Below are 72,089 nucleotides of genomic sequence, written 5' to 3' on the forward strand. Positions count from 1 at the left end.
TCGAATACGCTCCTAAGTCCAAAATAACCATACGGAGCTGTTGGAATCATCAAAATCCTTTTTCGGGTTTTAAGGCCAACTTAAGAAACCAAGTGTTCCGATTTCAACCCGAACACTTCTAAATCCCGAACCCACCATCCCCGCAAGTCATAAATTAATGAAAGCACATACAAGGAGTTTTATTTAGGGGAACGGGGTTCTAAAAGTCAAAATGACCGGTTGGGTCATTACATTCTCCACCTCTTAAATGAACGTTAGTCCTCGAACGGGTTTAGAATTGTACTTGGAGTGCTGAATAAGTGTGGATATCTAGTCCGCATATTTTCCTCAGCCTCCGAAGTCGCTTCCTCGACTGGTTGGCCCCTCCACTGAACTTTTACCGCAGAAATCCTCTTGGACCTCAACTGGCAAACCTGTTTATCAACAATGGCAACTGGTTCTTCTTCATAGCCTAAACTATTATATAGTTGAACTGTGCTGAAGTCTAACACATGTGATAGGTCAGCATGATACTTCCGAAGCATAGATACATGGAAAACCGGATGAACTCCTGATAGACTGGGAGGCAAAGCAAGCTCGTAAGCAACCTCCCCAACTCGTCTCAACGCCTCAAATGGGCCTATAAACCTTGCGCTCAACTTCCCCTTTTTCCCAAATCTCATGATTCCCTTCATCGGCGAAACTTTCAAGAGAACTTATTCACCCACCATAAACGATAAATCACGCGCTTTCTGATCTGCGTAACTCTTTTGTCTGGACTGTGCCATAAATAATCGCTCATGAATCAACTTTACCTTTTCCAAGGCATATTTCACCAAATCAGTACCATATAACTTAGCCTCACCGGGCTCAAACCATCCAATGGGCGAACGGCATTGCTGACCATATAAAGCCTCAAACGGAGCCATCTCAACGCTGGATTGGTACCTGTTGTTATAAGCAAACTCAGCCAAAGGTAGGAAATGATCCCACTGACCTCCAACGTCAATCACACATGCCCTGAGCATATCCTCCAAAATCTGAATTGTCCGCTCTGACTGCCCGTCGGTCTGCGGATGAAAGGCTGTACTGAGCTCTACACGGGTCCCTAATTCACTCTGTACTGCTCTCCATAAATGTGAAGTAAATTGAGGGCCTCTATCTGATATGATGGAAATTGGTACACCGTGCAACCGAACTATCTCCTGAATATACATTTGGGCCAACCTCTCTGAAGTATATGTAGTCACAACCGAAATACAGTGTGCCGACTTGGTCAACCTGTCAACAATCACCCAAACTGCATCAAACTTTCGCAAGGTCTGCGGCAACCCAACTACAAAGTCTATAGTAATACGTTCTCATTTCCACTCTAGTATAGTCATCTGTTGAAGTAGGCCACCTGGCCTCTGGTGCTCATATTTAACTTGCTGGTAATTTAGACACCTAGCTACATACTGAACTATGTCCTTTCTCATTCGTCGCCACCAAAAATGCTGCCTCAGGTCACGGTACATCTTCGTAGCACCTGGTGAATAGAATACCGAGAACTGTGTGCTTCCTCTAGGATATTTTTCCTCAGTCCATCCACATTAAGAATACATAGACGATCCTGGAGTCGCAGAACACCATCCGCGCCAATAGCAACTTCCTTGGCACCACCCCATAGTACCATTTCTCGAAGAACCATTAAGTGTGGATCATCATACTGGCGAGCCTTGATCTGCTCAAATAGTGAAGACTAGGCCACAACACATGCAAGAACTCAGCTGGGCTCTGAAATATCCAGTCGCACAAGTATGTTAGCCAAGGACTAAATATCCAAAGCTAATGGCCTCTCCTCTACTGAAATGAAAGCCAAACTACCCATACTCTCCGCCTTCCTACTCAAGGCGTCTGCAACCACATTTGCTTTGCCCGGATGATACAGGATAGTAATATAATAATCTTTTAGTAACTCAAGCAATCTGCGTTGCGTCAAATTTAGGTCTCTCTACTTGAACAAATGTTGCAAACTACGATGATCAGTGTAAACTTCACAAGATACCCCATAAAGATAATGCCTCCAAATCTTAAGAGCGTGAACAATCGTAGCTAACTCCAAATCATGCACCGAATAATTCTTCTCGTGGGGCTTCAGCTGACGTGAAGCATATGCAATAACTCGCCCTTCCTGCATCAATACACAACCCAAGCCAACGTGTGAAGTGTCACAATATACTATATACATTCCCGAACCGAAAGGCAACACTAACACTGGTGTTGTAGTCAATACTGTCTTGATCTTCTGAAAGCTCACTTAGAAATCATTGGACCATCGGAATAGAGCACCCTTCTGGGTTAATTTGGTCAAAGGTGCTGCAATAGATGAAAAACCCTCCATGAACCGACGATAATAACTTGCTAAACCTAGAAAACTCCTAATGTCAGTCGCCAAAGTGGGACGATGCCAATTCTAAAATGCCTCAATCTTTTTGGTATCAACCTTAATACCGTCGCCCGATACAATATGCCCCAAAAATGCTACAGACTCTATCCAGAACTCACATTTGGAGAACTTAGCATATAGTTTTTATTCCCGCAACGTCTGAAGCACCACTCTCATATGCTTCTCATGCTCCTCCTTACTGCGTGAGTAGATCAAAATATCATCAATGAAGACAATGACAAATGAATTAATATATGGCCTGAATACCATGTTCATCAAATCCATAAACGATGTCGGGGAATTAGTTAAACCGAAGGACATCACCAGAAACTCATAATGACCATATCTAGTCCAGAAAGCAGTCTTCGAAACATCTGAATCCCGAATCTTCAACTAATGGTACCCCGACCTCAAGTCGATCTTAGAGAACACCCTAGCACCCTGTAACTGGTCAAATAGATCACCGATACTCTGCAACGGGTGCTTGTTCTTAATAGTGACTTTGTTCAATTGACGATAATCAATACGCATTCGCATTGTTCCATCCTTCTTCTTCACAAATAATATCGGTGCACCTCAAGGCGATATACTCGGTCTGACGAACCCTTTGGCTAGTAACTTCTCAAGTTGTTCTTTCAATTATTTCGGAGCCATGCTATACGGTGGGATAGATATAGGCTGGATATCTGGAGCCAAGTCAATACAGAAATCAATATCATAATCAGGTGGCATACCTGGAAGATCTGAAGGAAATATATCCGAGAACTCCCGAACTACAGGCACTAAATCAATAGTCGGAGTCTCTGCAATAGTATCCTGAACATATGCTAGATAAGCTAAACAAACCTTTTAAACCATGTGTTGAGCCTTTATAAAAGAAATAACCCGATTAAATGCACTAACAGACGAACCCTTCCACTCCAGCCTAGGCAACACTAGAATAGCCAAGGTAACAGTCTTGGCATGATAATCTAGAATAACATGATATGAAAATAACCAGTCCATGCCCGGAATGATTTCAAAGTCGGTTATCTAAAGCAATAAGAGATCTGCTCTAGTTTCATAACCACATAATGTAAGAATATAGGACCGGTAGATCCAATTCACAATAACAGAATCGCCCACATGAGTGGACACATAAACAGGAGTACTCAAGGACTCACGAGAAACACCCAGGAAATGAGCAAATAGAGATGACACATATGAATACGTAGATCCTGGATCAAATAATACTGAGGCATCCTTGCCGCAAACAGAAATAATACATGTAATCATGGCATCTGAGGCCTCTACATCTGGCCTAGCAGAAAAAGCATAGAACCGAGCTGGAGCGCCAACTGGCTGGCCTCCACCTCTAGGACAGCCTCTACCCACATGTCCTCCACCTCTTGGTGGTCAGATGACTGGTGGAGCAACTGGTGCGGTAATCATAGGCTGCTGACCCTGCTGCACTGGTCTATCCTGCAGCCTGGGGCAGAATCTTCGTATGTGACTTGGATCCCCGCACTCGTAATAACTTTTCAGTGCGATAAGCTGCTGACTAGAAGTCTGGCCCTAGTGACATGAATACCCACTAGAAGAACCCTGAATAGCTGGTGGGCGATAAGAACTCTATGGCATAGCACTGAAATAAGGTCGCACTGGGGCACCCCAAGGAGGCGGTGGTGTTGGATATGGGGGCTTGCTGGACTGCCCTCTCACGAACTGACCCCTGGCCCCAAACGGAGCACCTCTGAACTCTCAAGAATATTTAAACCGCTTATCTCTCATAACCTGCTCTAGTCTACGTTGACGCACACCCTCAATCCTCCGGGCTATCTCCACGACCAACTCATAAGAAGTCCCCATCTCAACCTTTCGGGACATAATGGCCTGAATGCCAGTATGTAAACTCGCAACTAACCTCTACACTCTCTCCGCCTCAGTAGGGAGTATCATAAGTGCATCGCGAGATAGCTCAGAGAACCTCGCCTCATAATCGGTTACTGACATATGTCCCTGCTGGAGCTGCTCAAACTGAAACCGCAACTCTTCTCTCTAGGAGGGTGGAATATACCTGTCTAGGAAAATACGGGTGAACCTGTCCCAAGTCATGGGAGGAATATTTGCTGGTCTGCCAAGAATATAAGACTGCTACCATCTACGGGCCCTGCCCTCTAGTTGAAAAGTAGCAAAGTCAACCCCATGAGACTCCAATATCCTCATGTTGTACAGTCTATCCCTGCACCGATCGATGAAATCCTGGGGATCCTCTTGTCGCTCACCCCTAAAGACAGGAGGATGTAGTCTAGTCCATCTGTCCAATAGTTTATGCGGATCAGCGGCTGCAGCTGGCTTGGGCTCAGGTGTAGCTGCTGCCACTAGCTGGTCTCCACCCACGGGTAGTGGACCCTGGGTCTGATATACAGCAGTTGCCTGCCCATGAGCCTGCGAGGTAGGGGTCTGTGCTCCCCCGCTCGCCTGAGATGTGGCTGGGTCTGGCGGAAATAAGGTAATTTCCTAACATCCTATAGCCTCTCGAAGATAAGTACAGACGTCTCTGTACCGATCCGCAAGACTCTATTAAGCCTACTCATAACTTGTGAAACCTACGTGAACCTAGTGCTCTGATACCATATTGTCATGACCCAATTTCACCTAAAGGTTGTGATGGCGCCCAACACTACAGTTAGGCAAGCCAACTAATAAATTAAACATATATCGATTATTTGCAAAATAATATTCCAAGTTATTTTATTAATAATATAACCTCAAGGAATATTATCAATTGTTTACTTTCTAGTCAGCAAAGCATAATTGTATTAGCAATAAGCAATTATCCATTAGTGAAATATATAGAGAAATTGAGATTTCATTATAAAAATATTGTCAAGTGAATTCAATGATTCCCAACACTTTTTAAATATAAATTTTCCAAAAATTATTTTTGTTTAAGTAATTTACAAATTCAAAATCCTACTCTCTTTCCATCAATTTGGTTCTCTCAAATAGTAGCTAAAATATTACAAGTTTGTAGCATAGATTTTCCAATCTCTGTGGGACGATATCTTAAACTATACTAGAATTTGACGGAAAACGAGTGAATATTTCCTATGCATTAAGAGCTCGTCAAATTTTTGGCGTCGTTGCCGGGGATTGGCATACATCTACTTCAGATTAAATATTTTGTTGCTAATTTGAGACCTTATTATTGTTATTTTTCTGTTAATATTATCACTACATATTAATATTATAATTTTCTTTTTGTAACAACACTTTAAAAAGAAGAAAAAAAACATATTTATACCTCTTCCTATTATTGCTATCATTAGCTTTCCTTCATTATATTTAGCATAATTATTTCTAGTACTATCACCTATTGTATCATTTTTTGTTTCTCATTGCCAGTACTTCGACGTACTTCTCTTTCTATTTTCAATATAGTTTATTGTTTACGTATTATTATTTTCTTATTATTATTATTATTATTATTATTATTATTATTATTATTATTATTGTAATATTATATTAGTAGTAGTAGTAGTAGTAGTAGTAGTAGTAGTACTTTACACTGTTATTCTCACTGATAACTATTATTATTCACTAGTCCAACTTTTGTTTATACTTAATAATTCTCTATTATCTCAATTAGTTGTTAGTATTACTACTGACGCTTACTTGTTAGTTTCATTGTTTTATATCTTTTTTATATATTTTATTAGTATCCTAATTACTAGTATTATTATCTACAATATTATGGTATTTGTTTTTCTTCACTAACTATCTATCTTTGAAATTTTCTTTAGTTTAGTTATCAATTACTAGCACTACATTAGGAATTAATGTAAAAAAAAATTTACTTTCAAAATTTTAAGTAGTTTATGACTCGCTCTTCTACAAAAAAGTTGGCTTATTACGATCCTGAAATTGAAAGATCTCTTCGATTGCACAAGAAAGGACAAGCATTATCTTCTCAAAGCATAACTTGTGATAGAATGGGACACCAATTAAAAGATGATAACAATCTACCCAAAGTACCACCACCAATCCATTTAGAAGATCAGTTTGATGAAGTGGCGCCAAAACCAGCAAACAGAATCCTAAGGGATTATGCTAGACCTGACCGATTCAACTGTGAATCTAGTATCAGGAAGCCTCCAGTGGCAGCCAACAACTTTGAAATCAGGACCGGCCTGATTCAAACAATTCAACAATCTTGTATCTTCACTGGAGATTCAAGTGAAGATCCACACAGTCATTTAATTAATTTTTTGGAACTTGTTGAAACTGCTAAGTACAATGGAGTACCTCTTGAAGCTATCAAGTTAAGGATATTTCTTTTTTCTTTAAAAGGAGATGCCAAAACATGGTTGCGAAGTTTACCTCAAGGGTCAATTACCACATGGGACCAGAGGACTCGGAAGTTTTTGAATAAATATTTTTCTCCTGCTAAAACAACAAAGTTAAGGCAAGACATATCTAATTTCTTACAGACTGATACTGAGTCAATTTATCAAGCTTGGAAAAGATTAAAAGCAATATTAAAAAAATATCCGCACCATGATATTCTTGAACACATGCAATTGTATATTTTTTATCACGGGTTAAAAATCTGATTGATGCAGCTGCAGGAGTTTCTGTGATGGGAAAAACCATAGAAGAAGCATTGCAGTTATTGAATAAAATTTCTGAAAATACCATTCATTGGCCATCTGAGCGTGTAATCATCAAAAAGGACGCTACGGTAAATCAAGTTGATGCTTTAAACACACTAACACAACAGATTGTTGCTTTGGCACAAAAATTTGAATCTTTTCAGGTGAATACAAAATAACCAAGACAGTTTGAGGCTTGTGATATGTGTGGAGGAAACAATCTTAATCATGAATGCCAAGCAATCAATCAAAATGATGAACATGTCAATGCAATCGGTTACAAGCAATACCCCTTTGGAAGTCCAATGGCATATAAACATCCAGGATTTCAATGGAGCAATCCAAATGGTGCTGAGAACTCTCAGAGCTTCCAGAAGCCACAAGTACAAGGTCCACCTGGTTACCAAAACCAAAACCACGGGCAACCAAATTTCAGACCTTATCAGCAAGCAACTCCATATTAGCAAATGCCTCAGCAAGCACATCCAAGTCTTGATGACCTTTTGTACAAATACATTAAAGTCACTAATGAAAAAATAGAAAGCCAAACTTTAGCCCTTAAAAATTTGGAAATCCAACTGAGCCAATTGGCAACTCTTGTGTCAAAAAAAATTCAAGTCCCCTTACCGAGCAATACGGAGAAAACCCCAAAGGAACAGCTTGAGGCCATCACCTTACGATCAGGTAAGGAGCTTGATGAACCTAATACTGTCAGACAAGAAAAGAACCAGTCAGAACAACAGGTAAACAAGGGTAAGAATTTTGAAACACCCTCTGAACAATTAGAAGATAAAAAAGCCAAGAAAAATGATGAGAAGAATATTAAAAAAATGACTCCTCTCCCTCTGACAATTCCTTTTCCACAAAAAATAAAAAGAGAAAAGCTTGATAGTCAATTTGCAAATATTTTAGAGATTTTAAAATAGATTCACATTAATATTCCTTTTACAGATGCTTTATTGCAAATGTCTTCTTACGCCAAATTCCTGAAAGAAATTTTGTCAACCAAAAGGAAATTAGAAGAATTTTATGTGGTAATGCTAATGAAAAAATATAGTGCTATACTTCAAAATAAGCTACCGCAAAAACTGGGTGACCCAAGCAATTTTACAATTCCATGCACTTTGGGAGGAGTGTATTTTGAAAAAGCACTCTGCGATTTTGGAGCTTCAATAAACTTGATACCATTTTCTATTTTTAGAAAATTAAATCTTGGTGAGTTGAAAGATATAGGTGTCTCTCTTCAGTTTGCAGATCAGAGTACTAAGAAACGTAAGGGAATAATTGAAAATGTACTTGTGAGAGTAGATAAATTTGTTTTCCCTGTAGATTTCATAGTGCTTGAAATGAAGGAGTGCCCTGATGAACCAATTATTTTAGGTAGACCATTTCTTAATACAGGTAGACAAATTATAGATGTCCATCAAGGACAACTAATTCTAAGAGTTGATGAAGAAAGGGTCATTTTTGACATGCAAAAGATACTAAGATTTTCCGTAGATGAATCATCATCTTCATGCTTTTCAATTTACATGATTAGTTATCTTACAAATGCATTTAGAGTTGAACAATTAACTCCAGACTCAATGGAAAGATGCTTGGCCAAATCAGGCACCATACAAGATGATGATCCCACCATCAGAACAGAAGCTGAAATATTGGAAAAGGATTCTAAGGATCAGAAGATGCAACCAGAAGAAGTTCAACCAAAAATCGATCTCAAAATTCTCCCATCTCATTTAAAATATGCTTATCTTGAGAAAGAACAGTGTCCGATGATTATTTCACCTTCTTTGACTGCAGAACAAGAAGAAAGGGATTAATCCAGTTGTTTGTACTCACAAAATCCTCATGGAGGATAGCTACAAGCCAATAGTCCAACCCCAAAGTATATTGAATCCAGCAATGCAGGAAGTGGTAAAAAAGGAGATTGTAAAACTTCTAGCGGCAAGTATCATTTATCCTATTTTGGACAGTCCTTGGGTAAGTCATGTTCAGGTAGTGCCAAAGAAAGGAGGTATGATAGTTATTAAAAATGAAAATAATGAACTCATACCTACCAGGACTATCACAGGATGGAGAGCCTGTATTGATTACATACGTCTCAATGATGCTACTAGAAAAGATCATTTTTCTTTGCCATTTATTGATCAAATGTTAGAAAGAATTGCAGGATATGGGTTTTATTGTTTTCTTGATGGCTATTCAGGGTATAAACAGATACCAATTGAACCAGAAGATCAAGATAAGACAACCTTCACATGTCCACATGAAACATATGCTTATAGGAGAATTCCATTTGGTTTATGCAATGCCTTTGCTATATTTCAGCGTTGCATGTTAGCAATTTTCTCTGACATGACCGATAAATTTTTCGAGATTTTTATGGATAATTTTACACTCTTTGAAAAAACATTTGAGGATTGTCTTTATCACTTGACTTTAGTTCTTAAGAGATGTGAAGAGACAAACTTGATTCTTAATTGGGAAAAATATCATTTTATGGTTGCTGAGGGAATTGTTTTAGGACATAAAATCACTGCTAAAGGGATAGATGTTGATAAGGCTAAAATTGATCTTATAGCAGGATTATCCCCTCCCACAGCTGTTTAAGGCATTAGAAGTTTTCTAGGTCATGCAGGTTTTTACAGACGGTTCATAAAAGACTTTTCAAGGATTTCAAAACCGCTGACTAACCTCTTGATGAAAGATACTAAGTTTAATTTTTCAGGTGATTGTCTAGATGCATTTGAGACCCTTAAGAAAAAGTTATCAACTACCCCTGTATTTGTGTCTCCTGATTGGAATTAACCTTTTGAGTTTATGTGTGATGCTAGTGATATAGCAGTAGGAGCTGTTTTAAGCCAGAGAAAAGATAAGATTTTTCATCCCATTTACTATGCTAGTAGAACAATGAATAAGGCTCAACTTAATTATGCCACAACAGAGAAAGAGTTACTAGCAGTAGTATTTGCATTTGATAAATTTCGTCCATATTTGATAGGAACTAAGGTCACAGTTTTCACTGATTATGCAGCTTTGAAATACCTTTTAGCAAAGAAGGATGCTAGACCTAGATTGTTAAGATGGATTTTACTTCTGCAAGAATTTGATCTTGAGATAAAAGATAAAAAGGGTACGGAGAATCAGGTAGCTGACCATTTGTCTAGATTAGAAAATCCTCCCCTTGAGTTTAGTGAGATAAAGGAAGAATTTCCTGAGGAACATATTCTTTCAATTGACTCAGTAGTGACTCAACCACCTTGGTTTGCAGATATTGCAAACTACTTGGTTGGAAAGTGGACATCCCAAGATCTTGTAACGACCCAACCGGCCGTTTTGAATATTTGAACTTCGCTCGGTAGTTTACGAATGTGAGTAGCTCCGTATGATGTATTTTGATTTGTGTGAATCGTCGATTTTGGTTTTTGGGTTATTCGGGATTGATTTGGAAGAATGATTCTCAACTAAGGAGCTTTAAATTTGAAATAGTTGAAAAAGTTTGACTTTTTAGCATTTGACCTCGGATTGGAATTTTGATGGTTCTGTTAGCTCCATTGGGTGATTTTGGACTGAGGAGCGCATCCAGATTGTGATTTGGAGGTCCGTGGTTGAATTTGGCTCGAAATGGCGAAAGTTGAAATTTTGGAAAGTTTGACCGGGAGTGGACTTTTTGATATCGGGGTCGGATTCCGATTTCGAAAGTTGGAGCAGGTTCATAATGTCGAATGTGACTTGTGTGAAAAATTTGATGTCAATCGAACGTGATTTGATAGGTTTCGGCATCGGTTGTGGAAGTTTGAAGTTCAAAGTTCATAGATTTCGATTTGAGGTATGATTCATCGTTTTGATATTGTTGTGTATGTTTTGAGGCCTCGAGTAGGTCCGTATTGTGTTATGAAACTAGTTGGCATGTTCGGACGGGTCCCGATGGGCTCGGGTGAGTTTCAAACGAGGTTCGAATCATTTTATTGCATTTTTGGATTTTTACTAAGTTGTTGGTTCTAGTGTGATCGCACTTGCGGCTGGTTTGTGCATGCGCGATGGCCGCAGAAGTGACAAAGGCGTCGCAGATGCGAGATGAGAGCTCAATGAGGAGGCCCCGCAGAAGCGGAAAAAAGTGCGCAGGTGCGGATGCGCATGTGCGTCGAGTGGAAGCACATGTGCGAGTGTCTTCGCAAATGCAGAGTTTGATACCGCAGGTACGGGGGTTGCTAGGCAAGGCCATTTTTTGCAGATGCGATGTTTTTCCGCAAAAGCGGTGGTCGCAAGTGCGACGAATTGTCCGCAAATACGGAATCGCTGGGCAGAAGCTATATTATCGAGGGTTTTGGTTCTTTCTTCATTTTGGGAGGTATAGAGCTCGGATTGAGACGATTCTTGAGGAATTTTCACCATATGAATTGGGGTAAGTGTTCTCTACTTGGTTTTGGTTATATTTCATGAATCTACCTTCGTTTTTGGTAATTGGATTGTAAATTTTAAAGAGAAAATTAGGGGTTTTGGCCTAGAGTTTCATAATGTGAATTTTTGAGTTTTGAACATCGATACGAAGTCGGAATGGAGTGAAACTAGTATGGTTGGACTTGTAATTGAATGGGTTGTCAGATTTTTTGAGTTTTGCCGGGTTTCGTGGTGCGGGCCCGGGTTGGACGTTTTGGCCGATTTTGGGCTTTCAATTAAAAATTCGACCTTTTTCATTTGGAATTGTTTCATTGGGCTTTATTTGATGTATTTGAGTTGCTTTTGGATAGTTTGAAGCAGTTCAGAGGTCGCTACGCGTGTGATGGAATCTTTGGAGCATCGCTTGCTCGGCATTGGTATTGGTTTGTTCGAGGTAAGTAACTCTTCTAAACTTAGTGTTGAGGGTATGAAACCCCGAAATACGTGTTATGTGATTGGTATTGAGGTGACGCACATGCTAGGTAACGGGCGTGTGGGCGTGCACCAAGTGAATTGGGACTCTGTTGTTTTCATGGCACTGTATAGTAGTCATATTTTGTTAATATCCGTGTTTTCACCATGCGATAAAGTAAATGAGCTGTCAATCATGCTAGATATCATGTTTAGGCTTTATGCCGATACTGTTGAGACCCATAGTGGTAGTTTCTTGTTGTCATTTCACTGATTTCATTGATATTTCATACTCAGTCATATTTATGCATTCATATCATATCTCAGTCTCAATTGTTATTTGTTGATACATCATATCAGCGTTGTCAGGCTAGTTTCATGACATTGTGAGCCCGTGAGTGAGACTGGAGAGATTGATGACTGAGTGAGGTCGGGAGCCTGTTTATGAGGATATTGACACTATAATACGTGAGTTGTCCGTGCAGCACGTGAGTTGTCCGTGCGAATCCAGATATTGATATTATAGCACGTGAGTTGTCTTTGCGGATTATAGCGCTTGGGTTGTAGGAGCCCCTCCAGAGTCTGTACACCCCCAGTGAGCGTGGTTGATTATATTGAGGGATGGATCTTCCCTGGACATGGATCTTGTCCAAAGCATTTATATACCTAGAGATGGATATTCTCCATGGGGCCGGATTGGCCTTCCTCGGTACTGAGTGATTGATGGTCAGTGATGTATATATTCCGGGATGGATCTTCCCTGGGCCGTATGGGCCATATACAGTACCTAGTGGTGGAGCATGATGGGGTAAAAGTGTGAGACAATGAGATTGAGTACTCTGAGAGTGTGAATACATGATTCATCTCCGAGATACATGGAATTGGTATGCACACATAACATACAGGCATAGAGATGCATTTTTCCTCATGTTGTACGGTATCACGTCATTCATGAATTTTTACACACATTGATATGTGGGCATAGAGAGTTATTTCACACTTGCTATCTGGAAAGAAAATGAAACATCTTATTTATTATGGAAAGGATATTTGGAAAAATTACAGTATTCAAACTTACTCGTATTTTTGGCATTATCAGTAAAAGATTTGGGTTTTCACTAAGATACTTGAAAAGCATAACTATTTTTCTAGAACTGTGAACAAGCTGAGCATTTTTCTTCTGATATACATCTTTTATTACTTGTATTATGCTGTTATGAACTATTATGGGATATTGGTATTGGACCCGACCTTGCGTTAGCTTGTCACTACTTTCAACCTAAGGTTAGGTTTGTTACTTACTGAGTACATGGGATCGGCTATACTCATACTACACTTCTGCACATTGCGTGCAGATGTTGGTTGCTGATATTGCTGTGTTCGATGGGAGCGGGATTGAAGATGTACCTGCGTCCCGGTTGTAGCTGCCCCTTGTTCGTGGTAGCTTTAGATCTATAAAACTCTGTTTATGCACTTTTTAAACAAACGATGTATTTATTTCATTTCAGCTTTGTAAACTCTATTCTTAGAAGCTCATGATTTGTACTACTAGTCCTTGGAAAATGTATAAAATTCAGTAAATTACTATCATTTATTTGTCTTGTTAATATCATTGGAATTGGAAAGTTACTAGTTAGCTTACCTAGTGGGTTGGGTTAGGTGCCATCACGACTAATGAATTTAGGGTCGTGACAAGTTGGTATCAGAGCTCTAGGTTCATAGGTTCTACAAGTCATGAGCAAGTGTCTAGTAGAGTCTTGCGGATCGGTATGATGACGTCCATACCTATCTTCGAGATGCTACAGGACATTTAGGATATACTTCCCATCTTTCTTTCCTTATCGTGCGACATTGATTCAGCTTGAAGTGTAATTCTTTGAATTTCTTCCACGCATTCGTATGCGCATGTGATCGCTCAGTATCGGCTGTGCGCCGGCGGCTTGTGATTCCATGGATGAGGTGCGAGATGTGATTTTGGCGTGCTGATGATGGGCCAGTCTGGAGGACTTAAGGCCGAGTTTTGATGGCTGCATGAGCGAATGAAGGATTTTGTGGAATCTCACTGTGGTATTATAGTAGTAATAGGGTATGGTTATTGTAAGTAATCAGATGTTTTATTACATGGCTTTGAGCTAAGTGGGGGAGTCTGCTATCGACGAGTCGATTGCATAGTTATGTGTTGTATTGGTTTCGGTTCGGGGTATACTGGTAAATCAGTTATGACTTCCAGAGATCGAGATCGAGGATGACTCGAGTAAGGTAATTTCTAGATACGGGTTATATTACACTTTATGGGTATATGGTCATTATGGAATAATTGAGTGGTTATTCGCGAAGGATGTAGTGTACATGGGGTAGGAAATTGCTCGGTTGCTTAGGAGTGCGTGTTACTCCCTTGGGTGTTGGTGTGCTAATGGGGCACATGTCGTTCGGTCTGTTTGGTCGGGTTAATTGAGATTTGATTAGAGTGGATGACTCTCGAGAATGGTTCTGATGGATTCAAGATTTATATGTAGCGATTTGGAATTTTTAAGATTTGTATATGGCTAGAAATTGAGAGTTACATTGGATGGTGTCGAGACTTGTGGCATTTTATACCGTTGTGGATTATGCATTTCAGCATCAAGAAGGTGAAGAAAACAGTTTTAGGTTCACATAAGGTCTCTTTAGAGTAGGTGTCGCGGTTGTGGTGCTTTGGGGTGCTTAAGAGGGAAGTCAGCGGCTTATGGGACGTAGGGCGTTGTGGTTTTATACTAGGGTCTCTTGTGTGGTGAGTTTTGGTTGAGGATCGTGGTATTATGGCGAGGAGAACTAACAATTTGAAGGTAATTTGAAAAGAACTCGGAGAGTTAGGACAACTTGGTAGTAGGTTGGATCAGCACTGTAATGGATATAATCGATTCTTTGGGTACTTATGATGTGGCTAGTCTCTACAGGTGTTTCGTGGCAATGCTCTTGGGTTTTGGCAACCTGCGTGGTTGGGTTGAGTTAGAGAGATTCGGTTATGATAGCTTGATTATGTGCAAATGGGTTCGAGGAGTTCTCAATGGTTTTTACCAAGGTTCGAGGGATATTTTTCCTGCTGGCGTGAGGAGCATGTGGTGTATAGTGAATTTCTCCTGGATGAAATCAAATGGAAGGTCCTTGGCTAATTGAGTATGTAGTTTCTTGTGACTCGGAGTGGACTATGAAGTTATCGTACTTTTCTTATGATGGCATGGTATATGCGGTGTGTTGTGTGGAATTGAGACTTACGAGAGCGGGATCACAGTTTTGTTTTGGAAGGAAAGGTAATAAAGTTCGTAGGCAGCATGGACGATTTCAGATGACTAGGTAAATGATATTACTATTTGGTATGGCTTGATGATAGTACACATTTCAGAAGGGGCAATGTGTTTTGATGTATGGATACTTCATTGGTACTGCGGCACTCTTCTGGTTGTTCAACTGCTGATATTCAAATTTTGCTACATGGCATAGAATAATTTTAGAAGTATTCCTTGTGGGATGATCGTGTATGAGAGATGTATTAGACATTCTGGCGGTGGAGTTGGGATTAGATATGGTGATTCGTGTGTTCTATGGATTTGGAGACTGGGAGTTCTCAAGAGCAGATTTTTTCATGGTTGTGGACTGTGAAGTCATGGTCGAAGCTAGCCAGATGATAGTATGTGTTATGATTCAGTCATTGTGGGCTTTCGGAGGGTTATTTATATATTTATGGGTGACCAGAGTCGATTTGGGGGTCCATTGGCAGGCCCAATTAGGATGTGTATTCTACACCGAGATAGATTGGTTAGTTCCATACTGCTATTGTTGAGGGATGTGCCATTCGGTTGTTGTTGAGCTTATTCATGTTCTGAAATGATCTGTGAGTTACTCTTCTATGCTACAAGGAGTTGTGATTCGTTGGTTATAAGCACACCTGGTGCGGTTCTATTTGGGCTTTATAGCGGATTTTGAGCGAGATGAGTAACTGGGTATTGCATGGTCAATGGCGTATGGGTTATGTTCTTTCGGGTTTTGTGTGGAATTATGTCATCTGCTTCTTCATGATTATGGTAATGCACTTTGAGTACTTGATCTCGGATTGCGCATGGTTATTGATTTTGAGCATGGGGGCTGAGGTATTTCATATGGACCAGTGCTTGGATAGGGTCATGCATTGCAGCAGAGTTATGTTGAGATATGATCCCTTGTATTAGATTCGTGTGTTTTGCTTCTACGGTGTGTGACAGGTTCTTAGCATTGCATTGTGGTGGTACTTGTTGAGCTTGCGGGATAGTTCTCTCATCTGAGTCATTTTGTTTCCATGATTGAGTATATTTGGAATGTTGCTTATTGGTAAACAGATTGCACGGGTTATGGATTTAGATTGTATTGATGTGTCATGTTACTATAGTGGTCGTGTTGGATGAGATGAGGTCATTGGACCTAGAATGGATACTATCGGAATAGATTACAGCATGATTGGAAGGATAATATCGAAAGTCGGCATAGAAATTTGCAATAGTTCTTGTCGAAGGAGAGAGATTTCCATGACTGGTTGATCTGACGAATAGTTATGGGTTTCTGCGTGTTCCTTTCATCATCGATAGTGTACTAAGGTTTCATAATGGAGTCTTGTTTGATATGAGGTTTATTACCGGCATTGGGTTGTTTTGAGCAGCTACTGTGATTAGAAATCATTGCTTCGAGTATCTGTGTTATATGATATATCATGCGATTGTATCTTGGGTTATGGTTGCGGCTTGGTACAACTTGTTCAGACTTATACATGGTGTAGGTTACGAGATTCAGATCTTATAAGAAATTTTGTATGTTAGAAGTTCGATTCTAAGGCTTATGGGCTAGGTTGAATTGAGAAATATCAATTATGTTATATTATCGGACCTGTATGGGATAGGGTGACATGGCATCACCCCCGGGTATGTTCATGGCAAGGTTATACGATGGTTTGATGGCTTTGAGAACAACTCTGGACACGATCGAGGACGAACGTATGTTAAAGTCGGGGAGAATGTAATGACCCAACCTGTCGTTTTGAGCATTTTCACTTTGCTCGGTAGTTTACGAGTGTGAGTAGCTCCGTATGATGTATTTTGATTTGTGTGAATCGTCGATTTTGGTTTTCAGGTTATTCGGGAATGATTTGGAAGAATGATTCTCAACTAGGGAGCTTTAAATTTGAAAGAGTTGACCAAGTTTGACTTTGTAGCATTTGACCTCGGATTGGAATTTTGATGGTTCAGTTAGCTCCGTTGGGTGATTTTGGACTTAGGAGCGCCTCCGGATTGTGATATTGAGGTCCGTGGTTGAATTTGGCTCGAAATGGCGAAAGTTGAAATTTTGAAAAGTTTGACCGGGAGTGGACTTTTTGATATCAGGGTCGGATTTCGATTTCGGAAGTTGGAGCAGGTCCGTAATGTCGAATGTGACTTGTGTGCAAAATTTGACGTCAATCAAACGTGATTTGATAGGTTTCGGTATCGGTTGTGAAAGTTTGAAGTTCAAAGTTCATAAATTTTGATTTGAGGTGTGATTCGTCATTTTGATGTTGTTGTGTGTGTTTTTAGGCCTCGAGTAGGTCTGTATTGTGTTATGGAACTGGTTGGCATGTTCGGACGGGGATCCCGATGGGCTCGGGTGAGTTTCGGACGAGGTTCGAATCACTTCATTGCATTTTTGGATTTTTGCTAAGTTGTTGGTTCTGGTATGATCGCATCTGCGGCTGGTTTGTGCATGTGCGATGGCCGCAGAAGTGACAAAGGCGTCGCAGATGCGAGATGAGAGCTCAATGAGGAGGCCCCGCAGAAGTGGAAAAAAGTGCGCAGGTGCGTCGAGTGGAAGCGCATGTGCGAGTGTCTTCGCAAATGCGGAGTTTGATACCGCAGGTACGGGGGTTGCTGGGCAAGGCCATTTTTCGCAGATGCGATGTTTTTCCGCAAAAGCGGTGGTCGCAAGTGCGACGAATTGTCCGCAAATGCGAAATCGCTGGGCAGAAGCTATATTATCGAGGGTTTCGGTTCTTTCTTCATTTTGGGAGCTATGGAGCTCGGATTGAGACGATTCTTGAGGAAATTTTACCATATGAATTGGGGTAAGTGTTCTCTACTTAGTTTTGGTTATATTTCAGGAATCTACCTTCATTTTTGGTGATTGGATTGTGAATTTTAAAGAGAAAATTGGGGGTTTTGGCCTAAAGTTTCATAATGTGAATTTTTGAGTTTTGAACATCGATACGAAGTCGGAATGGAGTGAAACTAGTATGGTTGGACTTGTAATTGAATGGGTTGTCGGATTTTTTGAGTTTTGTCGGGTTCCGTGGTGCGGGCCTGGGTTGGACGTTTTGGCCGATTTTAGGCTTTCAATTAAAGATTCGACCTTTTTCATTTGGAATTGTTTCATTGGGCTTTATTTGATGTATTTGAGTTGCTTTTGGATAGTTTGGAGCAGTTCATAGGTCGCTACACGCGTGATGGAATCTTTGGAGCATCGCTTGCTCGGCATTGGTATTGGCTTATTCGAGGTAAGTAACTCTTCTAAATTTAGTGCTGAGGGTATGAAACCCTGAAATACGTGTTATGTGATTGGTATTGAGGTGACGCACATGCTAGGTAACGGGCGTGTGGGCGTGCACCAAGTGAATTGGGACTCTGTTGTTTTCATGGCACTGTATAGTAGTCATATTTTGTTAATATCCGTGTTTTCACCATGCGATAAAGTAAATGAGCTGTCAATCATGCTAGATATCATGTTTAGGCTTTATGCCGATACTGTTGAGACCCATAGTTGTAGTTTCTTGTTGTCATTTCACTGATTTCATTGATATTTTGTACTCAGTCATATTTATGCATTCATATCATATCTCGGTCTCAATTGTTATTTGTTGATACATCATATCAGCATTGTCAGGCTAGTTTCATGACATTGTGAGCCCGTGAGTGAGACTGGAGAGATTGATGACTGAGTGAGGCCGGGGGCCTGTTTGTGAGGATATTGATACTATAGTACGTGAGTTGTCCGTGCAGCGCGTGAATTGTACGTGCGGATCCAGATATTGATATTATAGCACGTGAGTTGTCCGTGCGGAATATAGCTCTTGGGCTGTAGGAGCCCCTCCGGAGTCTTTACACCCCCAGTGAGCGTGGTTGATTATATTGAGGGATGGATCTTCCCTGGACATGGATCTTGTCCGAAGCATTTATATACCTGGAGATGGATATTCTCCATGGGGCCGGATTGACCTTCCTCGGTACTGAGTGACTGATGGTCAGTGATGTATATATTTCGGGATGGATCTTCCCTGGGCCGTATGGGCTATATACAGTACCGAGTGGTTGAGCATGAAGGGGTAAAAGTGTGAGACAATGAGATTGAGTACTCTAGGAGTATGAATACATGATTCATCTGTGAGATACATGGAATTGGTATGCACACATGACATACAGGCATAGAGATGCATTTTTCCTCATGTTGTAAGGTATCACGTCATTCATGAATTTTTACACACATTGATATGTGGGCATAGAGAGATATTTCACACTTGCTATCTGGAAAAAAAAAATGAAACATCTTATTTATTGTGGAAAGGATATTTGGAAAAATTACAGTATTCAAACTTACTCGTATTTTTGGCGTTTTCGGTAAAAGATTTGGGTTTTCACTAAGATACTTGAAAAGCATAACTATTTTTCTAGAACTGTGAACGAGCTGAGCATTTTTCTTCTGATATACATCTTTTATTACTTGTATTATGCTGTTATGAACTATTGTGGGATATTGGTATTGGACCCGACCTTGCATTAGCTTGTCACTACTTTCAACCTAAGGTTAGGTTTGTTACTTACTGTGTACATGGGGTCGGCTATACTCATACTACACTTCTGCACATTGCGTGCAGATGTTGGTTGCTGATATTGCTGTGTTCGATGGGAGCGGGATTGAAGATGTACCTGCATCCCGGTTGTAGCTGCCCCTTGTTCGTGGTATCTTTAGATCTATAAAATTCTATTTATGCACTTTTCAAACAAACGATGTATTTATTTCATTTCAGCTTTGTAAACTCTATTCTTAGAAGCTCATGATTTGTACTACCAGTCCTTGAAAAATGTATAAAATTCAGTAAATTACTATCATTTATTTGTCTTGTTAATATCATTGGAATTGGAAAGTTACTAGTTAGCTTACCTAGCGGGTTGGGTTAGGTGCTATCACGACTAGTGGATTTGGGGTCGTGACAGATCTCTCGTACCAACAAAAGAAAAAACTTATATTTTATGCAAAGTATTATCTGTGGAACGAACCTTACTTGTTTAAATTTTGTGCAGATAATATCATTAGAAGATGTGTACCTGAACAAGAGATGACCAAGATTTTATATCACTACCATGATGGAGCAATTGGAGGTCATTATACCGCAAATCGAACAACTTTTAAGGTTTTGGAAGTTAGATTCTTCTGGCTAACACTCTTTTAAGATGCCCGAACATACGTTGCACAATGTGATAGGTATCAAAGAACAGGTAGCATCACTAAAAGAGATGAAATGCCATTGCAGTCGATACAGGTATGTGAAATATTTGATATTTGGAGAATAGATTTCATGGGACCTTTTCCTTCTTCTCACTCTTTTGAATATATTCTTGTGGTTGTGGATTATGTGTTAAGATGGGTTGATGCGGCCCCCACAAGAAATAATGATGCTCGTACAGTGTGTAGTTTTCTTGGAAAAAATATTTTTACTAGATTTGGCACACCGCGAGTCATCATTAGTGACCAAGGAACTCATTTCATGAATAGGCAATTCTCTACTTTGCTATCAAAATATGGTGTGACTCACAAAACAGGAACACCATATCATGATCAATCTCAAGGACAAGTTGAAGTTTCGAACTGCGAGTTAAAACGAATTCTGGAGAAGACTGTTGGAATTTCTAGAAAAGACTGGTCTTTAAAATTAGATGATGCATTATGGGCTTGCCGAACAGCGTTCAAAACGCCGATTGGAACATCCCCATTTAGACTTGTCTTTGAAAAAGCTTGTCATTTGCCAGTTGAATTAGAACACAAAGCTTTTTGGGCATTGAAAGCACTAAACTTTGATTTGATCTCTGCTGGTAAAAATAGTTTTTTTCAGGTTAATGAATTAAAAGAGCTAAGGTTGGAAGACTATGAAAATGCCAGAATTTTTAAAGAAAAAACAAAAATATGGCATGACGATTTGATCCGACAAAAGAATTTCAAAATTGGAGATAAGGTACTTCTTTACAAAATCTGACTCAGGCTATTCCCTGAAAAATTACAATCCAGATGGACAGGTCCTTACAATGTTACAAATGTTACTTCATATGGTGCTATTGAGATTCAGCAGATCAGTGGTGGAGACAAGTTTAAAGTAAATGGTCACAGACTAAAATTATATTTTGGAGGGCAATTTGAGAAACAACCATCAGTTACTCTAATTGAATGAAGAAACATGTAGAAAATAAGTCGAGCTGGCGATATTAAACTAAGAACTACATTTTTCTATCCATAGCCATTGAGGATGAAGCAATGGAGCCTTATAAGTCTCGTATAAATTTGCATAATAAAATTGCTTAACCAATTGATCTGGTTAATATCCGGGTTATTGTACAACCATAACATTTTATGAAGGCCTCTACAAAAATAGAGTCACCTATATATGAGTAATTCCATAGTGATCGGTATGCCTAAGTGACTGGTTGGTTAACCGTTTAATTGTGCAAATTAATTATTAGCTCATGTAATTTTTTTGGTTTATATTTAAACCAAGACCAAATGACTAATAATGTCTTAAATTAGTCAGTCTATTACACATAGAATATGTGTGATCACAGTTTCTTTCAAGCTTTCTTCTGTGATTGTAAATTTGAAAGCCAAAAAGATTTTTATTGTCTTTTTATATGTAGAATAATATTTTTTTACCTCTATATGCCTTTAAATTATAAATACAAATAAACTCATCTTTAATTTTATTCTTAATTGTTATTCTTGTATAATATTAAAGTTTTCAAATAATTATTCGCATGGTTTCAAACATATTCTTTTCATTTATTCCATATAACTTCCAAGTTTGTATTTGTATTTTTGTGAAGGCAGGCATGAATCTTCTAATCTGGGAAATAGTTAGAATTGAGAAGTATTTTGATCTCAACAGGTAGAATCAATAAAGCTTTACTATAACTTACCCCAAATGTCTATCAAGGCAAAATTATGGACAACATTGAGTTTTAAATGAAATTAAGCTTTCTTTGATTCACTTTTTAGCCTCTATGTTTCTACCCCTACACACACACATATATTTTTCTTTAGCACCCAACTTTGATCCATATTGAAAAAAAAAAGGGAAGAGAAAGGATAAACCAATTTTTCTTGTTACACCATATTGGTTTAACCAAAGAAAGAAGATTTCTTCCAGCTATAATTGTGCAGAAATGGCTATGTAAGCAAGGGATGAAGGAATGCTTTTTGGAGTAAAGTTTGTGTTAGAGAAAGGTGGATTCGTGTATATATCAATCTAAAAAATATATGAATATACTTATGGAATAAATTCTTGGTGTAAGATGTCACGACCCAAAATCCATTAAAGGTCGTGATAGTGTCGGACACTGCTGCCAGGCAAGCCAAAAATAAATACTTAATTAGGTTTTCATTTTAATATTTTTGAAATCATATTTTCTTCAATTAAATAGTAAAAGATGGAGTTTACAAAGTAAATAATAATATTATTAACAATTTCAATACAGGACAACTCAAATCACCCCAAAATCCGGTGTCACAAGTGCATGAGCCTCAACTAGGAATGTAAAATAAAATACAACATCTATCCGGAATACAAATTCGGACAGAGAAATATAAAAAATCTGAAGGAGACTCTGCTGGCTGCGGACTCGTAACGTGGAATAACTGCGCATCTGCGCCCACAAGGCCTCTAGACATATATGCAACTGTACAAAAATGTATAGCAAGTGTAGTATGAGTACGTACATCAACGCATACCCAGTAAGTATCCCGCCTAACCTCGAAGAAATAGTGACGAGGGGTCGACTTCGACACATACTATGGGCTATAAATAAAACGTCGATGATATAGTTAAGCATGGATTATGTACAACGGCTGTAAGCTCAATATCATGAAATAAGTAAACAATTCTTTTGTTCATAAGAAATTTCAAAATTTATTTTCGTCATTTAACATTTTTGTATCTCGGGCCAATGAAAGCAATATCAATTATTATCAATTCTAAAAATATATCATGCGCAAATCATGTGGAGGCCGTACGGCCCGATCCAACATAAATATTTAAATTGTGCACTGTCGAGGGTCGAACGGCACGAATCATAGATGCATTTATTTTACCTGCCGAGACGTGAGGCAAATATTCTAAAATTTCAAATTCTCATTTAATGGTCAAGTAAATGAAGTTTAACCTTTTTAAAGTTCCTTTACCAAGTTTCGATATGATTTAAGCAATTTAAATTAACAAGTAGGATGCAAGCATCGCAATTATAACATGATCTGGGTCCTAGACTACCCGGACATAAATATATTAGTAGCTACATACGGATTCTTGTCACCTCGTGCGTACGTAGCCCCCACAAATAGAAGCACATATTGAATTATTTCACCTATGGGGTTAGTTCCCTCTTACAAGGTTAGAAAGGAGACTTACCTCGCTCCGAAATTCCACAACCGGCTCCCAAGCCCTTCCAACAACTCGAAGTGATGCCCAACGCTCCAAAACTAGTCAATAAATGTGCAAACCCATAAATATATACTCTAATACTCAATATAATTCAATTTACAAAAATTCCTAACTCCGCTTGAAAAGACGATAAAAATCACCCTCAAGCCCACGTGCCCGGATTCCAAAAATTTTCAAAGATAAACTTTACCCATGACACCACGAACTCAAATATATAATTTATTCCAAATTTCATGTCCAATTTCGTGGTCAAAATCCAAAAATACCAATTTCTAAATTTTTCTTTAAAATCCCAAATTTCCAAAACTTTTCAAGTCTAAATCCATATATAATCCAAGTATTTAACTTGCAATAGGTAGGAATCACTTACCTTGACATAAATGACAAAAATCTCCCTTCCAAGAGCTCCAAAAATCGCCCAACCAAATGAAAAATGGAGAGAAAATGGCCAAATTCCGTCTTTAAAACTTCACTACCCAGGTCCGCCCATCTTCGCGATCGCGAAGGCCAAAGAAACACTGCCCTCCAAATTTCCTCTTCGCGTTCGCGACCAAAGCCTCGCGTTCGCAGTTGAAGCTTCACGTTCGCGAAGGCTAAATGACTGCAGGCCCCCGCTCCCTCTCTTCTTCTCGTTCGCGAAGGCCTTCCCAGCTACTGCCTCGCATTCGCGTCCACGTCTTCGCGTTCGGGAAGGCCAAAACCCAGCAGCCTCAAAGTTCCTCTTTGCGAACGCGGGATTCCCTTCGCGTTCACGAAGAAGGAAACCAGATACCAGTAACAGCAGTTCCAAACAGCTCGAATTGATCTGAAACCACCCCGAAACACACCCGAGGTCCCCGGGACCCCATCCAATCATACCAACCAGTCCCATAACATAACACGGACCTGCTCGAGGCCTCAAATCACATCCAACAACAGCAAAATCATGAATCGCAACCCAATTCAAACTCAATAAACTTTAGTACTTCAAACTTCTACATTCGATACCAAAACCCATCAAATCACGTCCGATTGACCTCAAAGTTGCACACAAGTCATAATTGACATTACGGACCTACTCCAACTTCCAGAATTAGAATCAGACCCCGATATCAAAAAGTCTGCTCCCGGACAAACTTTTCAAAAACCTTCAAATTTCCATTTTTCGCCAAATGACCCCGAAATGACCTATAGACCTCCAAATCCACTTCTGGATGCGCTCCCAATACCAGAATCACCATACGGAGCTATTTCCAGACATGAAATCCCAAACGGAGATTGATAACATTGAAATGCACTTCAACCCAAATTTATCAAATTCTTCCAAAATGCCAACCTTCCACAATAGGCGTTGAAATGCTCCCGGGTCATCCAAAACCCGATCCGGACTTACGCCCAAGTCCAAAATCATCATACGAACCTGTTGAAACCTTCCAATCCTGATTCCGAGGTCGTTTACTCAAAAATCAAACCTTAGTCAATTCTTCCAACTTAAAGCTTCCGAAATTAGAATTTTCTTTCCAAATCAACTCCAAACTTCCCAAAATTCAATTCTGACCACGTGCACAAGTCATAATAGTTGAAGTGAAATTACTCAAGGCCTCAAACCACCAAACGATGTGTTGGAGCTCAAAATGACCGGTCGAGTCATTACATAAGAATTTCGAACTTATAGAGGATGTTTCTGTTGAAAGGAATGTTGACTTAATTGTTGTTAATCATTGAACTGAAGACATCTATAGAGTTTATCTTATTTGTATTAATTTGTACTAGTTCCTTTGGTAAAATAATTGGCTCTCATTATAAAGCTGGAAGGAACACAGTCACTATAAATATATTATTTACCCTTACCAGCACTAAGCCTAACAATAAAAGCCCGAAAAAGTCCTAAAAAGATTTTAAAAAACAATGTTGATTCTACATTAGTGGAGACTGACATGAAGGGAAAGCTTATGGAAAAAGTTTGAGAAACTAAAGGATTGTGATCATAATGTTATCAATCTCAAACGTTTTTTCAAAATGAGGAGATGAATTTTTTTGTCAAACAAAAGCAGAAGTAGAAACAAGGTAAGGATTTGGTGACTTGAAAAACTTATAGGTTTTGAATGTTATGTGAATTTTTATTTTCTTACTTTTCTAATCTACAAGAACTAATAATTACTAATAAAATAATTCTCCTCGAGGACGAGCAATGATTCAAGTATAGGGGAGTTTGATGAATATAAAATATTCATATATAATATACTTTAAAATATACTATTTTAAGTAAAGTTTTTATATAATATTTCGATTCTCTGTATTTTCTAATAATGTTTTGCAGGAGATAAGAATACTATTAATAAAGCAAAAAAATGAAAGAAACGAGAAGGTTGTAACATATTCAATTCACAACGTAAGAAGGTTATGACGCATCTTATTCAAGATGCATCTTCCTCGGGACACATTCTCCTCACTATGTATCTTCTTCAGTTAAGATCACAACATTTCAAGAAGAAATGCACTTTTATAAATAGAAGCCAACTCTCTGTGTAGTAGGCATCGAGGAAAAAAGGAACAAAAGAGCCACTTTATTTTCTAAAGCTTTGGTCTCTTAATCTTTCTTGTTCTTCTTTCTTTACTTCTTGTAATTTTCCGATTTTCTGGTAGTGTTGGCAATATAGGCCATATTATAGAAGTACTTTCTTTTTCAAATATTCTATAATGGAGTAGTATCTTTTTGTAGGGATAGTTGATGAAACTTGATATATATATTTATAATAGTTTTCTCAATCTTATTACATACTTGGCCTGAGATTCTCTAGCTCCACTTTTATATTGTGCTGGGATATTAAATTTTAACTAGTCGCATCTATCTATTTATTTCTAAAGTTACTTGTATTGATTTTGTAATTCTCACGAAGCAAAATTGATACATATTGACTAGCGTGAATAAGTAGATAGAGGGTAATTTTCAGCAATCTAGCATTCCAAATCTTGATTTTGGCTTACTTCAATTCTAATTCCCACGAAGGAATTGTTATAAGCAATATCATTGATTTCTTTGTAAAGATAATCTCAAGAGGTCTTTACTACTTCTTGGCACAATTTAGGCAAGATATATATTTCGGTCTTATCGTCACTAGTCGTAAGTCAGTTAATACTATAACCTCAAGGAGTATTATTAATTGTTTAATTTCTAGTGAGCAAAGCATAATTGTATTAGCAATAAGCAATTATCCATTAGTGAAATATATGTAGAAATTGAGATTTCATTATAAAAATATTGTCAAGTGAATTCAATGATTCCCAATACTTTTTAAATATAAATTTTCCAAAAGTTATTTTTGTTTAAGTAATTTACAAATTCAAAATCCTACTCTCTTTCTATCAATTTGGTTCTCTCAAATAGTAGCTAAAATATTATAAGTTTGTAGCATAGATTTTTCAATCTCTATGGGACGATATCTTAAACTATACTAGAATTTGATAGAAAACGAGTGAATATTTCCTATGCATTAAGTGCTCGTCACGAAGTCATAAGGCTTTTTAAGAATAACGAAGAATATCAAATATATAACCGTTTGGAATAAAAATAAACAATAACATTATAAAACTCCAGAAGGTGACTCCGATGTCTACGAAGGCGACGACAAGTGTACCTTGAAGTCTCTGCAGCAATATAGGGTACCAGGTGAAGTTGGCACTTATATCTCTTTTTCAAATACGTTGAAAATTCAGAGACGGAGCCAGGATTTGAAGCTTATGGTTTCGGGATTTTAGTTCTTTTAAATTACTGGGTTCTATAATAATAATTTATAGATATTCCATGATTTTTTTAAGACAAATACAGAGTTTGCATAAAAGCTACTGGGTTCGGCCGAACCCGTAGGCAGAAGGCTAGCTCCACCCCTGGGTGTGTATCAGTGGGAAGATATCATCAACGCCAAAGGCAATATTGAATATGCATTTTCAAATATCTGCATTCACTACAGTTTGCAAGATTGATTTGAAGACAAGAAGTTTATACATAGTGACCTGATAAGTTATGTGTCCTTCTATGTTTTGATGATCTGACAAACTTAATATTAAGAACTAGATGAGGAACCTGTTCCACATCCTCTAAGTGCTCAAAGATCAACAAGTCTCAAGTCTGGGATATGCTCCAACTTTCAGAGTCCAAGAAACACCAGAGGGAACAGATCGACATATGCTCATTTACTGACAGTACCAGTCAACTCCCTACAGCTGTAAAGTGACTGCAATTGTTCCTCTACACACCCACAACAGTGCAAACAGTAGAATAGTCACTTTATAGGGAATTCCTTTATACCAAACATGCTTGCATCATTCAAGTGATGTCACTTATGTAATATTAACATGAAGCAAAGCAAAAACAATACACTTGCACACTCAGAATCGATCAAGCTCTCTCTCAAGTATATTGCCAACTTGCAAGTGATATTCAAGGCGTAAAGAACAAAGATCAACATAACGAAGGACCAGTTTCCTGCATTGAGTCATCATATGTCCTTAGTTGTGTAGCACCTTTGTCAAAACAATTTACTTGTAATTCCTACTTAGCCTAGTTAGAAGCATTGTTTAGGAAACCCTTGTAAAATCATAAACCATACGTTTGTGTCTTGGCTAGAGTTAGTCGAGTTGTAAGCTTTGTAATAGAGTTATTACAAAGGGACTTGTAATAGAGTTGTTACAAGTTAGTGAGGGATTAAGAGGTTAATTCCTAGGTTACAACAGTTTGTAATCTGAAGTTTGCTCAGTAGTGAAGTTGAAATCCTACAAGGGTAGGTCGTGGTTTTTAATCCTGTGAGCTGGGAGTATTCCACGTAAAACTCTATGTGTCATTTACTTACTATTGTGTGCGTGCATTCTGTGAAAATTGATAGAGAACTTGGTTCTCTATATAGTTTGGTGGACCCTTAGTTTCTATCAATTGGTATCAGAGCAGGTTCTTTCTATCAGGCTAACACCTAGAAAGGATTCTCATGGCTGCTCAACCAAACTTTGAAGAAGGTCAATCAACCTACAGACCACCACGATTTAATGGCCAAAACTATGGATGGTGGAAGACAGCAATGCATGATTTTATCATGGCTGAAGACTCAGAACTTAGGGATGTCATCTGCGATGGTCCTTTTGTTCCTATGAAGACCATTAGAGAACCAACAATGTCAGTTCCCAAGACTAGGAAAGAATACAACGATGCTGACAGAAAGGCTATAGAGAAGAACGTCCGAGACAAAAATATCCTCGTTTGTGGTATTGGACCAGACGAATACAACCGGATTTCTGCCTGCCAATCTGTCAAGGAGATCTGGGAAGCTCTCCAAATAGCACACGAAGGGAATACTCAAGTTAAACAGTCGAAGATTGATATGCTAAAAACTGAGTATGAGCTATTCAGAATGAAGGATGATGAGTCCATTCAGGACATGCACACTCACTTCACTTCTATCATCAATAAGCTCCATTCTCTGGGAGAAATCATTCCAAGAAACAAGCTTCTTAGAAGAATACTCAGTGTATTACCTGGATCCTGGGAAAGCAAAGCAAATGTTATCACGGAGGCAAAGGATCTGCAGAAGCTGACCATTGATGAACTCATTGGCAATCTGAAAACTTATGAAATGAAGAAGAAGAAGAAGTATAATGAGAGAAGAGAGCCTAAAAGGGAGAATAACTCGGTCCTCAAGACAGACAAAAATGACTCAAGTGGTGAGGATGCCGATATGGCTTACCTGACAAAGAGATTTCAAAAAATGGTTGGCAGAAATTGAGGTATTCCAAAAAGGGGCAGTCTAGCAAGCCAAGAGGCTATGACCTATGTCATAAGTGTGGGAAGCTAGGACATTTCATCAAGGATTACCCCCTCCTCAAGCAAGATCAGTACAAACACAACACAGATAAAGCAGCCAAGAGGAACCTGGTTCCTGACAAACAATTCAAGAGAAAAGATGCAAGCTCTTGCTGCATGGGGAGACTCCTCCAACGAATCTGGAGAGGATGATGAACAAGGTGACAACTCCGTGATGGCAGTAGAGAGTGAAGCAGCTAAATATGACTCCATCTTTGCCCTGATGGCAAAATCGGACGATGATGAAGATGATGATGATAAGGTAAGCTTTTTGGACGTTCAAAGAAATTTGAAGTCCTACTCGCAAAAAAAGCTTATATCTTTGGCAAATGTTTTAATTGATGCTTATCATAGTCTTATAAATGATAAAAAGGCATTAACTGTTGTTGTCGTGGTCAATTTAAAAGAGATCATTGAGTGCTTAAAAAATGATAAAGAAGATCTAACTTAAAAGATTGCTAGCATAGAGCATGAGAGAGATGACTTATTAGTAGTAGTCATGGACCTAAAGGAAACAATTGAGGAACTAAAAAGGGAAGGTAGGCATGAGATCACCCAAAAGGGAAAGGGAGTTGCAAGTGAGGCACACATTAAGATTGAAAATGAACTCCAAACTGTGAAATCTAGTGTGTGTGCAGAACTTGAAAGAAACAGGCAACTTCAAGAAGACCTAGGTAGAGTTAAAAGTGACCTCAAAAAATCCCCAAAATGGACCTGGTCCTCTGATGCAATTGCTGCCATGTATACAAGCAATGGTGGGAACAAGCAGGGAGTTGGGTTCCAAATAGAAAAGACTCCCTACAACCCACATAGCAAGTATGTTATTGTCCCTGATAACTGGCTTTGTACTCACTATGGCAACACTGGTCACTTTAAAGAAAACTGTAAGGCTAGAATTCAGTCCCAACAGAAAAACAAGGTGTTTGTTGAAAAGGTAACTACTGCTAAGGAACCAGGTCCCTCCACTAAAAAAATGTATATTGCCTGCCTGCACAAGAAGAAGTCTGATTCACCCTTTTCCTCACTACAAGGGACCCAAACTTGTTTGGGTTCCTAAATCTAACCCTTGATTCTCTTGTACAGGGAGCAGTGAAAGGAAGCAGCCAAAAATGGTACATAGATAGAGGCTGCTCTAAATATATGACTGGAAGCACAAATGATTTTATTTCACTCAAAGCCCTACAACAGGAGTGTGTCCTTTGGAAATGGCAAAAAGGGATACATTCTGGGAGTTGGAAGGATTGAGAAGTCTCTTGCTCACTCAATTAAAAATGTGTACTATGTGAACGGCTTGAAGTACAGTCTGCTGAGTGTTTTCCAAATCTGTGACAAGGGAAACAAAGTGGAATTTGTGTCAAAAATATGCACGATCACAATTCTTGTGACTTGTGAGGTGGTTCTGGTAGCTAAAAGATACAAAAACATTTATGTTTCTAATTTTGAGTCCTTGCAAAATAGGGATCTCAGTTGTCTGAACATTGTTGATGATGATGCTGAACTGTGGCACAGAAGATTGGGTCATGCAAGTTTTACGTTGCTGAACAAATTGGTCAAGAAGGACCTCGTTCGTGGCCTGGCCAAGTCAAGCTTCAAGGATCACAAGGTGTGTGATGCATGTGTAAAAGGAAAACAAGTCAGATCCTCTTTCAAACCCAAAAATGAAGTTAGTACCTCAAGGCCACTTTTATCTCCTTCATATGGATTTGTGTGTACCTATGAGGGTGCCAAGTAGAGGAGGAAAGAAGTACATTTTTGTTATAGTGGACGATTATTCCAGATTCACATGGACCATGTTTCTCAGAACTAAGGATGAAACCTTTCAAGTATTTGATGCATTTGTGAAAATGATCCAGATGAAGATGAGCCATAATGTAGTATGTATAAGGTCTGATCATGGCACAGAATTTGACAATGCCAAATTCGACAAATTCTGTGCTGAAAATGGCATTACTTATAATTTTTCATCTCCAAGAACACCTTAAAAAAATGGTGTTGTGGAGAGGAAAAATAGGACTCTTGAAGACATGGCAAGAACAATGTTGATTGACAGTGGCATTGCAAAACATTTCTAGGCAGAAGTAGTCAACACTGCATGCTACTTGGTGAACAGGTGCATGATCAGGCCCCTCCTTAACAAAACCTCGTATGAACTGTTGAATGGGAGGAAACCCAAGCTGACACATTTAAGGACATTTGGCTGCAAATGTTTTGTTCTTAATAATGTCAAGTAAGCACTAAGAAAATTCGATGCCAAAAGTGATGAAGGAATCTTTCCGGGCTATTCATCACAAAGCAAAGCTTACAAAGTGTACAACAAGAGAACTCAATATGTTGGGGAAAGCATACATGTGATCTTTGATGAATCTTACCATCCTTGTGGGAAAGATTCACATGATAAGATTGATCAAGACGGAGAACAGTCAGTTGTTCCTGGTGAAGTCATAGACATGGAAAATGGTAAGGCTGACATGATGAGTCAAGTCAAGGAATCAAATGATGAAGGTATAGTTGTATATCCAACTGATGTGGAGGAACCTGGTTCCTCAATCACAACAACTGCAGCTGAGAACAGAGTTGTTGATGCTATCCGAGGAACCCCATATGCTGAGCTGAGAAGCGGAACTCACGACAATCAAGGATCACGTTCATAAATACCTGGACCCTCTCACAATAAGATTCAGGTGTCTAGCTGTAAGCACAAAAGTTCATACGCTCTTGAAAATGTGATCACTCCTCTTGACTCAGGGATTCAAACGAGTTCAAAGTCAAGAAACGTGCTTGCCTTCTCAGCCTTTCTTTCTCATATTGAGCCCAAAAATATTAAGGAAGCATTGAAAGATGATGACTGAGTTACGGCTATGCAAGAAGAACTCCATCAATTTGAGAGGAACAATATATGGCACCTGGTTCCTCGACCTACTGACAGAACTGTTATAGGACCAGGTGGGTATTCGGAAACAAGCTTGATGAGTTTGGGAACACAAAAAGGAACAAGGCAAGGCTGGTAGTTCAAGGGTATAATCAAGAAGAAGGGATTGACTATGATGAAACCTTTGCCCCAGTTGCTCGAATGGAGGCCATCAGAATCCTTATTGCATTTGCTTCTCATATGGAATTCAAATTGTTCTAAATGGATGTCAAAAGTGCATTTCTGAATGACTTTCTAAAAGAAGACGTCTTCATCAAGCAACCTCCTGGCTTCGAATTTCATGAGCATCCTGAGCATGTTTTCAAACTTGACAAGGACTTATATGGGCTGAAGCAGGCTCCTCGCCCATGGTATGAAAGATTGTCCAACTTTCTCCTAGAAAATGGTTTTACAAGAGGAAAAATTGACAACACCTTATTTCTGAAGAAACGAGGGAGGAACCTGCTCATTGTGCAAGTTTATGTTGACGACATCATCTTTGGTGCAACAAATGATTCTATGTGTGAGGAGTTTGCAAAGTTCATGGGAAGTGAGTTTGAAATGAGCATGATGGGAGAATTGAATTTCTTCTTAGGCCTGCAAGTCAAGCAAACTCCTAAGGGCACAATGATAAGTCAGCAAAAGTACATTAAAGATCTTCTGAAGAGATTTGAAATGGAAAGCTCAAAAGTCATTGACACTCCTATTGCCACTGCCACTCGACTGGACATGGATGAACCTGGTTCCCCTATGAACGAGACCATGTACAGAGGTATCATTGGGTCACTCTTGTATCTCACAACAAGCAGACCAGATATCATTTTTAGTGTGGGATAATGTGATAGGTTTCAATCAAATCCAAAGGAATCTCATCTGAAGGCTACCAAGAGAATCCTGAAATATCTAAAGGGAACGCAGGACCTGGTTCTCTACTACCCCTCAAGAGACAACTTTGATTTGATCAGTTATGCTGATGCTGATTATGCTAGTTATCTGGAGGACAGGAAAAGCACTCCTGGCATGGTACACTTTCTGGGTTCCTGTCTAATTTCATGGGGTACAAGAAAACAAAATTCAGTGGCTCTTTCAACTGCAGAAGCTGAATATGTGGCGGCTACCTCTTGTTGTGCTCAACTGTTGTGGATCAAGAAGCAACTAGAAGATTTTTGTTTGTTTTCTGATTGTATGTTGTTACTATGTGACATCACCAATGCTCTCAACATGGCAAAGAACCCAGTTCAGCATAAGAGAACAAAGCACATTGATGTGCGACATTATTTTCTCAGAGACAATATTGAAAAGGGGTTTATCTGCATGAAGTTCTATAGCACAGAAGATCAAATTACAGACATCTTCACCAAAGCACTGAGCAGAGAGCACTTTGAAAAGAATTGTCTTGCACTAGGGTTGATAAAATTAAGTTAAGGACCTGGTCCCTCGATGATTGGCTATGAAAGAAATGTACAAGTGAAATTGCTAAAAAGTATTTTCTGGCAAGGTCTAACTCATTTCTATACCGTTACAGGTAGACACGCATGACGATTACAGAGCAAACAAGGAGCTAATGTATTGCATCTTTGCAAATGGATGAGCATCACATTTACAAAATCTGTTAGGGAACCTAGTTCCTGCGACACAAGTTAGTAGTTCCTTTTTTACTCTCATGCACAAGTTTTTAAACGGCTAAAAAGGGTGCCACGTCATTAAATTATCAGCTTCTTTTTTTTTGGGAACCCAAGCGTCCTACCCGTTACAAAATGACCCATCTACCCAGAAAATCAATACACATTCACAACTGGTCCCTCACCCCCTTTTTAATAAACCCAAACTCTGTCACTCTCACAACTGTTCACATCAAAAGCCAAAAATTCCCTTTTTCTCTCAACAGCCAAACACTCTCTTCTTTCATAAACTCTCATTACACTCTATAATGTCTAAGAATCTCGAAGTCTCAAATGTCCCCAGTATTGTCCCCACTATATCTTCATCTCTTGAAGCACCGGTGACAGAGTCTAAGCACCTTACGCCACCCATACCAAGACCCTAAGCAAGATTCCCAACCACCCACTGCCTCTTCTCCACCCCAATCAAGTTTTGTTTCTCATCGTAGTCGCAAAACTTCGAATCCCAAGAGGTTTGTGGCTACGAACTCTCCCTCTGCCTCGCCGGAAAAAATGGTTGAGGGAGAAACAGTAGAGGGGGAATAACATCAGGAAGTTTCCAGTTTGCGCTTAGACGAGAGAGTTCTGAGGCACAACAGAGTGTGGTTAATACAATGACTACCCAAGTCTCGATTTGAATACTGCAGATCTTACAGGTAATATTTCTTTTGTGCCTTCTGAGTTTCCTTTGGATTTAGAAGAACAAGAGTCCATAGAAAATATGTTATCAATAGCTGCTGAATGGTGTGTGGATGGTTGCTATGAAGGTGTGTCTAAAACCAATGGGTCTCAGGGGAAGGTGAGAATCTATAGAAAGAGGGTAGAGAATTGGTGCCTATCGAAAATTTGGCACCTGAAAGTACTACTGGGGAACCACTCGAGGGGCCTAATCCATCTGCCCAAGAGGAGCCCTCTGCTCCTACTTGGAATGAAACCCCTTGTTCATCAAAAGAACCCCAGGTCAACACTGATCCTACTCCCTTTTCTCATTTATATGTTGAGCCATTGGCCATTGTTGCTCCCGAGATGAGATCTATGTATGAGGAGGAGAATGACGGTAGTGAAGAAGACTATGATAGCGTGGCTTTTGCAAGCTTTATTAGTGTTAGGAGTAGCAGGGCAACTCCCAAAACACCCACTCCTAAGAGACCTACTACTAGGCTACAACAGAAGGAGGCTCTTGTGTCAGCTCTAAAGAAAAGTAAGAAAGAAAAGAAGAGGAGAAAGTTGGTGAAGGGTGGAAAGTTAGTACATGAAGAGGTGGTGCCCACAGCTCTTGTTGTGGACATTGATGACGAGGTGGATGAGGAACCCAATCCCTTAATTTTTAAATCCTCCAAGAAACCCACAGTTCAAAATTCTAGAAAAAAAGAGTCATTTATGAAAGTGATGGAAGTTAGTAATGTTGAAGCAGGTGAGTCTGGAGAAAAAGCAACTGAGGGGTCTAGTAAAAACGTGTCTGAGAAATCTGTGTCTAAGAAGGTGTCTGAGAATCCTACAGAAAAAGTTTAAAATGTGAGAAAATCAGTGAAACGGAAGGCTGGTGCCAATGAGGGACCTGGTTCCTCAATAAGGACCAAGGTGAGGGTGGCCAAGAATGAAGGAAGGGAAAATCTGAGAAATCAAAAAGTGTTGTGGGGCAGAACATTTGCCCCTAATATTCTCGACATGCCAGGAATGCGCCAACTGGTTGATATCTGTGACTTTCAACAGTGGGCACCTTTGTTCACAAATAAGAGTCCTACAGTATATGAGGCCGAAGTGCGCAGTTTTTATGTTGATTTTTTCACAATCGAGGATGATAACATTTGCATGAAAGTGAATGGGGTTGATTTTGTATTGGATGAAGCTGTGTTGGGAACCATCTTGGGTGTGCCTACTGACGGAATATCCTCCATTGAGGGGACTTGTTTCGTCAAACTTTGGAAATGCCATTCTGAAGGATGATGCAGTGTAGCAGGGGGAACAGGTAAACAAGAAAGCCCTCCTTCCAGTGTACCAGATGCTATTCAAAATGGGGAACAAGGTGTTGCTCCCTCGTGCAGAAAGACGTTCTATTACATCACGAGCAGACTTGTTCCTCATGGAAGCACTGGATGCATACTCCACTATACTCTGCCGGGAATCATGATTGAGCACATGAAAAAGGTAGCAGATTTCAAGGATGGTAATCATGGGCTGCCCTATGGGTTTCTTCTCACCAAAGTTTTTGAGTTCTTCAAAGTTCCCCTGGGAAAGGCCACCATGGGTACTCGCAAGCAGAGTTTTTCCAAAACCACCTTGGAAGAGTGTGAGTGCATCGATAAAAAAAAGAGGGGTTGGCAGCAATTCCACTATCTCTCAACTGATTGAAGCTCAGAATATCGCTAATGAAGATATAAGGAAGTTGAAGGCAAGGAATGTTATCCTTGAGGGTCAGCTCAGTCAGGCCCAGGAGGCAACTGGTTCCAGTAGCTCACAAAACGCATAGGTTGATCGCCTGACCAAAGTAAATGTTGATCTCAAGAAACAAGTCGAGGACCTGAAGGAGAGGTTGCTCAATAAGCAAGGGTCTGCAAATGCTTGAATGGATATCTTCCTTAGAAATCTTTCCCCTTCCTCTCTACCTCCCTCTTCCAGTGCTCCTTAGAGTCATTCCCTTCCAGTGTCAAGTTCAAGTTGTTTCTATTTCCTATTTTCGCTTATGTTTGATGACTGGTACTTTTTTTTGCTGTTTTTATTTTGTGGTGATTGTGTAACAATGGAACTGCTCCATGTTTATTTCCAAAATTAATGAATTTCTCGTCCTTTTGATGTGCATATCTTGTTCTTCTACTCTATTTTTAGTCATGATTGTGTGCACACATATGGCATGCGTTAACCAGGGTAGACTTCATTTTATTTTTTGCTTGTGCCTAATCTTTTATGATGCCAAAATGGGGAAAAGTAATTGAGGGGGAACAAGCACAAGCTCAGGGAGAATTTATTAATTGAGGGGGAACAAGAGTGAGGACACCACAGGCTCAGGGGGGATTTCAATTACAAGTTTGTCATCATCAAAAAAATGGGAAATTGATAAGTTATGTGTCCTGCTATGTTTTGATGATCTGACAAACTTAATGTTAAGAACCAAATGGGGAACCTGTTCCATATCCTCTGAGTGCTCAAAGATCAACAAGTCTCAAGTCGGGGACATACTCCAACTTTCAGAGTCCAAGAAACATCAGAGGGAACAGATCGACATCAGTTCCCTTGCTGACAGTACCAGTCAACTCCCCACAGCTGTAAAGTGACTGCAATTGTTCATCTGCACACACGCAACAGTGCAAACAGTGGAGCAGTCACTTTATAGGGAATGCCTTTGTACCAAACATGCTTGCATCATTCAAGTGATGTCACTTATGTAATATTAACATGAAGCAAAGCAAAAACAATACACTTGCACACTCAGAATCGATCAAGCTCTCTCTCAAGGGTATTGCCAACTTGCAAGTGACATTCAAGGCGTCAAGAACAAAGATCAACATAACGAAGGACCAGTTTCCTGCATTGAGTCATCATATGTCCTTAGTTGTGTAGCACCTTTGTCAAAACAAATTACTTGTAATTCCTACTTAGCCTGTTAGAAGCATTGTGTAGGAAACCCTTGTAAAATCATAAACCATATGTTTGTGTCTTGGCTAGAGTTAGTCGAGTTGTAAACTTTGTAATAGAGTTATTATAAAGGGGCTTGTAATAGATTTGTTACAAGTTAGTGAGGGATTAAGAGGTTAATTCCTAGGTTACAACAGTTTGTAATCTGAAGTTTGCTCAGTAGTGAAGTTGAAATCCTACAAGGGTAGGTCGTGGTTTTTAATCCCGTGAGCTGGAGTTTTTCACGTAAAAATTTACTGTGTCATTTACCTACTGTTGTGTGTGCATTTTCTTTGAAAACTGATGGTTCTTTATATAGTTTAGTGGACCCTTAGTTTCTATCGTGACCCTTCACAATTCCCATTTGATCCTGGACAAGGGTGTTGCTAACGGGGGAGTACTGATACGATTAAGAAATATTCCTACTATTAATAAGGGACAATGAGAGCTGCATCCGGATATTTTCGGGTCAAGAAGGGTATATTTGTAACAACAATAAAATAAAGGATTTTTATTGGTTGACCAAAGGGTTTAGGTGGAATTTAAGGCTGGGCACGCTGTTAGGATACAACGCTGCATCCACATGTATCTTAAAAGAAGGGCGCGTGTCCCACCTTTTCTCAGTACGGTGTATGCTTAGCCATCCCTATGCTTTTTTGGTTATTGTGGATTCTCTCCTCACTCTGTTTTAACTATTCTCCGAAGGTGAGATTTACTTATGCTGAAATTTTCAATATTGACTGTTCTGTTTAACTCTTTTTAGTCCCTGCTCCGTCTTTCTATATTGATTGTTGTGTTTAATTATTTTTTGGTCCCCGCTCTGTGCAGTTCTTTGTTGACAAGTTAGACTAGGTTCTTTTAGTTACACTTGGGTGAATTTTGTTCATCTTGATAAATTCCTGGCTTTTATGTAAGCCTCTGGTTGTTAGTACACATATGTGTAACTAAGTTGTCGCTGGTGAAACTTTGTTTTGTATTTTGAGTTGACAAACATTTTGTGTTGTGCCAACTTATATACAATAAAAATGTCATCCATCAGACACATTCTTTTAGGCTATGCAAATTGTAATGATTAGGCCAGTGGATGATTACGCCAAGAGTTTTTTCCCCTTTGCCATGGATGTAGAAATGGGAGTGATAAAGAATCAATTAAACCTCTTTATGGCAAAAAGGGACAGACACTTCCAGGATCAAACGAAAATCAGTTTCTTACAACATATTTGAGATGCCGCATGCCGCTGGAGCTACAAATTTATTTAGCTTTTGTGTTTCTTACTTTAGGGGGCTACTGGTGTGGAACAATGGATATATATGATAGATGTATGTTTTAGATATAAAAATTGCTATCCATCTCCTTAGTATAACTAATTGAAAGGGCAAAGGTGACTGAATTATTTTCTTGTGAATTTTGCATATTATTCTTCTTTTCTCACTATTAAGATGCTTCATTAGTAATAAGAAGATTATAATGATTAGTTTCAACTACTGCTTGCTTCTAATTGCACAAATAAAAAAGTTGAGATAAAATTTGATTACATCCTAAAGCAATTGTGAAGTTTCTAATTGCTTTCTTTGTTTTATTAATGCTCATACACATAGATTAACTCTGACCATGTTATTTCCTTATCTTCTTGCTATAGATAAACAATGTCAAGATAAACATCAACTCGCTCCTCTCCTTCAAAGCATCTGAGGCTGGAACTGTTGTCTTCATGCTGGTTTGATCCCGCGTGTCTGTAACGATCCGATCGGTCGTTTTGAGTATTACACCCGTTTTTCCATTTACTGCTCAAATTGTGATTTACGATTGTTATTTGACTTGCCGGGATAATTGGTTCGGGTCCGGTGAGGTTTTGGAATGATTTGGAACACTTAGTTCCAAGGTTTAAAATTTAAGTTGAAAGGTTGACCGGATGTTGATTGATGTGTAACGACCCCGGAGAATTTTTGCTAAGGAAATTAAGGATTAAGGTTTTTGTAGTGCCGAGGTAGATCAATTTGAACAATGCACCTATGTGTGAAGGAAAAATATTTTGCCTGAAAAGGGGCCATTTCTGCGACCACTATGCGGTCGCAGAATCACTCTGCGGACCGCATAATGGTCGCAGAGTGGATCGGGAGAGGGGCAAGATTTGAGAAAAATCCGCGGTGCATTATGCGACCGCAGACCTGTTCTGCGGTGCATTATGTGACCGCAGAATAGGTATGTGGGCCGCATAATGACCGCAGACCGGGTCAGTCACGCCCAGTTTTGGAGGCCAAATTATGCGGCCGATATGCGAACCGCATATGTGTTATGCGATCGCATAACTGCGTCGGGGCTTCAATTCTTTATAATTTTTGACCCGACCCAACTTCGATTTATAGCCCTTGAAGCTTATTTTGGAGCAAAAATCTGACATTTTTAGAGAGAAGGGAGAGTGTTCTAGAGAGAGGAAGAAGCTCAAGTGCTTTGTTCATCAAGATCTTGTTCAAGTTTTGAAATCTAACAAGGAAATATCACAAGATCTTCACCCAAGAGGTAAGGTTCTAACCCCTAGTATTCAATTTCGAGTTTGGATAAAGATGGGTGATTAAGAGTATGATTCTTGGGTGTAACAGTATTATTTATACGTATCAATAAGGTTTATGGAAAGATTGTTGAGTTCAAATGGGTAAGAATTGGGTTGAAAATGGTAGAAATCTTCAAAGACTTTAATTGAAGATTTTAGGGTCGAGCTGATGTCGGAATTTGGTGAAATTTGTATGATTGGACTCGTGGTTGGATGGGCGTTCATATTTTGTAATTTTTGTCGAGTTCCGAGACGTGGGTTCCACGGACGATTTTTTGAGTTAATTTTGAATTTTTATTGGAAAATTAGTATTTCCTTATGGAATTAATTACAATAATTAGTATTGATTGAATCGAATTAATTGTGGCTAGATACGAGGCTTTCGGAGACCAATTCTCGTGGCAAGGGCATAGCGGAATAAAGAATTACACGGTTTGAGGTAAGTAACCGTTTTAAATTTGGTTCTGAGGGTATGAAACCCCGGATTATGTGTTATGTGAGTGGTTTTGAGGTGACGCACATGCTAGGTGACGGGTGTGTGAGCGTGCACCGTAGGAATTGTGACTTGGTCAAATTCCTTGGAACTGTGTAGTTGAATTATCCGTTGATATCTGTACATTCTCTACGTGATAGGTAAAAATTTAGCTGAGACTCGTATTAAAAATCATGTTTAGACATATGTTGTTATTATTGGTACTCACTAGGGTCATTTCTGTGATTGAATAATATGTTCAAATTGTAATTTTTCACTCAGTCATGTTTATTCATTTTATATCATATCTCAGTCTCTCTTATTTATTATTGATGCATCATATCACTATTTTTGGGCTGCTTATCATGATTTCTAAGAGCCCGAGAGACTGGAGAGGTTGATGACTGAGTGAGACCGAGGGCCTAATTGTGAGGATATTTATGGATCAGGCTACACGCCGCAGCACATTTATTGATTTATGCCATGATTGGCTTGATATAGCGTTTGGGCTGAAGGAGCCCCTCCGGAGTCTGTACATACCCCCAGTGAGCGCAGGTATCTACTGAGTGCCGAGTGCTGAGTGACTGTCGGGAATGAGTGACTATGAGGAAAGAGTGACCGTGAGGTTGGAGTGAATGGGAGGACTGAGTGATTGTTACTCTGAGAGGATGCATTGATTGCATTATTTGCTGCATTTTAGCTGTCATATATCACTATTTTTGGAAATTCAGAAAAAATATTATTTTCTGTGTTAGTAAAATTTGATATGAAATTTCTGTGAAATATTAAATGTTGAACTTGAGAGCATGCTTACCATTTTATGTTGGAAAGTACTGTATTTGGACTTAGCTGAGAAGCTCGTCACTACTTTTAGTTCCTTATCTATTATTGTTACTTGTTGAGTTGGTTGTACTCATACTACACCATGCACTTCGTGTGCAGATCCAGGTGATTCCGGACACAGTAGGTGTTGATTCTTTCGTACAGTCAATTTTCCGGAGATTCAGAGGTAGCTGCCATGTTTCGCAGACCTTGTCTCTCCTTCCCTATCCTTTTGTTTATTGTATTTGGTCTTGGATTATTATAGACCGGGTTTCCCAGACTTGTAATGCATAGATGCTCATGTACTCGGTGACACCGAATTTTGGAAGTGTTTTTATATCCAGTATTTGTGGAATTTACTCTTAAACTTAATTATCATGTTTTCCGTATTTAAAAAAAATTGTGGGTTATTGATATTGTCGGCTTGCCTAGTATCGAGATAGGCGTCATCACGATGGGTGAGATTTTGGGTCATGACAGTGTCGTTAGTTGATTTTATTTATAGAGCAAAGAAAGTTGCAGTTCATATTATAATTCACTCTTTAAATGTTTGAACAACCGGAAGAAGCGAACTAGAAGACTCCTCCTCCTGATTGACTAATGGTAGGACCAACAAATCAGCTTACATAAGATTAGGCTTGCAACTGGACGGAAGATAGCATTTAGGATCCAAATTAGATCACAACCTCACAAAGACCCGATAATAAAATGGATGGTAGATTCAACTATTAATTTCATTATATAATTCTTGAATTACAGTAGATTTGATAGATTAGGTTCACAGTTGCTTTAGAACAAAGCACTTTTACATCGCTTAGTTCGAACAACTCATCTCAAGTGTGCCATAAAATCTGGAGGAGCCTATTACTTGCTCTATTGGGTTCCTTTCTCAAATAGATTAATCTTGGCCAAGGATAAGCTATTTCTTCTAGGAAAGAAAATTGCTCATCCCACATTATAACGCAATGTTTAATGATGATTTCATTGTATGAGACTCGAGATACAGGAGATGTTTGGAAGGTAGCAGACCAACAGTTCACAGTCTGAAATATCTTTCCTTTAGTTTCGTTGAACTTCTACCATTTCGTTGCATTAGGTCTCTTAGAGTTGACTCCTCTCTGCTTATTCTTTTCTCAGTTTTTCAAATTCATATAGTAGGCATAAATTAGTATAGTTGAGTTGATTGATACTCTGGAATTTGTCTCTGAATTGCTGTGTGTGTGTGTCTGCTTTCTCTCCTTTCCAGGTCGAGTTTGAGCCTTCCGTTCCCAAATCAGAAAGCCAAGTATTATAGAGAGCTGGAAGCTGCTGTTGATGTTGTCAAGCAAGCTTGTCGTCTCTGAGTTGATGTAATTTCTCCACTTATTGTAAATAATTAGCTAATTACTCATCCACTTCCGTTTATATGACTGCATTTCAGTAGACATAACTTTAACTTGTTAATTTGACTTATATGTTAGATTACTGTTGGTGAAAGGGTGTTTGACACGAAGTTTAAAATTTTTAATTTGACTTATTTACTACTATGTTGATGAAAGTGGAAGAAAATATTGAAGTGAAGATAATCCTAAAAAGTTACGAAAATTGTATAGAAATGCAATTGTGTCAAATATCTTAGCATGTTCCAAATATAAGTTGGGACCCGAGGAGTTTTATCTGTTGGCTGCATTTGGCAATTATTCTATTATTTTGAGTTCAAAGCTATTTTTCCTTTTCATGGCCTTATGGAACAACTTCCTTGAGTTTAATTGAAAGATATGAGGCTTCGGACTAAAGTTCTTGAAATTGGTTAGAATGTGAGGTTGCAAGGCTTCGCGTACTGCTACTGCAATTTAAAATGCAGGTTTTCACTCATTTTAGGTAGTTTCATAGCCAATGCACATTGCTAAAGTGATAGAACTTGTTCTGAGGTACTTAAAATTGAAGATCTTTGAAAAATGTACACTGCACCTTATCTCAAACAAGGCAAGAGTAGTCAGTTAGTTCAGGTGAAATTTGCTTTAGTTCTATACTTCTGATAAATGAAATGATTGAATTGAAATTTAAGCATATCTGCAATAGCCATCTTTTTGCTTATCTTCAGTAGTCCGCTTGTCAAATACTGCAACCATTTTATCTAACAAAGACTGCTGATTTCCTTACAATTTCTAGGTGAAGAAGTCGTCGTTCTCATGTGATAGTAGGATTCTTGAGAAAATTGACCAGACCCCAGTCACTATTGCAGATTTTGGAGTGAAGGCTTTAGTTAGCTTGGGTAACTTATCCATAATTTCTTAAATAATCAAAGGAAATTCTTTTTCATTATTTCTTGATTTTACATTTTTGCACCATAGTGAATATTTTGGTTGCAAGTTATCATTGTATTCTTCTGAATGTGCAGATCCAATTCCTCTATCGTCGACCACTACAATAAAAGCATACTTCATTGACTCAGAACATGAACCACAAAAATAAGTTTCTATTCCTCCCTAATATTTTATTCTCAATCTGAAACTGTACATAATGAGTTGATAAAGTCAGACAGACTTTGAAGATACACCCAAAAACTAAGAAGCCCTTCAATGAAGGCCGCCGTTGTCAATTTTAAGAAAATCAAAGACACATGAGATGGGGGAAAAAGCGGCTTTAAGTTTTACGATTTTTGAATTTTTATTTTGCTTGGTGTTACTGACAACAACAACAACAACAACAACAACAACAACAACAACAACCGAGTAAAATCCCACTAATGGGGTCTGGGCAGGGTAGTGTGTACGCAGACCTTACCCCTACCCCGAAGGAGTAGAGAGGTTGTTTCCGAAAGACCCTCGGCTCAAAAAGACAAAAGGGTAAAAAGGGAGACAATATTAGTATCACAACAACAATCATAGGATAAATAGGAACACCATGAAATCCAGAAGAAAGATGCAAAGTAAAGGGAGACAATATTAATAAATATTAGTATCACCACAACAGTCATAAGAAAAATAGAAACACCATGAAATCTAGAAGAAAGATGTAAAGCAAAAGCGATAGCTAGTAAATAGGACATACACTGAAAAACGAAATAGTAAGCCACAACATTCCCACTAGTTATCTTAGACAAAAACCCTACATGGCTAGTCCCACCATGTTACGAAGTAAGGCACGACTCAACTACCTCCTAACCTACAACCCAAATACTCGACCTCCACATCTTCCTATCAAGTGCTATATCCTGCCTGATCACCTCTCTCCAATATTTCTTAGGCCGCCCTCTACCTCTTCTCGTGCCCTCCGTAACCAGCTGCTCACACCTCTGTACCGGAGCATCTGGGCTTCTCCTCTGAACATGTCCGAACCATCTAAGCCTCGCTTCCCACATCTTGTCATCAATGGGAGCCACATGCACCTTCTCCCGAATATCATCATTCCTAATCTTATCTATCCTAGTATGCTCGCACATCCACCGCAACATCCTCATTTCTGCTACTTTCATCTTCTGGATATGTGAGTTCTTAACGGGCCAACACTCAGCCCCATACATCATGGCCGGTCTAACCACCGCTTTATAAAACTTACCTTTGAGTATCGGTGGCACTCTCTTGTCACACAGGACTCCAGATGCTAACCTCCACTTCATCCATCCTACCCCAATACGGTGTGTGACATCCTCGTCGATCTCCCCTCCCCCCCTGGGATAACCGAACCAAGGTACTTGAAGTTTCCTCTACTCGGGATGACCTGCGAATCAAGCCTCGCATCCACGCCCACTTCCCCTGGCTCAGCGCTGAACTTACACTCCAGGTATTCCGTCTTCATCCTGCTCAGCTTGAAACCCTTAGACTCAAGAGCCTGTCTCCAAACCTCCAGCCTCTCGTTAACACCGGCTCGCGACTCATCAATCAGAACTATGTCATCGGCGAATAGCATGCACCATGGCACATCCCCTTGAATATGGTGTGTTAACGCGTCCATCACCAGGGCGAATAAGAACGGACTGAGCGCAGAACCTTGGTGTAACCCCATTACAACCGGAAAATGCTCAGAGTCGCCTCCTACTGTCCTAACCCGAGTCTTAGCCCCATCATACATGTCCTTAATCACCATAATGTAGGGAACCGACACACCTTTTGCCTCCAGGCATCTCCAAAGAATTTCTCTAGGAACCTTGTCATATGCTTTCTCTAGGTCAATAAACACCATGTGCAAATCCTTCTTCCTCTCTCTGTATAGTTCCACCAACCTTCTAACAAGGTGTATAGCTTCTGTAGTCGAACGACCCGGCATGAACCCGAACTGATTGTCGAATACAGACACTGTCATCCTCACCCTCGCTTCAACCACTCTCTCCCACACTTTCATGGTATGACTCAGTAATTTGATAGCCCTATAATTGTTATAACTCTGGATATCACCTTTGTTCTTATACAATAGAACCACCGTACTCCACCTCCACTCATCCGGCATCCTTTTTCCCTTAAAAATAATATTAAATAACCTAGTCAATCACTCCAAACCTGCTCTCCCCACACACTTCCAAAATTCTACCAGAATCTCATCTGGCCCGGTCGCTCTGCCCCTACTCATCTTACGCATAGCTCCCACGACCTCCTCAACCTCGATACGCTTGCAGTACCCAAAGTCACGGTGACTCTCGGAATGCTCCAATTCGCCTAGCACAATATCCCGATCCCCTTCTTCATTCAGAAGTTTATGAAAGTAAGTCTGTCATCTCCTCTTAATCTGGGCATCTTCCATCAATACTCTATCATCTTCGTCCTTGATGCATCTCACTTAGTCCAAATCCCGAGCCTTCCTCTCTCTCAACTTAGCCAGCCGGAATAACTTCTTATCCCTACCTTTTTTCCCCAATTCCTCGTACATACGACCATAAGCCGCAGTCTTAGCCTCTGTGACCGCCAGCTTAGCCTCCTTCCTAGCTGCCTTATACCTATCCATTCACACTCGCCTCTCCTCCTCACCTATGCTCCCCACTAACTTTAGGTACGCCGCCTTCTTTGCTTTCACTTTACCTTGGACCACTTCATTCCACCACCAGTTTCCTTTCTACCCACCAGAGACGCTCGTCGAGACCCCTAACACCTCTCTCGCAACCTCCCTAATACAGTCTGTTGTCGTTGACCACATAGTGCTCGCGTCACCACTGCTCCTCCAAGCTCCCATAGCCGACAACCGCCCCTCCAACGCTTGGGCTTTATCCTTAGTTAAGGCTCCCCACCTGATTCTTGGTCTTCCTCGAGTAGACATTTTCCTCCTCTTTAGCATAATACCAACGTCCATCACCAAGAGCCTATGCTGCGTCGCGAGTATCTCACCCGGAATCACCTTGCAATCCTTGCACAACCTTCTATCACACCTCCTGAGGAGGAGATAGTCAATCTGGGTTTTCGCCACCGCATTTTAAAAAGTAACCAAATGCCCCTCCCTCTTCTGAAAGCTAGGGTTCGCAATCATTAACCCAAAAGCCTTACCGAAGTCTAACAACGATGTACCTCCTCCGTTCCTCTCCCCAAAACCAAAGCCTCCATACACCTCGCCATAACCACCTGCGGTCGATCCAATATGCCCATTGAAATCCCCTCCTATGAATAGCTTTTCAGCAGGCGGAACCTGACGCACAATCTCATCTAACCCTTCCCAGAAGCGTCGTTTAACCTCCTCATCTAGGCCCACATGCGGCGCATAGGCGCTAATGATATTTAGGGTGCACTCTCCAACCATCAACTTAATAGTCATCAATCTATCATTCACTCGTCTAATCTCAACCACAGACTCTCTAAGTTCCATATCCACCAAGATGCCCACTCCATTCTTACCTTTCTGGACTCCTGAGTACCAAAGTTTATACCCGTCCACGTCCCTCGCCCTTGACCTTACCCACCTTGTCTCCTGGACATACGCTATATTGACCCTCCTCTTCTGGAGGATCTTCACCAACTCTATAGATTTACCCGTCAATGTACCTACGTTCCATGACCCAATTCTCAACCTACAGACACCCTTGTTCCATTTACCTCCCTTGCCTCCCGCCCCACCCCCTAAACCCTGCCCTACCTCCCGCCCCACCCCCCGTTTCCCCCGAGGACATGACCTCACTCGACCATCCCAGACCACAGTCACTCTACCTACGGCAGAGTAAGGGGAATCACTATCACACAAGGCAACAGACCAAACCAGAAGAATACAAGTTGCAACAACAGGCACACTAATACAGTAAATAAACTAGTACGAGGTAAGATGTCAGCAATTTAACTCACACAACAAAGGGAAACTGAAAAACGGGAGGTACCAACTCTCGCGAGCAGAAAAAATACAATAAAAATACGGATACCACGAGTACCAGATATAGAACGAAAGAACCTGGAGCAAGTTTTCCTGAAGCGTGTCGGATCTGCTCAAGAGCACTCGCAAGTCCTATTGTGTCCCGCCTGAAAGTTGTTCGGAAGTCGTTGGAGTTTACAAAACTTGCCTGCAATCTGAACACACCGGAAAATAGTCTGTCATCGCCGGAAAAAAGCTGCACTTGTCCAAAGAAACAGACGCACCCACACACACAAGGGAGGGGGGAGAGAGAAAGGGAAAGAGAGAGGGGAAGAAGAAGATGGTCCGCCCTCTAATTCTCACACACACACACACACACACACACACACACAAAAATAACGTAGAGAGCTCAACTTTAAGCTACCAGTGATTTCACGAAACAAAGGTCACCAGAACCGGTTAAAGCATTTGGAGATAAGGGAAAAGTGAAAAGAGGGTTCAGATTTGGGAAAAATGTGATTGGAACTAGAGTGAAAAACGTGATTGTAGATCTGAAACAATTTTTTTTTAAATGATGAATATCGTTGTGAAATACAACAACAACATTAATTGTCAATACAACAACAACATTAATAAAGCGAAAATATGACACAACAATATTAATCAGCAAAAATGACAAAAATTGTCCGAATCAAGATTGACAGTTGATAAGAATCAAGATTGAACTATGAACTCTTTTGAAAGGTACTAGGAGTTCAGGTTTGTCACATGTTTTCTCCTTTAATTGATTAATTTAATCTCTTAGCTCGTTGAGTTTTAATGAACGTCATAGGATATGTGTATTTGGGATCTCAGGCATTCGATTTGGACTACCAATCTGCCATCAACAATAACACCGTGTAGCACCATTTGTGCTATATTTTTTTATTTTGTGCTTGATCAGGCAAGTTGGTTCATCTCATAATCTCATCTACACATCTTAGGAAAGTCTTTAACTTAGCCTATGATGGATTTGTAGCCCACAACCCTGGTCCAATTATAGCCTGTTTAGCCAAGCTGGAAAAATCGGCTTAATTTGATATGTGCTTTTTTTAAAAGTACTTTTGGGAAAAAAATAATTTGTGTTTGGCTAATCATTCTGAAAAGCACTTTTGAGCAATAATTTGTATTTGGCCAAATTTTTCAGAAAGTGCTTTAAAGTATCAAATTACAAATAAGGACCTGAATAGATTTACTTAATAGTTAATATTATAAGTAAATAAATAATCTTAAAACTTTGTTATTACATGCAATAATTAAATATTTTCATTTTACTTAAGTAAAATATGAAAATAAAATTTAAAGTACTTAATTTTTTTAATATAAGTTAAATATATTAAAAATCATTCAACAAATATAAAAAGCATTCACCCTTAAAGTTACTATATATTAGAATGCTATCCTAAAAATAATAAGAAATATTTATACATTAATATCCTAAGTATTAGATTTAATGGTTATTTTGGTATATACTACTATATTTTGTTAAGGGTATTTTTGATAAGAAGAAAAGTCAAAACTGCTTCTGCTTCTGTTTTTGAAAAGAAGCTACTTTTTTCTGCTTTTAAGAAACTGCTTTTGCTTCTTTCCAAAAGCACCTTTTTCCCCAAAAAAAAAGCTTGGTCAAACACCTCAAGTTAGAAAAAAAAGTATTTTTTGAGAAAAAAATACTTTTGACATCTTGAGAAGCTTGGTCAAACATGCTATAAGCTGCATAGTTTTGCCTAAAGGAGTAGATTATGGTACATTAAGATGGTCCATTTTCCTAAACAGATAAACCAAAAAATATAAATGTCAGTCTATTTGGAGTTGGCTTAAACTCTATGTGTTTATGATTTAAATTAAATTGATAATAAAAATTTACAATCACTCAAATAATCTCTAATTTAAAATTACAATTCAAATATAGTATAATTAAATATTTCAATTGTATCATTTAGGAACTAATAAATGATTATATTACTATGATAAACAATGTATGTCAAATAAAGTATACTTAAAAAGCTTCTGAATGGTACAAGGATAATATTACCACTAAAAATTAACAGAGAAACATTAAATAGCTGTATATTTAAACATGAACTGCTCATATAGTCGTTGGGCGTCGGCTTTGCCCGGACATAACCGCACTAGTAGCAGTTATAGGGAGTAATATTCTATGTTTCTGGAGTAGTAGTGTTGTTGAGTCAGTTATAAAAACTTTTCGCTGGGTTTGCAGATTAGTCCTTTATCTTTCTTTATTTGTTTCTTTATTTACCTTTTAGTCCTCTAATTTTGGGGTATATCAGCTTTATACGAGTCATTTGGTAAGGTATGAATGAGAATAGTTATCTTTTTTGTTGCTTAGATCTTCTTCTTTCTGCATTTTCTTCCAGTGTTCTTCCTTCAATCATTCGATTGTGTATCATGATTATACATGGAGGTCAAGAAATGCTGCAATCTCTTGAAAGAAAAAAAAATTACAAGCACTGCCACATGAATTAGAGGAGGTGCTAAATGTAATTATGATGGAAGGTGCAAAATGGAAGATGTGAGGACAAAAGTATTACACAAAGGAGTACGGAGGGAAAGACGTGATTCCTCTATTCTTAACCAAAGGTTGTTGGGAAAATAAATATATCCCGCCGAGAAATAATATTTACGTCAAATAATAACAACACAAGAGAGTAATAATAACACCAAATCTTTTAACGGGGTAAAATACAATACTCGAGCGGAGCAATATTACCACTATAATATTACAACTTAGTAGTATCAAGAGACTACTACAACTTCGAAAGAAATAACACTCTTTATTTAAAAACACATCACTACAATAATATTGTCACTCACTATTTATCTCACATACAACAATCTTTGGATTACTCTTACTGCTTTGCTTTCTACTTATCTTCTCTTTGTTTTTAGTATGTTTCAAAAGAGAAATGGAGCCTGCTATTTATAGAAAATACTTGTCTATCATTAGACCAATCAGAATTGTTTATTCTTTGCAATTTGCAGTGCAAATTGTCATCGGTTGAAACACATTTTTGTGACTTGGCCACCCAACTTGCCAATCTTTTTCCAGCCACCCAACTTGCAACTTTTTCTTTATTTCTTTTAGATTGGTCCCACAAATCTCCCCCTTAATTTTGAATTTTCTTGGTCATTCCAAGTCTTGATCTCAACCTTTGAAAATCTTCAAACTTGAGAGGCTTTGTGAAGATATCTGCAACTTGATCATGAGATCTCACATACTTGAGCTCGACTTCTTTCTTGGCAATGCATTCTCTGATGAAGTGATATCTTGTATCTATATGCTTGCTTCGATCATGATACACTGGATTCTTAACAAGTGCTTGTGCGGATTTGTTGTCAATACAAATCTTTATAGCTTCAATTTGTGGCAAATTGAGCTCCTTCAATAATCTTCTCAGACAAATAGCATGACACGTACAAGATGTTGCTGCTATATATTCAGTTTCACAAGTTGAGAGAGTAACAATTGATTATTTTTTTGAACTCCAAGAAATAACAGAATCACCCAAGAAAAATACAAAACCAGTTGTGCTTTTTCTATCATCAATATCTCCCGCATAATCACTATCACAAAATCTCATAAGGTTGAAATTACTAGAAGAAGAATAAAAAAGCCCAAAGTCAATTATACCTTTTAGGTAACGAAGAATTATTCTAGTGACTTTCAAATGGGTTGAGGTAGGAGCTTCCATGAAGCGGCTTACTACTCTAACTGTAAAGAGTATATCTGATTTGGTACACGTCAAGTACCTCAAACTTCCCATAAGACTCATCAAACTTGGACAATTTTGTCCCACTCTCCATCGGTGTGTTCACGGGGTTGCAATCGAGCATGTTGAACTTCTTCAAGATCTCCTTCGTATATCTTGCTTGAGAGATGAAAATTCCATCCTCCATCTGCTTCAATTCTAGGCCCATGTAGTATGGCATGAGTCCTACGTCTGTCATCTCGAACTCACGGGACATATCTTTCTTAAAAACTTCAAACAAACTTGGGTTATTACCCATAAAAATAAGATCATCAACATAAAGACAAACAAGCAAGATATCTCAATTAATATGAACTTTAAGGTAAAGAGCATATTCATGGAGACAACGAGTAAATCCATTGTCTTGAAAATACTTGTCGATGCAACTATTTCAAGCTCGTGGGGATTGCTTTAATCCATATAAAGTTTTTTTCAACTGCAACACTTTATCTTCATGGTTTTTGACCACTAAGCCCAATGGTTGTTCAACATAGACTTCTTCTTCAAGATAGTCATTCAAGAAGGCGCACTTGACGTCCAGTTGATGGATCTTCCACTTCATTTGCGCCGCCAAAGAGATCAGCAAACGAGTCATCTCCATGCGGGCAATAGGTGCATAGACTTCTTCATAGTCAATGCCTTGACTTTGCTTGTATCCTTTAGCCACAAGTCGTGCCGTGTATCTCTCTACATCTCCATCAGCATTCTTGTCTTGTATACCCATTTTACTCCAATTGCGCGATGACCCTTGGGAAGAGTTGTTAACTCCCAAGTGTTGTTCTTCTCTATTTACTCGATCTCCTCCTCCATGGCTTGTCTCCACCTTTTTTCTGTAACAGCTTCATCAAAGCTCATTGGTTCATTATCAGCAAAGAGACAATATAAAAAATCAAAATTAGTAACTTCTTCCGTGCCATCATAGAGCTCTTGAATACTCCTTGTATGTTGCAGTTGTTCATTTAAACTTTGTGGAGAAGAAAGAGATGCAACATTGGTTAGAGAAGGAGGTGGAGTTGTATCATGCACAAGTTCCACGGTCTCTGGTTCTTATTCATCGCCAAAGCATGGAAGAAAATCATATGAAGTTTCTTTCTGAGCTTCCCAATTCCATGCCAATTCTTCATCAAATTCAACATCACGACTCACCACCGTCTTGCCGCTACTTGGGTTGTATAGCTTGTAGCCTTTTAAACTCGTATCATAGCCAACAAACACATGCTTGACACTTCGATCGTCAAGCTTCGATCTCTCTTGATGTGGCACTTGAGCATATGATATGCTCCTAAAGATTCTCAAGTACTTAACACTTGGCTTTCTTCCACTCTATGCTTCTTGAGGAGTTTGATCTGTAACATTCCTTGTTGGAGACTTGTTGTTCAAATAAATTGTACAAGATACAGCTTCTGCCCAAAATTCCTTGGGCATACTTTTAGCTTGTAACATACATAGCCATATTAAGAATCTTTCGATTCTTTCTCTCTGCAACTCCATGTTGTTGGGAAAAATAAGGTACCGTTAAAGGGCGACGAATTCTATGATATTGACAAAAGTCATTAAATTCTTTTGAAGTGAATTTGCCTCCTCTATCGGACCTTAAACTTTTATTTCATAGCAACTTTCTTTTTCTACAAGTACTTTGAAAATTTTAAAAGCAGCAAAAGCTTCAGATTTTTGGTTCAAGAAAAAAACCCAAGTCTTTCTACTAAAGTCATCAATGAAGAGTAGAAAGTATTTACTTTTACCAAATGAAGGTGGATTGATTGGCCCACATACATCAGTGTGAACATGCTGGAGCGGTTTGGTTGATCTTGACATGGACTCCTTTGGAAAACTCCTCCTTGCATGTTTTTCAAAAAGGCAAGCTTCACACAATTGATTGGGATGGTTGATTAATGGTATCCCATGCACCATGTTCTTTTCTCCCATTGATTTGAGCGCTTCAAAATTCAAGTGCCCAAATCGCATGTGCCAATACCATGATTCATCTTGAACATTAGCCTTCAAACACTTTGCATCAATTGATTTAAGATTCAGAGAAAATAATCTATTCCTTACCATATGGACTTTAGAAATTAGAATTCCACCTGAATCTCTAAGCCAAAGATGCATATTTTTCATGTGGATGTCATATTACTTTTCAAGAAGTTGGCCCAAACTCAAAATATTACTTTTTAATTTTGGCACATAATAAACATCTTGAATTAGCTTGTGACTACCATCTTTACGAGATATCAGAATCGTACATATCCCTTCGATTTAAATCCTTGAGTCATCTCCAAAGGACACATTACCTCTCACCGTGTTATTGATCTCCACGAATTTCTCTTTGCATCTACACATATGATTGCTTGCTCCATTGTCCAAATACCACGAGTTACAATCATCCATGTCTTCTTCCTTGAGTGCCATCAATAACGTTGACTCATATTCTTCTTTCTTATCGTCAACAAGGTTAGCTTTTTCTTCAACATTGCTACGACATTCCCAAGAGTAATGGCCAAATTTATGACAATTATAACACTCAATTTTTGATTTGTCATACCTTTGTCCATTATTTTCTTGGTAGTAGCCACGTCCTCTTCCTCATCTATGTCCACGACCACGACCTCTGAATGTCTGGTGGGTTTTAACTTCATTGTTGAAGTTGTTACCGTTACTTCTTCATCTTCCATGACCTCCACGGCCTCGTCCCCGTCCATTCCCTCGATAACTCTTTTCACCTCCATAATCCTTGAAGGATGCCTCAATTTTAAGAAGTTGCTCCAATGGCACTTGTTATCTCCTTTTGATCTTTTCTTCGTGGGCCTGTAAAGATCCCTCCAATTGCCCTACCATCATAGAGTCTAAATCTTTAGACTCCTCAATAGCGCACACCACAAAATCAAATTTAGGTGTTAAAGTGCGAAGGATCTTTTCTACTACACGGACATCTTCAATGTCCTCCCTGTATCTTCTTAGTTGATTTACAACAGCCTTCACTTTTAAACAATAAGACGAAATACATTCGGATTCTTTCATTTTTAAAACTTCAAAATCAACCCTTAGAGTTTGAAGTTTTACCTTCCTCACCTTGTCAACTCCTTGAAGAGAATTTTATAAAATCCCCCAAGCTTCCTTTGAGGTGGTAGCATCTGTCACCTTCTCAAACATGGCATCATCCAAACATTGGTGGATGAGCGTTAGGGCTTGTTGATCCTTCTTCCTCGTCTTTGCCAAGACCTCTTTTTTATTTTGAGGCAGAGCTTCCTCATTACCGGGTTTTGCATACCCTCTGTCTGCGATTTTTCATACATCCTGAGAGCCAAGAATGGCTTTCATATGTAGACACCACTTCTCATAATTATCTTTTGTGAGACGGGGATACTGAAAAGACAGCGTACCATTATTTGTCATGGCTCTGATACCACGTTATTGGGAAAATAAATATATCCAGCCGAGAAATGATATCCACATCAAATAATAATAACACAAGAGAGTAATAATAACACCAAATCTTTTAACAGGGTAAAATACAATACCCGAGCGGAGCAATATTATCACTATAATATTACAACTTAGTAGTGACAAGAAACTACTACAACTTCGAAAGAAATAACACTCTTTATTTTAAAACACCTCACTACAATTATACTGTCACTCACTATTTATCTCACAGACAACAATCTGTGGATTACTCTCACTGTTTTGCTTTCTACTTAGCTTCTCTTTATTTTTGGTGTGTTTCAAAAGAGAAATGGAGCCTACTATTTATAGAAAACACTTGCCTACCATTAGACCAATCATAATGGTTTATTCTTTACAATTTGCAGTGCAAATTGCCATCGGTTGAAACACGTTTTGTGACTTGGCCGCCCAACTTGCCAATCTTTTTACAGCCACCCAACTTGCAACTTTTTCCAACTTTTTCTTTATTTCTTTTAGATGGATCCCACAGAGGTCTCGAGCTTTAAAAATAGAGAAACCCTGGTAGGGAGTGCTTTCCTCAATGGATCCTATGCGGCGCAAATCTAAATTAGTCAGATCAGTTTGTTCCTAAAATCAGATAGTTTAAACCCAAATGGATCCTACGCGGCGCAAATCTAAATTATAAGGAATACTAATGAGCTGCCCCATATTGCTTGAAACAAGAAAAAATTACTGAGCAAAAGCCAAAGCACTAGTTTTCTAATGGTTTCCTCCGTGTGCAGGTAAATATATTCTATGTTAGGTTTCTGTTATTATTCAGGGAAGCAAATAAAGTTGCTCACAATCTTTTGATGCACACAACCACTCTGCCTAATAGTTAAGAAAGATGTTCCACAACTACAACTCACTCCTTGGCAACACTGAATCTTGGCTTATACAAACCACTGAAGTGACAGTCCAAAAATGAAAGTCTAACATTCTGAAACATTCATGAACATTAAAACAAAAATATTAAAACATTTATAGCACCGATGTAAATAAGTAGCGGTGCAGAAGCTACAAAATAGAGTTAGATAGAATATAGAATAACGATATACAAACAAGAATTCAAACCAAATAACTAAGAAGCTGCATAAAGGCGACAAGTTAGAAGACACTCGACAAGATTGAGATCTTGCCAGGCCTTTTCACAGCCACCTTACGAAAAGAGGCTGTACATGTGTTATAAGTGATCTGCACTGTGTATTGATTAAGAAATAATTTTAGCATCATAGAGTAAAAAAAGATTATCACTCAATCACACGGCGTGGGAAAAATAAATAAAGATCACGTCATATTCAAAATGAACTGTACTTAAGGTTACTAGTCCCAAAGAATTGTCGAGGAAACTAAACTTTCGACGTGCAAAAGTGAAACTCCGTGAATTCCGTTCATGGGAACTTCGTCCAGGCAATAGTCTGTGGCTTCATCTTTCCGCACATTGTACTCGATCAAATGATAACCATCATTATCAACCATTTTGTATAGTATATTGCCGTTGGCCTTGAGAAATATGAAGTCACCCCACGTGGGCTTTCCAATCAATGATCCCAAAGTTGGAATCTTCGTGATGTTATTCCATGTCAAGCCAGTTTTCCCATCTTCCTCTAATGCCCAAATTGAAATTTTCCCTTCGACCATCCAGGAAATGCAAACACGATTAGCAAACGTACGCAATTTCAGTATGTTAGGATCGGGTTATCGAATAGTGCGGAATTCAGCCAAACAACGTTATAATGACAATAACAATGATAATGTAAGTTGATAATAACGGCAATTAAAGAAGATAAAGAAGACACAAATTTAACATGGTTCGGTCAAGGTGACCTACGTCCACAAGCGGAGAGGAGCAATTTTACTATACCAACAAGAGTACAAAATTAGAGTAAATACTCTAATTAATTCCAAATACCCCAAGAGAATAACCTCACAAGATCACTCCAAAGAAAGGGTTCACACAAGTATTTCCCAACACTCACTCTCTTACAAAATACTCTATAATGAAATAAAGGAGGAGAAAGAAAGGCAAGAGTGAAAAGTTCTTGAATTGGTGTGTTTACAAATGAGGAGAAGCTCCTCTATTTATAGCAAGAAATCCTTGGCCTAATAGTGAATATTATGTCATGGCAAATGTCATGAAAATTTGGCCCCCACTTAAGAAGAAGCCAAATTAATGGTCATATTACAAATCTCCACCTTGGTCTAATTTCGGCTTATATATAGTAAATTTGCTCCACCTTCTCCGCAAAAACCCCAATGGGCAAAATCATTCTTCATAAATGCCAATCAAGTTCAAGCTTTCTTGGACACTGGAAGTGGTTTTGTGAATATGTCGGCAGGATTGTCTCTAGTGTTGATCTTCTGAACATAGACTTTTCCTTCGGCAATGGTTTCTCTGATGAAATGATACTTTATATCAATGGGTTTCGTCCTCTCATGATACATATGATCTTTAATCAAGTGAATGGCACTTTGACTATCACAGAAAATGGTAAGACCATATTGGTGTGAACCGAGTTCCGCAAATAGACCCTTCAACCATAAGGCTTCTTTGATTGCCTCGGTCACTGCCATATATTTTGCTTCGGTAGTATATAAAGCTACTACATGTTGTAATGTAGCTTTCCAACTAATAGCGCAACCACCAATGGAAAATACATAGCCTGTCAGTGATCTTCTTTTGTCAAGATCGCCTGTATAATCTGAGTCTACAAAATAAACCAAAGTGTTAGTATTTATCCCAAACTCCAAACGTGTGTTTGAAATATCTCGCAAGTATCTGAGAATCCATTTCACAGCCTGCCAATGTGCTTTACTAGGGCAAGCCATATACCGACTTACCACGCTCACTGCTTGTGAAATGTCTGGACGTGTACAAACCATTGTATACATAATACTGCCGACTGCACTGGAATAAGGAACTTGTTCCATGTACCTCTCTTCTTCCTCTGAATGCGAGGACTGAGCAACTGATAACTTAAAATGAGCAACAAGAGGGGTACTAACTGGTTTAGTATCTTTCATGCCAAACCTCTTCAAGACTTTCTCCAAGTACTTCTTCTAGGTCAAGAATAGCCTGTTGGCTTTTCGATCTATTTTGATCTCCATGCCAAGGATTTTCTTAGCTGCTCCCAAATCTTTCATCTCAAATTCACTTTTCAACTAACTTTTCAAATTGTGAATTTCTGTTAAATTCTTAGCAGCAATGAGCATGTCATCAACATAAAGTAATAAGTACACAAATGCACCATCATTTAACTTCCGGAAGTAAACGCAACTATCATACATGCTCCTCGAATAACCATGACCCAACATAAAGGAATCAAACCTTTTGTACCATTGTCTTAGAGACTGCTTTAATCCACACAAGGATATCTTCAACAAGCAAGCATGATCTTCTTTTCCTTCAACTTCAAATCCTTCGGGTTGATGCATGTATATTTGTTCCTCAAGTTCGCCATGTAAGAAAGTTGTCTTAACATCAAGTTGTTCTAATTCCAAATCATATATGGCAACGAAGGCAGGTGAGACACGAATAGATCTATGTTTAACAACAGGTGAGAAAATATCATTAAAATCAACTCCTTGTACCTGACTATAGCCCTTTGCAACTAATTGTGCCTTATACCTCGCATCTTCAACCCCTGGAATGCCATCCTTTTTCTTGAAGACCCATTTGCAACCAACAATTCTTTTTCCTGATGGCGGCTTCACAAGAGACCAAGTACCATTCTTGTGGAGAGACTCAATTTCTTCATTCATTGCAATCAGCCACTTAGCTGAGTCAACACCAGAAACTGCTTCTGAATATTTTGATGGTTCTCCAATTTTTTCAGTTTCATGTGCAACTGAAAAAGCAAATGCAACATAATCTCCAAACCTTAATGGTTGTTTACCTTCTCTTCTTGGTCTATGTTTGGCTATAGAATACTCCTCTTCTTCTGGTTCAACTTCAGGAGTCTCAACTTCAGGAATTTCAGCTTCTGTCTCAGCTTCAAGAGTTTCAACTTTATTTTGCTCCAAAGTTGATGAGCTTGGCTCAGAAGGAATGCCAATCTCAATCTCCACCTATTCTGTGCACTCTTTCCTTTATCTGTATTACAAGAACTAGAAGACTCTTTTCTAGAATGTAACATTGAGGATTCATCAAAGGTTACATCTCTGCCAATTATAAATTTTGGTGTCGTGAGATTAGGATACCATAGTTGGTATCCTTTCACCCCCAGATGCATACCCAAGGAAAATGCACTTTTTAGCCCTTGGCTCTAATTTTCCATCATTTACATGCATGTATGCAGGGCAACCAAATATCTTTAAATCAGAATAATTAGCAAGAGTATCTGACCACATTTTCTCTGGAGTCTTAAAGTTCAAAGGTGCAGAAGGAGTTCAGTTGACAACATAACAAGCTGTAGAGATAGCTTCTGCCCAAAAGACGTTTGTCAACCCAGCATTTGAAATCATGCAACGAACCCTTTAAAAGAGTTCTATTTATCCTTTCTGCCACACCATTTTGCTGAGGTGTCATTCTCACAGTACGATGTCGAGCAATTCCTTCATTCTTGCAAAATTCGTTGAATTCATCATTACAAAATTCCAAGCCATTATCTGTTCTAAGCCGCTTAACTTATTTTCCTGTTTGCTTCTCAATCAAAAATTTCCATTGTTTTAAATTTAAGAAAACATCACTTTTATTTTTCAGAAAATAAACCCAAATTTTTCTTGAATAATCATCAATGAAAGTTAACATATACCTGGCACCACCTTTTGATGGGGTACGTGAAGGACACCAAAGATCTGAATGAATGTAATCCAAAGTACCTTTTGTTCTATGAATCGCTGGAGATTTGAAGCTGACTCTTTTCTGCTTCCCGAACACACAATGTTCACAAAACTCCATATTTCTGGTACTTTGGCTGCATAAGAGATCTCTTTTACTGAGGATGGAAAGACCTTTTTCACTCATATACCCCAATCGCATATGCCACAATTTGGTGATGTCAGAATCTGATTTATCTGATATTGAAACTGCAGCAGCACCTGTAACAGTATATCCCAAAAGAGTATACAACGTACCAGATCTGTGTGCTTTTATGATCACAAGAGCACCATGAAAAATTTTCAGAACTCCACCTTCACCTGTGTACTTGCACCCAAGAGATTCTAGAGTGCCCAAAGAGATGAGATTTTTCTTCAAGTCAGGAACATGTCTAACATCGGTGAGAGTTCTCACCACACCATCGTGCATTTTGATTCAGACTGTACCTTTTTCAAAATCTTTGCAGGCAGCATTGTTGCCCATCAAGACAACTCTACCCCCAATAGATTCAGATGTGGTAAATAAATTCCGACTGGGACACATATGATAAGAACAACGCAAATCTAAAATCCACTCATTATTATATCTGAAACTATTATTAGTTGCTAAAAAAATAATTCCCTCAGTCTCATTAGAAGCTACATTTGCTTCGGCAGTGTCAGTATTTTTGTGCTCATTTTTCTTTTCTGTATGTTTTTCTTTGTTTTTCAATTTAAAGCATTCAGAAATAATGTGACATTTCTTATGATAATATTTGCACATGACATTTCTGTATCTGGATTTTGACCTTGATTTAGGTTTCTCACTATTTGAATCTTTCTTATTTGATCTACCTCTTATGAATAAGCCTTCCCCTTGGTTCCCACTAGTTTTTCCAGTAATATCTCTATTTATTTGTTCTTTTGATTTCAAAATAGATTTGATATCTTTATAAGAGATATTATCCTTTCCATAAAGCATATTATTTCTTATATGTTTAAACGATTGGGGTAAGAAAACAAGCAATAACACAGCTTGATCCTCACCTTTGATTTCAGCATCTATATTACTTAAATCCATAAGAAAAGAATCAAAAGTATCAAGATGTGTAAGTATAGAGGTACCTTCAGCCATACGAAAAGTGTAGAGTTTTTGCTTTAGGCAAAGCCTGTTTTCTACTGTTCTTTTCATATATATGGTTTTAAGTTTTTTCCATATGCCTTTGGCTGAGCTTTCTGCTGCAACTTCACGCAAAACCTCATTTGAAAGATTTTAAATAATACCTGCTTTTGCCTTTTTGTCTATGACGGCAAACTCCTCGTCCGTCATTTTATCCGGCATTTTCTCCTTTCCTTGCAGTACCAAATCTAAGCCATCCTGATTTAGGATTGCTTCCATATTTAATTGCCACATTCCGAATTTTACACTTCGGTCAAATTTCTCGACATAAGACTTTGTTAGAGTCATTTTGGCTATTTAAACTAACTCGGTTAGATCTGGCTCTGATACCAATTTGTTAGGATCGGGTTACCGGGTAGTGCGGAATTTAGCCAAACAACGTTATAATGACAATAACAAAGACAATACAAGTTGATAATAATGACAATTAAAGAAGATAAAGAAGACACAAATTTAACGTGGTTCGGTCAAGGTGACCTACGTCCGCAAGCGGAGAGGAGCAATTTTACTATACCAACAAGAGTACAAAAACGAATACAAAATTAGAGTAAATACTCTAATTAATCCCAAATACCCCAAGAGAATAACCTCACAAGATCACTCCAAAGAAAGGGTTCACACATGTATTTCTCAACACTCACTCTCTTACAAAATACTCTATAGTGAAATAAAGGAGGAGATTTAGAAAGACAAGAGTGAAAAGCTCTTGAATTGGTATGTTTACAAATGAGGAGAAGCTCCTCTATTTATAGCAAGAAATCCTTGGCCTAATAGTGTCATGGCAAATGTCATAAAAATTTGGGCCCCCTGTTGAGGTTTTTTGTTTATAAGATGAAATAGTCTTAAAATGAGGGTGAATGGGAAATGGAGGGAAAATAAATTTTTTGAGTAAAATTTTAAGTTTCCCCCTCTTGACAATGAGACATTGTCCCATATTGGAAGAGGAAAAGATTTTTAGTGGGTATATATATAATTGTTCTTCTTGTAGCTCTTAAAGAGTTAAGAAGAAAGCAAGCCTCGCGCCGTCGTCGTCGCTCGCTCGGCTCGGCTTCGGCTTCGGCTTCGGCTTCGGCTTCGGCTTCGGCTTCGGCTTCGGATTCGGATTCGGATTTGAATTTGGTCAAATGATTGATTGATTAATTTTTTGGACCAAATTTATTTGTTAATAGTAAATATTAACGTAAGATTATCCGCATTTGTAACGGATATTTTTTAATCCGTGTATTGACCACCAGCTGCAATAGCAGCCGCCTAATGCTCTTCCCACCATGAATGTGCTTGCTCCACAAACAAGCTAATGCTTGCTCCACCATGGAGGGTGGACAATTGTTCTTCTTCAACACTGGTGCTTGCTCCACAAACAAGCTAATGCTTGCTCCACCATGGAGGGTGGACGATTGTTCTTCTTCAATACTGGCTGCTATATATATGTGCAGCAGCTGTTGAAGAAAGACACACACAATACACAAGACTGAAATCGCTCAACAGATTTGGCTATACATTGCACTCCTTCCTCTCAGCATTTCCATACGATTTTCTGAGTTTCTACTCCTTCGTTCTGCATTGTTTTTAACTTCAAACAAAGCAACTGTAAGTGTGATTTGCTACCGAACTTTGTGTTCGCTGAAACACTGGGGTTTGAAGTACCGCTACACCAGTGTGTGATTCGTTCTATCCTGGGAGGAAATAATCTATTACCTTGGGTACTAGGAGGGGATTAAATTCCTTAAGGAAACACTGTGAATTCAGTGGGCTCGAATTAATTACTGTTTCATTACGATAACTTATATTTTGCAGAATTATTATTTACAAATACAGCAATATTGGCGGGACTAACACTCTTGCCGTCTCTGCTCCAATCCCCGATGTAGCGCCTGAACTTAGCTTATTAAAATAGGCGTTATAGCGAATTTTTCATCTGCTAAGTATAAGGATATGATCAAGTATTCAGAATCTTGCTTGGAATTTCCTATGTTTGAAATGACCATAATGTTAATTGTACCATTTAATGAAACAAGATCTTGGTAGAACAACTGAAATCCACGGGGAATAGGAATATTGTCAATCCTTTCCAAGATTGGTTATTAACCGAGAATATTCCAGCAATCATGTCACGCGGATATTTTCCAAATTTTACACATACTACCTTGTAATCATCAGCCACTAAATCATAGGCAAAACCAAATAGTGCGCGGTTATACCACGGTAGCAACTTATCATCAGGCTTGGGAAAGAATTTGTATTTTCGAATTGCCGGATTCCATAAGATCATATTAAACTCAGTTTTCATAAGCACCATTTCTTGTGATTTACACTGTTACACTTACCTCCCTTATTTTGATTTTTTGTTGTAACAATTCTTAACATATATTTATTATTATTAATATAAAAACTATAATATGATGAATTTACCCTTTCTAATATACTCTTTTATTTGGTTAATTGCAATTTTCTTTTCTAAAAATTTTATAGAATAAGAACGTGATACATGGACTAGATAAAAACCCACTTTCTCTATCAATACATTTATGACTTAAATACTTGAGCTTTTGTGGATTTCATGATAAATTTCAAGAATGTGAATTCTTCTTTTCTCTTTTTTAGGTCCAAACTCATATACAATAAAAACCAACTCTAGAAATATGGATGATTTTTGCTTTTTTCCGTTCTTCAACATCATTTATTTCTTTTTGCGAAACTTAAAATATGAAAAGAGAAATACGGTACAAAAGAAAAGGATCGAAACAACAACTTTTTAGCTTAATTTTAAATATGAAATTACTTTTCTCTTAACATATGAAATTAAATGTACATAGTATAACATGCCCTTCTTAATAGCCTAAACTCCCAAACCATCAGCCAGGTCAAGCAAATGAAGTGTGTCTAACTTGAGAAATAGTAATGAAACAACTACTTTTCTTCTTCTCCTTTTTCTTTCCGATAACTATTTTGTGTCGGTGTACCTTGACTATTCCACCGCGTGCTACCTCCCACCGGTATAACTCTACCACTAAAGGTTAAGTAAAAAGAAAGAAATCACCTACTCGATTTTGATCTTTACTAAAATTTGAACCCTAATGTCACATGATTTTTACCCACTTCAGTGTGACAGTTAGACTTTATACCCTTTGGTGTAATAATGAAAAATCCCTTAAGTGATGGATTATGAAGGCAGATACCTTAAACAAAGCATGCAACATGACACGGAGAGCAAAAGCGACAGAATCCTACAAAAGGAATCTAAAATTGGTAGAAACTTACCCGCACTATGTATACACCAAACCAATAGAAGCGTAGTATTTGATTGCACATGGAAGTCTATCACTTAATCATGGTTAATCAATGCATGATTTTACTATATATATATTATTTATTTTTTTATAACCGTGGTATCCGGACCACCAAAGCTTGGATAGATGGGAAGAAATCACCTAGTATTTGATTCCGCTGGAATTTGAACCTGAGACCTCAAGATTCTCACTCACTTTATTGACCACTAGGCCACACCCTTGGATGCATGATTTTACTATATTGAACAACTTAATCATAGTAAGTTTAATTGATTTGGTGTAAACACCCGGTGCGGATAAGTATTTATTTGTCAATTGGTGACACCGAAGCCATGATTAATTTTTGCGCTCATTACACATTATGTAATGTGGCTATCCCCAGTAAAGACTTGCAGCACTTGGCCGTAAATTAGTAGAAAATACCCTTACCAATCAAAACAAAATTGTCAGTTGATGGTTCTTGACTCAGACCATCCATCTCCAATTAAAAAGGGAAAAAAACAGACAAATGTGCATCCAAGTGTAGGATGCAAGTACATGTTCATCATTATTGTGAATCTTACTCACCAGAAAATCCCCACAAGGTACATAGAAAGGTGATCTAGGAGTAGTTGCTGCTGTAGAAACTTTTCAGGAAACCAGAGAGACCTTGATCATTGGGTGCAAGGTCCTGCACAAGACCTTGGTTACCAACGACGTATTGGCCAATAATATGATGTCTCTGCTTTGAATGATCCACGATGTTCTTCAACTCTTCCATGCCCTTGAACAACAGCATGTCAATTACCTGCAGGATAAAGATGAGTTAAGAAGAAAATAGATAGACTGTCTTGCTAATATTAATACGAATGAATTGTTAAATAAGGATAAGAGTGTATTCACGTGAAAGTATGATCAATAGCAATAAGCATCTTGACAAGAATATCACATAGGTCCAACTTCCCAGAACATGTCAATATACAAGCCAGAAGTGTAAACCGTTCGTGGAAGCTTCTCTGGTTTCTTACCTTATTTTTGTTTTTCCGGGCTTAGGGCTAAGGAGCAGGACATTGTTATAAGGAAGGTCAAGGACTGCAAAACTTGATATTCATGTTCAGATAATGCAATCAGGAGCTTAATCGAAGTCATCCCACTTAGTAATGAAGGACTGTGCAAGGTTCTTATTGCACATGCAATTATGTACAGATGAAGCTTCCTCATCTATCAGAGAAGGCGATGTATAAGGACTGCAAATTTTGTACGATATTGAGATAGGAGCACCGGATAATTTAATACAGGGCGTTGATATCTTAGATTCTTTTTTATTGTAGACATGGTAAGCCATTTGGAAAATTTATGGAAGAAGTGTTTTGAAAAAAAAAAAAAAAAAGGAAAAAACAAGTTCGTGAAAGAAAAGTGAATTCGGATAGTTTTATTTCTTCTGAAGTTCCGTGAGTTTTTTTAATGAGCAAGAAGCTTTTGCAGTTCAAAACGTGAATGTGGGCACTTCACACAAAAAATATTTAGAGAAAATCTTTTACCAAATAAAGTATTCTTAAAAAATTTCAAATGGTTAGGGAATTTCTTTTGTCCAAGTGACTCCAAATTTTCAAAGAAGACACCTTTTAGCACAGGAAAAGCAAACTTTTGGAAATAAATTCACAATAGTTTGTAACACGGGAAGAAAGAAGAAAATTTGCTCCCAAAAACTCAAAAGAATGTTGTCAAAAGAGAAAGGAAGAAATAGCAATAGTACATATTTGGCATATAAGACTACAGCCCAAGGAAACATCCTAACTCGGGAAAAAAATTATCCCCGTCCTACACGGACAGAGAAGTAGGAAAAATCAACCTTCAGTCCACTTATTGCACCACACGGCCATAAGCATCTTAGTAAAACATATCTCTATCTCACACAACAACAACAACATACACAATGCGATCCCACAAGTGGGTTCTGGGGAGGGTAGGGTGTACGCATACCTTACTCCAACCTTTTGGGCGTATAAAAACTGTTTTTGATAGACACCCGGCTTAAGAAAAGCATTTTTTAATACAGGTTTGAAATACAAGAGTATAAAAAACTATGATGAAAATACCATAGTACAGAAAAGTAATGACGGCAAAAAATAGTAAACCTAACCAAAGTAAAAGAATTATCAGTAGCAATAAAATTGAAGAATAAGATAAAGAGAGCACAATAACAATAATACTGGGAAGGAGAAGAGGGAGCAGCTAAGGTGCTCTGAACTAGATCTATGTTCCCCCATACAAAGGAAAGGAATCGCTAGACTACCTACTAAATTTCTACCTTAATCAGTCGACTTACTACTAACCTTTTACCCTAATCCTCGGCATCCATGCTCTCCTATCTAGGATCATGTCCTAGGTGAGCTGGAGATGTGTCATGTCCTGCCTATTCACCACTTCCCAATTCTTCCTCGCTTTACCTCTAACTCTCTTTAGACCTATCACTATCAACCTCTCTCACATCCTCGCTAGGGCACGTACTCCTTTTCTTCACATGCCCGAACCATCTCATCCTTACTTCCCGCATCTTGTCCACCACTGAGGCTACTCCCACCTTACCCCATATATCTTCGTTCATGATCTTGTCTCTCCTAGTATGCCCACGCATTCATCTAAGCATCCTCATTTCCACTATGTTCTCTATATCACACGATTCAATAAATATTAAGCCTCAAAATTAACTTCCGGAGGATTGCCCAAATAATTGGGGTACATATGACCATTTAAATGATGTACTTCTTGCTGCATCAAGTCTCTATGTATACAATTAGGTAAGACGTACAGTCCTATTTTCATATTCTTGCTGGAGACCACACTGCCTATATAATTGTCTAAGAGAGAAAAACAAACAACTCAAGTCCCCATTGCTCGTGAGAGAGAGTTAATTCTATTGAGATCCTATAACCAACTACCAATTATACTAATATTACTCTTTTTTTGGTAAAAACATCATTCACTAATTTGAAAACATGATGGAACTACCGATTCTGATGACAGAAAGAGCAGAAAAAATTGAGCTCCTTATCAGCATCAAAAGCTTAAATAGATTCTAGCTCATTTACAAGAAAACAAGCCACATTCAATAATTTGAGGTTCTCTAATACTACAACTTCTCTACATTTTTTACTGACACACAAATCTAGAGAAAAGTTAAGAAGACTCCTGCAAACACTAGATCTAGCATACACGTACCAACATGACTAAGCCTTAAGTCCAACTAGTTGGCGTCGTCTCAATGAATCATTTGCTTCCAATTAATTCTATTTTTTGCTAAGACTGCATGAATTTGGAGAATTTCTGGATATTTTTAGACAAATTCCTTCAATGTGATTTAATGTCTTACCCAACTCCTTTTACCATCTTCAACAATCATGGATTCACACGTATAAATTGGTGCATTTGAACGTAAGCACGATATAGCTAAAACCCTTGGGGTGCGGCCCTTTCCCAGACCCTACGTGATCGTGGAATGCTTCCTGCACCGGGCTGCCCTTATGTGTGTCAGTTGCACCTTATGTTTAATGTAATCGTTGCAGATTTTTCTGTACATCCATCGTCTCCATCAATATTTCTACGATACTCATCTTGTGAAAATGTGGGACCTTAAAGTCCCACTATTCAATCCCATAGAACATTGTTGGTCTTACTACCGTGCTACAGAACTTGCTTTCCATTTGGTAGGCATCCACCTAGCGCATAATACTTTCAAATTGCTTTTCCATTTCAAAAATCCCTGATTCTATATGTACAACTTCATCTACCATACCATTCTCTTAGAAAATCAAGACCTAAACATTTGAATTGTTTGTATTTGGGCACTGCAATCCTTCTAATCTCATCTAAATTTAGCTCTTATGCAAAAGACAACATAATAATATTAAAAGAACAAAAAGACAAAGATACGATACAAAACAAAACATAAACATGAAAGTCGAGAAATAGACATCATTATGCTGTTCAAAATCGTTAATCTTCTACAGAACTTTGTTTTACCTTCTTCTTGAGGATTCTGCTCTATATTTTGTACTCAACTCCCTAAAAGAAAATTTTCTTTTGTTATTTATAAGGAGAATAGCGTGTGCATTTTCCAAGTCTATTCTACATGGACTTAGGTATGAGTACGAATCCCTCACAAGTACTTTAGACCTGTAGTAGCTTTATATTGCATCTTAAAATTCTAATATTCCATTGAACTTTGTATATCCAATCCTGTACTCCACTCCCTAGACCACAAAATTTTCTTTTTGCTATTTTAAGAAAAAAACCTTCATTTTCCAGGTCTGCCTAGACGGTACAAGTATGCATCCCATGCAGGTACATTCAATTTTTAGCGGCTTTATAGTGTATCCTAAAAGATCCATATGATGTATAGACACCCAATTATCGCTGAATTCTAAAAGATCCATATGATGTACAGTACGATTACTCCATCTCTCTGCTTTGTTTTCCGATAAGCACCATTCGACATGAGTTTGTTAAAGCAAAATGCAGTTTCCATGTCAAATGGCTGTATGCCAAATTTGAAGAGGGAACAAAGCATAGTGTGAATGATTTTGTAAGAAAGAGCGCATCCACAAAATGTAGTGTTTCAATAGAAAGTTAAAATGGGTGCCAATGAGAGATGCTAATAGAAATCAAAAGCTGTGAAAATGCAGATATTGGTTAATATTTGACTTTTCTCTTTCCGCAGGGAGATTTGTATCCTAGTTCCCAATGATCATTATAAATATTGCCTGCTATCCATGTCCCAAAGCAGAAGTGGTAAAATACTAAAATCAAGAGAAACATTATGATCGTAAGAAAGAATGGACCAAGTTCTGAAAGGTAAGCAATAATCAAAGAGTTGGTCCGCAATTTCTTTAACTGAAAACCGTTCATTTATCTATTTCCCAAATTATTTCTTACAAAAAAGCATAACCTTGGGCTGTGGCCACAGAAGACAAATAAAGGCAGCAAATTTTACTGTCTCCAAACCTTAACAAGAGTCCCTCACCAACAGTTTTTATGTTCTAACATAAGTACAACCCCATTTGCACCTGTTCCTTCATAAGTAGCTCCAGATCTCATGATATTCAATAATAGTATTACTTTCACAATTTTTATTTTTATTTTTTTTTGTGATAAGGTATTAAGGTAAGGTTTTTTTTTTTTTTTAGAAGGTAAGGTATTTTTACGGAAAAGGACCTAAAATGCCCCTTTACTATATAAAATAGGACATGCTAGCCCTCTGTTAAAAGTTGGTCTCTATTCAGCCCTTGCCGTCAACAAATGGGCTCGTATATGCCCTCCATCACTAACGGGAGACTCATAAAGCCACGTGGAATATATGTGAGGGCAAGTTAGACCTAGTTTGAATTGTACAGGGGCATATATGAGTCAGTTATAATAGTCATTTCTCAAACACTTCACAACTCCATATCAGTTTACTTAGACACCTACTTGACAACACCAAACTAATTATCACAGCAAATAAACTAAGTCATAGACACAAACATTCAAATGTATGGCAATGACTTCATTAAATCCTAGTAGCTCAAAGGGGTCGAATCATAATAAAAGACAACAAAAGACAATGTCGGAATTTTCTAGTAGCTCAAAGGGGTCGAATAGGAGGTGTCGTTGCGGACTTGCTGCCAATTATTTCATGGCATGGACTCCTTTAAATGCTGGGAGAAGGTTTTTCAAGTGCCCGAAGCATGAGGTAAGTAAATTTTCTGATGGGTTCTTTTAATTATTCCGATTTGCTTGTAAATTTGTTTTATTTATTTTTGGTTTTTAGGATGAAAAATATTCCTATTGGGAATGGCAAGATGAAAAGCTTCCTCCTAGAGTTTCAAATCTCATATGCAGTTTAAAGAAGGAAAAGTAAGCTCTAATCCGTGAAAGAAATGCTCTCCAAAGGAAAGTTTAATCTTGAGAATGTTATGATGCTCGTCGATCATGGAGGAATAGAAGCCTTGGAATTGGAAAGAGATGTTCTAATGAAAAAAGTGACCGATTTAGAGTACTCAGTTGTGCTTGATGCTAAATTTCGGAGTAAGATGTGGATTTTCATGTGTGTGATATTGGGATGTTTTGTTATGTTCTTTAGATCCGTGGGAAATGATATGTAATGTTAGTGTTATTGTGGCTTAATTGTTGTCTTTTATTATGTAATGAAGCATTATATTTTTGTACAAGGATTTAATGAAGTCATTGCCGTTCATTTGTTGTGTCTATGACTGAGTTTATTTGCTATGATAATTAGTTTGGTGTTGTCAAATAGGTGTCTAAGTAAACTGATATGGAATTGTGAAGTGTTTGAGAAATGACTATTATAACTGACTCATATATGCCCCTGTACAATTCGAACTAGGTCTAACTTGCCCTCACAAATATTTCATGTGGCTTTATGAGTCTCCCGTTAGTGATGGAGGGCATATACGAACCCATTTGTTGACGGAAATGGCAGAATAGAGACCAACTTTTAACGGAGGGCTAGCCTGTCCTATTTCATATAGTAAAGGGGCATTTTAGGCCCTTTTCCGGTATTGTTATTAATAAAAAGTACCAAGGAGGTACTATAGAAGTACAACAGAGAGGATCAAGAGTATCATAACAGTTACAGCATCATATCTTCGAAAAAATACTTCTACAATTTTATTTAATCCAACAAGCAATATCTCCAAGAAGAAGCAATCTCGACTTCATCAACTATCTAAACAAATCTATTCACCAAACAATAAGCTAGTAGTTATGAAGAGTCAAAAGTCTCATACATAATTTAGATCTAAATGAATAATCTCCAGAATCCAGATTTCTAATGAGTTAGCACAGCTATTAAGATTTACTTGATTCACCTGTCTATTAGTTCGAAATAGCAATTGATCTATAGTCTTGCTTTTAAAGTCAGCTCAAATCAAAAGATTTATGATTTAAATCTTTCTCTTATACTTAAATTGAATTAAAGTATATTTCAGAAATTTGTGTCTAACTAAGGGAACATATAGGGATGGCCGTGGGGCGGGGGCGGGGGCGGGGGCGAGGGCGAGGGCGGGGCGGGTTTAAGGCTATGCGGGGCAGGGCGGTTTGAAAACACGGGTGCGGGGAAGGGCGGTTTTGCAGGAACGCAGGGGCGGGGCGGGGCGGGTTACACCAATTTTAAAAAAAAATATTAGACGGGGCGCGGGTTGTGGGTTGGGAAATCCAATCTGATGAGACCCATGTCTTAAACTAAAACTTTATTACCTGCTGCGTCTCTCCGATTCTCTATCCTAAAGCTAGTTGAAGCAGAAGTAATATGTTTTCATAAAGGTTTTAGACTAACTGTTAATGGGTTAGTAAATTTTGATTAGTTAAAACTAACTGTTGAAAAGTATACTTTGGTGGAGAAAATATCAACGTTTAATTTTGATTAGTTAGCCAACGAAGCCTTGCTTTAGTTAAATGAACTTCAAATTTCTGGAAATTGTGAAGAAATAAAAATAAATAGTTTGTTTATGGAATTTTCAGATATTTTACCACAAACCAAAATTGACGATGCGGAAGGACAAAATAGTGATTTAAATTTTTTTTATCTTGCTGAGCTTTATCTAAATATCTCATCTGGAAATCAAACTGCTGGCTAGAAAACTGGTAATAAAAAAAACTAAGTACTATCGTAAAAATAACAAAATTATTTTTAAAAAATTAAGCGGGGCGGGGCAGGTTGAAAACATACAAAAGTGCTATGCGGGGCGGGGCGGGTTAAAAGTTTTGCGGGTTAAGGCTCAACCCGCCCCGCGCTGCCCTTCAGATGGTTATGATAAAGCTAAAACACTTCTACTCAAGTAAACCTCAACCTAACTTGCTTAAATGGCCT

At 38.5% G+C, this 72,089-nt stretch overlaps 3 protein-coding genes, 1 long non-coding RNA gene and 1 other non-coding gene across 10 annotated transcripts in view; 3 read left to right on the forward strand and 2 right to left on the reverse strand.

The window, feature by feature from the left end:
- Positions 1 to 6,846: 6,846 nt before the first annotated feature.
- Positions 6,847 to 6,953, reverse strand: LOC142173941 (small nucleolar RNA R71). The gene has a single exon (XR_012703306.1). It is a non-coding gene; the product is annotated as a small nucleolar RNA R71 (small nucleolar RNA).
- A 555-nt stretch (positions 6,954 to 7,508) lies between these two features.
- On the forward strand, positions 7,509 to 8,864 carry LOC142173393 (uncharacterized). Its single transcript, XM_075238974.1, has 2 exons — positions 7,509 to 7,794; positions 7,993 to 8,864. Exons 1-2 carry the CDS (start codon positions 7,509 to 7,511, stop codon positions 8,862 to 8,864), a joined length of 1,158 nt encoding a protein of 385 aa, XP_075095075.1.
- An 11,511-nt stretch (positions 8,865 to 20,375) lies between these two features.
- On the forward strand, positions 20,376 to 21,367 carry LOC142173394 (uncharacterized). The gene is made up of 3 exons (XM_075238975.1): positions 20,376 to 20,464; positions 20,566 to 21,057; positions 21,208 to 21,367. Exons 1-3 carry the CDS (start codon positions 20,376 to 20,378, stop codon positions 21,365 to 21,367), a joined length of 741 nt encoding a protein of 246 aa, XP_075095076.1.
- Positions 21,368 to 38,159: 16,792 nt separating this feature from the next.
- On the forward strand, positions 38,160 to 43,997 carry LOC107774079 (uncharacterized). Of its 5 annotated transcripts, none has more exons than XR_012703210.1 (6): positions 38,160 to 38,339; positions 39,275 to 39,395; positions 40,558 to 40,625; positions 41,601 to 42,500; positions 42,727 to 42,829; positions 43,632 to 43,784. It is a non-coding gene; the product is annotated as an uncharacterized LOC107774079 (long non-coding RNA). The 5 variants fall into 5 exon arrangements; XR_012703211.1 differs by having other exon boundaries at positions 38,164 to 38,339; positions 39,275 to 40,155; XR_001645434.2 differs by adding an exon at positions 43,861 to 43,997 and having other exon boundaries at positions 38,169 to 38,339; positions 39,275 to 40,625; positions 43,632 to 43,734.
- Positions 43,998 to 64,648: 20,651 nt separating this feature from the next.
- Positions 64,649 to 72,089, reverse strand: part of LOC142173844 (NADH dehydrogenase [ubiquinone] 1 alpha subcomplex subunit 6-like) — an 8,345-nt gene continuing 904 nt past the window's right edge. For both annotated transcript variants that reach the window (XM_075239698.1, XM_075239699.1), the window contains exon 3: positions 64,649 to 65,027. In XM_075239698.1, coding sequence (XP_075095799.1) covers positions 64,842 to 65,027 — 186 coding nt within the window. In that variant the 3' untranslated portion in view covers positions 64,649 to 64,841. The remainder of the gene's footprint in view (positions 65,028 to 72,089) is intronic.

The sequence above is a fragment of the Nicotiana tabacum genome, chromosome 19, assembly GCF_000715075.1.
Source record: "Nicotiana tabacum cultivar K326 chromosome 19, ASM71507v2, whole genome shotgun sequence".
Classification (NCBI taxonomy): domain Eukaryota; kingdom Viridiplantae; phylum Streptophyta; class Magnoliopsida; order Solanales; family Solanaceae; genus Nicotiana; species Nicotiana tabacum.

Coding starts and splice junctions, on each gene's coding strand:
- LOC142173393 (XM_075238974.1), top strand. CDS start 7,509: ATGCCTCAGCAAGCACATCCAAGTCTTGATGACCTTTTGTACAAATAC. Junction 7,795..7,992: donor AGAACAACAGGTAAACAAGG/GTAAGAATTTTG, acceptor TTCCTTTTACAG/ATGCTTTATTGCAAATGTCT.
- LOC142173394 (XM_075238975.1), top strand. CDS start 20,376: ATGCCCGAACATACGTTGCACAATGTGATAGGTATCAAAGAACAGGTA. Junction 20,465..20,565: donor TGCCATTGCAGTCGATACAG/GTATGTGAAATA, acceptor TTATGTGTTAAG/ATGGGTTGATGCGGCCCCCA. Junction 21,058..21,207: donor AATGAATTAAAAGAGCTAAG/GTTGGAAGACTA, acceptor ATTACAATCCAG/ATGGACAGGTCCTTACAATG.